The 72,089-nt window shown below is 45.0% G+C and overlaps 1 protein-coding gene and 1 pseudogene across 1 annotated transcript; both read left to right on the top strand.

Moving 5' to 3' along the window:
* The first annotated feature begins 27,603 nt into the window (after positions 1–27,603).
* On the top strand, positions 27,604–30,073 carry LOC124700547 (glycolipid transfer protein 1-like). The gene is made up of 6 exons (XM_047232653.1): positions 27,604–27,721; positions 27,803–27,858; positions 27,994–28,124; positions 28,243–28,378; positions 29,810–29,941; positions 30,038–30,073. Exons 1-6 carry the CDS (start codon positions 27,604–27,606, stop codon positions 30,071–30,073), a joined length of 609 nt encoding a protein of 202 aa, XP_047088609.1.
* A 13,119-nt stretch (positions 30,074–43,192) lies between these two features.
* On the top strand, positions 43,193–47,140 carry LOC124697442 (annotated as a pseudogene).
* The last annotated feature ends 24,949 nt before the right edge of the window (positions 47,141–72,089 follow it).

The following is a 72,089-nucleotide window of genomic DNA, read 5'->3' as shown; positions in this document are numbered from 1 at the left end:
AAAAAAATCCAAGAAAAGAAAGTTTTATAGTACATAGAGGATGACATGCGGGTCCCATTTAGCAGCAGCGGTATCACCGTTTGAGAGGCGGCAGGGATCGAAAAAAAGGCAAGTGACCAAATATGAGGTGCCAAAAAAAACTCCAAGAAAAGAAAGTTGATTGCTCATAGAGGATGACATGCGGGTCCCATTTAGCTGCAGCGGTCTCAACGTTTCCAAGGCGGCAAGGGATCAAAAGAAAAAGGAAGTAGCCAGAAATCAGGGGGTCAAAAAAATCCAAGAATAGAAAGAATTTTGGTTCATAGAGGATGACATGCGGGACCCATGATCCTTGATACGTCTCCAACGTATCGATAATTTCTTGTGTTCCATGCCACATTATTGATGTTATCTACATGTTTTATGCACACTTTATATCATATTCGTGCATTTTCTGGAACTAACCTATTAACAAGATGCCGAAGTGCCGATTCTGTCGTTTTCGCTGTTTTTGGTTTCAGAAATCCTAGTAAAGAAATATTCTCGGAATTGGACGAAATAAAAGCCCGGAGGCCTATTTTCTCACGAAGCTTCCGGAAGTCCGAAGGAGAGACGAAGAGGGGCCACGGGGTGGCCAAACCCTAGGGCGGCGCGGCCCCACCCCCGGCCGCGCCGGCCCGTGGTTTGGGCCCCCGTGCCGCCTCTTGACTTGCCCTTCCGCCTACAAATAGCCTCCGTGACGAAACCCCCGGTACCGAGAGCCACGATACGGAAAACATTGCCGAGACGCCGTCGCCGCCGATCCCATCTCGGGGGATCCTGGAGATCGCCTCCGGCACCTCGCCGGAGAGGGGAATCATCTCCCGGAGGACTCTACACCGCCATGGTCGCCTCCGGAGTGATGAGTGAGTAGTCTACCCCCGGACTATGGGTCCATAGCAGTAGCTAGATGGTTGTCTTCTCCCCATTGTGCTATCATTGTCGGATCTTGTGAGCTGCCTATCATGATCAAGATCATCTATATGTAATTCTATATGTTGCGTTTGTTGGGATCCGATGAATAGAGAATACTTGTTATGTTGATTATCAAAGTTATGCTTATGTGTTGTTTATGATCTTGCATGCTCTCCGTTATTAGTAGATGCTGCGGCCAAGTAGATGCTTTTAACTCCAAGAGGGAGTACTTATGCTCGATAGTGGGTTCATGCCCGCATTGACACCGGGACGATGACGGAAAGTTCTAAGGTTGTGTTGTGTCGTTGCCACTAGGGATAAAACATTGATGCTATGTCTAAGGATGTAGTTGTTGATTACATTACGCACCATACTTAATGCAATTGTCTCGTTGCTTTGCAACTTAATACCGGAGGGGGTTCGGACGATAACCTCGAAGGTGGACTTTTTAGGCATAGATGCGGTTGGATGGCGGTCTATGTACTTTGTCGTAATGCCCAATTAAATCTCACTATACTCATCATGATATGTATGTGCATTGTCATGCTCTCTTTATTTGTCAATTGCCCAACTGTAATTTGTTCACCCAACATGTCTGTTCGTCTTATGGGAGAGACACCTCTAGTGAACTGTGGACCCCGGTCCAATTCTCTTTACTGAAATACAATCTATCGCAATACTTGTTTCTACTTGTTTTCTCTCGCAAACAATCATCTTCTACACAATACGGTTAATCCTTTGTTACAGCAAGCCGGTGAGATTGACAACCTCACCTGTTTCGTTGGGGCAAAGTAGTTTGGTTGTGTTGTGCGGGTTCCACGTTGGCGCCGGAATCTCCGGTGTTGCGCCGCACTACATCCCGCCGCCATCAACCTTCAACGTGCTTCTTGGCTCCTCCCGGTTCGATAAACCTTGGTTTCTTTCGAGGGAAAACTTGCTGCTGTGCGCATCATACCTTCCTCTTGGGGTTGCCCAACGAACGTGTGAAATACACGCCATCAAGCTCTTTTTCTCGCGCCGTTGCCGGGGAGATCAAGACACGCTGCAAGGGGAGTCTCCACTTCTCAATCTCTTTACTTTGTTTTTGTCTTGCTTTATTTTATTTACTACTTTGTTTGCTGCACTTAAATCAAAACACAAAAAAATTAGTTGCTAGTTTTACTTTATTTGCTATCTTGTTTGCTATATCGAAAACACAAAAAAATTAGTTTACTTGCATTTACTTTATCTAGTTTGCTTTATTTACTATCGCTAAAATGAGTAATCCTGAAGTTGAAGTTCGTTCATTTAAGCAACAAGGGGGAGAATGTTTAAAAGATGCTTGGTATAGAATTAGTGATGCCCATAATAGGTGCACTAAGAAACACTCCACCACTATCCTACTCGGGAATTTTTATGTTGGTATCTCTAGTTGGAATAGATATGTTCTTGATTGTCTCGCGGGAGGTAACTTCCTAGGTGCTTCCGCTTTAGAAGCTAGTTGCATTATTGAGAGTTTATTTGGAATACCACCTGTTAATGAAACTAAAAGTGAAACCTCCCTTGAGGATGTTATGAAAAAATTGGAAACCATAGAGAAAAATTGTAGCATTGAAACTAAAATGGAAACATTACTGGATAATACTGATAAACTTGATAAAATCCTAAGAGGAATTAATGAAAGAATTGCTACTCTAGAAACTTGTGCTATCCATGATAATCAAACCCATAGAATTGGTAAACTTGAAGAAGCCATGAGAAAATTGGGTTCAACTTTTTCTTCTCTTAAATTTAATGAGAAAGCTTATGTGGGTAAGGAGCAAAAATTCATGTATGTCTCTAAGGTGCCTAAACCAAAGAATTACTATAGGCCTAAAATTGATAAAACTCCCAACACCGCTGGTAATGATGTTGATGCTTCATCTCTCGATGTTACTTGATACACACTTTCGCGCCTAGGCTGAAAGGCGTTAAAGAAAAGCGCTTATGGGAGACAACCCATGTTTTTACCTACAGTACTTTGTTTTTATTTTGTGTCTTGGAAGTTGTTTACTACTGTAGCAACCTCTCCTTATCTTAGTTTTGAGTTTTGTTGTGCCAAGTTAAGCCGTTGATAGAAAAGTAAGTACTAGATTTGGATTACTGCGCAGTTCCAGATTTCTTTGCTGTCACGAATCTGAGCCCACTGCCCTGCAGGAAGCTCAGAAAATTATGCCAATTTACGTGCATGATCCTCAGATATGTACGCAACTTTCATTCAATTTGAGCATTTTCATTTGAGCAAGTCTGGTGCCATTTTAAAATTCGTCAATACGAACTGTTCTGTTTTGACAGATTCTGCCTTTTATTTCGCATTGCCTCTTTCGCTATGTTGGATGAATTTCTTTGATCCACTAATGTCCAGTAGCATTATGCAATGTCCAGAAGTGTTAAGAATGAGTGTGTCACCTCTGAATATGTCAATTTATATTGTGCACTAACCCTCTAATGAGTTGTTTCGAGTTTGGTGTGGAGGAAGTTTTCAAGGATCAAGAGAGGAGTATGATGCAACATGATCAAGGAGAGTGAAAGCTCTAAGCTTGGGGATGCACCCGGTGGTTCACCCCAGCATATATCAAGAAGACTCAAGCGTCTAAGCTTGGGGATGCCCAAGGCATCCCCTTCTTCATCAACAAATTATCAGGTTCCTCCCCTGAAACTACATTTTTATTCGGCCACATCTTATGTGCTTTTTCTTGGAGCGTCGTTTTGTTTTTGTTTTTGTTTTGTTTGAATAAAATGGATCCTAGCATTCACTTTATGGGAGAGATACACACTCCGCTGTAGCATATGGACAAATATGTCCTTGGTTTCTACTCATAGTATTCATGGCGAAGTTTCTCCTTCGTTAAATTGTTATATGGTTGGAATTGGAAAATGATACATGTAGTAATTGCTAAAATGTTTTGGGTAATGTGATACTTGGCAATTGTTGTGCTCATGTTTAAGCTCTTGCATCATATGCTTTGCACCCATTAATGAAGAAATACATAGAGCATGCTAAAATTTGGTTTGCATATTTGGTTTCTCTAAGGTCTAGATAATTTCTAGTTTTGAGTTTGAACAATAAGGAAGACGGTATAGAGTATTATAATGCTTTCAATATGTCTTTTATGTGAGTTTTGCTGTACCGTTCATCCTTGTGTTTGCCTCAAATAACCTTGCTAGCCTAAACCTTGTATCGAGAGGGAATACTTCTCATGCATCCAGAATACTTGAGCCAACCACTATGCCATTTGTGTCCACCATACCTACCTACTACATGGTATTTTCCAGCCATTCCAAAGTAAATTGCTTGAGTGCTACCTTTAAAATTCCATCATTCACCTTTGCAATATATAGCTCATGGGACAAATAGCTTAAAAACTATTGTGGTATTGAATATGTAATTATGCACTTTATCTCTTATTAAGTTGCTTGTTGTGCGATAACCATGTTTACTGGGGAACGCCATCAACTCTTTGTTGAATTTCATGTGAGTTGCTATGCATGTTTTGAGTTGAATGGTTTGAGCATGCATATTGTGAGAGAAGAACATTGGGCCGCTAACTAAAGCCATGTTCCATGGTGGAAGTTTCAGTTTTGGACAAACATCCTCAAATCTCTAATGAGAAAAGAATTAATTGTTGTTGAATGCTTAAAGCATTAAAAGAGGAGTCCATTATCCGTTGTCTATGTTGTCCCGGTATGGATGTCTAAGTTGAGAATAATCAAAAGCGAGAAATCCAAATGCGAGCTTTCTCCTTAGACCTTTGTACAGAGCGGCATAGAGGTACCCCTTTGTGATACTTGGTTAAAGCATATGTATTGCGGTGATAATCCAGGTAGTCCAAGCTAATTAGGACAAGGTGCGAGCACTATTAGTACACTATGCATGAGGCTTGCAACTTATAAGATATAATTTACATGATGCATATGCTTTATTACTACCGTTGACAAAATTGTTTCATGTTTTCAAAATCAAAGCTCTAGCACAAATATAGCAATCGATGCTTTTCCTCTATGAGGACCATTCCTTTACTTTCAATGTTGAGTCAGTTCACCTATTTCTCTCCACCTCAAGAAGCAAACACTTGTGTGAACTGTGCATTGATTCTTACATACTTGCTTATTGCACTTATTATATTACTCTATGTTGACAATATCCATGAGATATACATGTTACAAGTTGAAAGCAACTGCTGAAACTTAATCTTCTTTTGTGTTGCTTCAATACCTTTACTTCGAATTATTGCTTTATGAGTTAACTCTTATGCAAGACTTATTGATGCTTGTCTTGAAATGCTATTCATGAAAAGTCTTTGCTTTATGATTCACTTGTTTACTCATGTCATACACATTGTTTTGATCGCTGCATTCTCTACATATGCTTTACAAATAGTATGATCAAGTTTATGATGGCATGTCACTCCCGAAATTATCTTTGTTATCGTTTTACCTGCTCGGGACGAGCAGAACTAAGCTTGGGGATGCTGATACGTCTCCAACGTATCGATAATTTCTTGTGTTCCATGCCACATTATTGATGTTATCTACATGTTTTATGCACACTTTATATCATATTCGTGCATTTTCCGGAACTAACCTATTAACAAGATGCCGAAGTGCCGCTTGTCGTTTTCTGCTGTTTTTGGTTTCGAAATCCTAGTAAAGAAATATTCTCGGAATTGGACGAAATAAAAGCCCGGAGGCCTATTTTCTCACGAAGCTTCCGGAAGTCCGAAGGAGAGACGAAGAGGGGCCACGGGGTGGCCAAACCCTAGGGCGGCGCGGCCCCACCCCCGGCCGCGCCGGCCCGTGGTTTGGGCCCCCGTGCCGCCTCTTGACTTGCCCTTCCGCCTACAAATAGCCTCCGTGACGAAACCCCCAGTACCGAGAGCCACGATACGGAAAACATTACCGAGACGCCGTCGCCGCCGATCCCATCTCGGGGGATCTCGGAGATCGCCTCTCGGCACCTCGCCGGAGAGGGGAATCATCTCCCGGAGGACTCTACACCGCCATGGTCGCCTCCGGAGTGATGAGTGAGTAGTCTACCCCTGGACTATGGGTCCATAGCAGTAGCTAGATGGTTGTCTTCTCCCCATTGTGCTATCATTGTCGGATCTTGTGAGCTGCCTATCATGATCAAGATCATCTATATGTAATTCTATATGTTGCGTTTGTTGGGATCCGATGAATAGAGAATACTTGTTATGTTGATTATCAAAGTTATGCTTATGTGTTGTTTATGATCTTGCATGCTCTCCGTTATTAGTAGATGCTCGGCCAAGTAGATGCTTTTAACTCCAAGAGGGAGTACTTATGCTCGATAGTGGGTTCATGCCCGCATTGACACCGGGACGAGTGACGAAAAGTTCTAAGGTTGTGTTGTGTCGTTGCCACTAGGGATAAAACATTGATGCTATGTCTAAGGATGTAGTTGTTGATTACATTACGCACCATACTTAATGCAATTGTCTGTTGCTTTGCAACTTAATACTGGAGGGGTTCGGACGATAACTCTGAAGGTGGACTTTTTAGGCATAGATGCGGTTGGATGGCGGTCTATGTACTTTGTCGTAATGCCCAATTAAATCTCACTATACTCATCATGATATGTATGTGCATTGTCATGCTCTCTTTATTTGTCAATTGCCCAACCGTAATTTGTTCACCCAACATGTCTGTTCGTCTTATGGGAGAGACACCTCTAGTGAACTGTGGACCCCGGTCCAATTCTCTTTCTCGAAATACAATCTATCGCAATACTTGTTTCTACTTGTTTTCTCTCGCAAACAATCATCTTCTACACAATACGGTTAATCCTTTGTTACAAGCAAGCCGGTGAGATTGACAACCTCACCTGTTTCGTTGGGGCAAAGTAGTTTGGTTGTGTTGTGCAGGTTCCACGTTGGCGCCGGAATCTCCGGTGTTGCGCCGCACTACATCCCGCCGCCATCAACCTTCAACGTGCTTCTTGGCTCCTCCTGGTTCGATAAACCTTGGTTTCTTTCTGAGGGAAAACTTGCTGCTGTGCGCATCATACCTTCCTCTTGGGGTTGCCCAACGAACGTGTGAAATACACGCCATCAATCCTGCATCGTAAACGGCTCGATCGGAGAACGTTGAACGAGATGGCGCGATCGAGAAAAAAAACAATGCCAGAGAGGCTGCCATCTGGGCCCTACATCCCTCGGCGGTGCGGATTTGCGTTGACTCGGCCGGCGAACCCGAGATTTCGAGATGCACCACGTCCCGGGCCACCATACGCGACGTTTTGGCCGCTTTCGTCGGGCTAGGTGGCCTCAAAAACGAGAAAAAAAGTTTTGACATGCACCACGGAGGGACCAAAAATCGTCGGCCATGGTACACCAGCAACCACGGCGCGACTTCAACTTCGTCGGCCATGGCAACTTTTCTTGTAGTGATTGGTGGGGATAGAGGAAGAAAGCATGTTGTGTTTTATGTTGGTGATCTTGTTTGGTTGCATTTGCGCAAAGATTGTTTTCCTGAATTGTGCAAGTCTAAGCTAATACCACGCGCCGCTGGTCCTTTTAAGGTGTTAGAGAAAATAAATGATAATGCATATAAACTTGAGCTTCCTGCAGAATTGGGTCCGGTTAGTCCTACATTTAACATTGCAGATTTGAAGCCTTACTTTGGTGAAGAAGATGAGCTTGCGTCGAGGACGACTTCAATTCAAGAAGGGGAGCATGATGAGGACATCCCAACTGTTGATACAACCACTGTACTTACAGCCACACAAATACAAGGACCAATCACTCCAGCTCGTGCCAAACAACTTAACTATCAGGTACTTTCGTTTCTTGGAACTATTCCTCACATACATGAGAATATGATGCTGCCTAAATCAGATGTGTTTGTTGCTCTTAAGAATGATGGACCTAGGATGGATGAGAGGGACAACATTGGAGCATGATCACACATGGAGGAGATGACAGAAAACATGTGAGGATTGAAGAGGATGCTGCGATTGGAGATTTCAGAACTTTGAAGCCACCATAATTGGAGATGAAGACATGGATAAAATATAGAGTTTTCCACTTCATAGTTTTGTCCATATGAGTACATGGTGCTGCGACACCATTAGTTTTGAGACCATGCCCATGTAATTTTCGCAAGAATTAAGTCAACCACTTTTTAGAGTCTGTATTGAAGGGGGAAAGGCCTTCTAGGGTTTGGTTCGGCCACCATACACATGGCTGGCCGAAACCCCACCTTTTCCTCCTTTAAATACCCCCATAGCCGTCACGTTTAGACTCGGATTTTGATTAGATTTAAAAGTTAGCCATTGTTTCAACTCTCGTGTACTTCTTTTGATGCCAACGCCCAGAACAAGACCGACTATTCGGAATCCCACCTTATTCAATAAAGATTTCATCTTTCATCCGAAATATTCTGATTGCAATATTAGTTCTTACTTGTTCTCGATTTCAGGTAGGAATTAAGACCCTTGCTGGTCAGGCTGATCATGCATCCGCAAGATCAGTAACTCCCCGAGATTGTCCTAGGGATTGCATTGGCGCACGAGCTTTGCATGTGTAGTCGGATCGTCAAGCACGGACTCCGCCAACAAATCGACACTATCATAGTCTCATCGAAAGATTGGACACCTTTGCCCTATCAGATAGCGTCGGTCAACCTTTCAGTCCTCAGGTCGTGTCCGTCGCTGCTGCCAGTTAGCCTTTCAGCCATCAGGTGGCTTCCCTCGCTGCCGCCGTCAGCCTTTGAGCCGTCGGGTTGCTTCCATGTCGGCCCTAGGTGCACGCGGACGGACACGGGAGAACACGCTTGTTGTCCGCGCCGACGCATCTGTTTCCCAAATTTAATGAACGGATGGATCGAGGCGGACAGGTCGATCCGTTTCTGTCGCCCCGCTAAAATGTGCGCAGGCTGTCCGCTTGTTCGCACGGACTGTTTCGGACGGACCCAGGACCATTTAGGTGGACCCGCTAGAGATGCCCGGTGATTTCCATGCGGATGCATGATGCATCACACTAGTTTATGTTACTACCTTCATAGTGCAAAGTAACATCAAGTTAGTACTCCATTAATTAGCTTGTAGACTCATTATGTCTTGAAAAGTGTGATGCTACAGTAACTAGCTATGTTACTCTATCCTCATTTCTCATCATTAACTCAGTGCCACATAAGCAAATTTGCTGAGTTGCTCCTAAGTTACTACTGAAGTTACTTGCACTATGAAACTGCTCATAGTGGGGGTAACATAGGTGGTAACATCACACATCCCAATATATTTTGATGACATGACATGGCAATAATTGAAGAAAGAGAGTGAGCTGGTAACTAGCTATGTTACCATAAAATCACACATTTCAAGGCAATATGAGTCTACAAATTCGACCTATTGCTCCGGATCCCCGTTTACTAGGAAGAACGTAATAAATGATATAATGCATGAAACCACATCTAGTAACTTAAATTAGTTGTAGGATAACGTTGCATAGAAAACAAAAAATTTCCTACCGCGAACACGCAATCCAAGCCAAGATGCAATCTAGAAGACGGTAGCAACGAGGGGTTTATCGAGTCTCACCCTTGAAGAGATTCCAAAGCCTACAAGAGGAGGCTCTTGTTTCTGCGGTAGACGTTCACTTGCCGCTTGCAAAAGCGCGTAGAAGATCTTGACCACGATCGGTTCCGGCGCCACGAACGGGCAACACCTCCGTACTCGGTCACACGTTCGGTTGTTGATGAAGACGACGTCCACCTCCCCGTTCCAGCGGGCAGCGGAAGTAGTAGCTCCTCTTGAATCCGACAGCACGACGGCGTGGTGTCGGTGGTGGTGGAGAAATCCGGTGGAGCTTCGCTTAAGCGTGCGGGATGTGGTGGAGGAGAGAGACCGCTAGGGTTTGGGGAGAGAGAGGGGTTGGGCGCCGGCCCTCTAAGGGGTGCGGCCAAGGCTGAGGCTTGAAGTGATCAGCCCCCTCTCCTATGCCCTCATTATATAGGTGGAAGCACCAAGAGTTCTAGTCCAAGTCTTCGAATAAGACCCCAACACTAAAACCTCCCATATGTGGGAAACCTACTCAAGGAGGGAGTCCTACCCAAGGTGGGACTCCCACCTTTCCTTGAGGTGGGTTGGCCGGCCACCCTAGGGGAGTCCACCTTGGACTCCTCCCTTTAGGGTTGGCTGGTCATGCAAGGTGGAGTCCCTCCGGGACTCTACTTTCCATGGTGATTTCTTCCGGACTTTTCTAGAACCTTCTAGAACCTGCCATAAATGCACCGGATCATTTCCAAACTTGGAATATGACTTCCTATATATGAATCTTATTCTCCGGACCATTCCGGAACTCCTCGTGATGTCCGGGATCTCATCCGGGACTCCGAACAAATATTCGAACTCCATTTCATATTCAAGTTCTACCATTTCAACATCCAACTTTAAGTGTGTCACCCTACGGTTCGTGAACTATGCGGACATGGTTGAGTACTCACTCCGACCAATAACCAATAGCGGGATCCGGAGATCCGTAATGGCTCCCACATATTCAACGATGACTTTAGTGATCGAATGAACCATTCACATACAATACCAATTCCCTTTGTCACGCGATATTTTACTTGTCCGAGGTTTGATCTTCGGTATCACTCTATACCTTGTTCAACCTCGTCTCCGACAAGTACTCTTTACTCGTACCGTGATATGTGGTCTCTTATGAACTTATTCATATGCTTGCAAGACATTAGACAACATTTCACCGAGAGGGCCCGGAGTATATCTATCCGTCATCGGGATGGACAAATCCCATTGTTGATCCATATGCCTCAACTCATACTTTCCGGATACTTAATCCCACCTTTATAACCACCCATTTACGCAGTGGCGTTTGGTGTAATCAAAGTACCTTTCCGGTATAAGTGATTTACATGATCTCATGGTCATAAGGATTAGGTAACTATGTATCGAAAGCTTATAGCAAATAACTTAATGACGAGATCTCATGCTACGCTTAATTGGGTGTGTCCATTACATCATTCATATAATGATATAACCTTGTTATTAATAACATCCAATGTTCATGATTATGAAACTAATCATCCATTAATCAACAAGCTAGTTTAAGAGGCATACTAGGGACTTCTTGTTGTCTACATATCACACATGTACTAATGTTTCGGTTAATACAATTATAGCATGATATATAAACATTTATCATAAACATAAAGATATAAATAATAACCACTTTATTATTGCCTCTAGGGCATATCTCCTTCAGTATCCCACTTGCACTAGAGTCAATAATCTAGTTTACATTTGTAAAGATATAACACCTTGGCCTTCTGGTGCTTTATCATGTTTTGCTCACAGGAGAGGTTTTAGTCAACGGATCTGACATGCTCAGAACCGTATGTATTTTGTAATTCATTTGCGTCTTAACGCATCACTCATTTCCAAATGAGTCGGCATTAAATATGTTTGGTCTTCTGGTGGAACCTTAATTCCGCGGTCTAAAATATGTCACTAATATTGTCACACACAATATAGCTTCAAAGTTCGACCTCGTCGGAAATACACCAAGTTCTCAAAGAACCTCTTGACTTAACATCCTTTGTCATTGTCAAAACAATGACATATTCTCGCCTTCTTTTGTAGAATCCGTCACAATATTTAGAACTCTTCTAAATCTAGCATAGACAACTTCTAGCTCATTGTGCTACCTTTTAAACAACACTTAGTCTAATTTGAGATTGAAATTATATTTTATATGTGACAATACCAATATCGGTGTAACACCTTACAGTCGATTTGTTTGTCATTTCTTCATACAAAAATATATATATATATCCTTAGTTCTTCTAAAGTACTCAAGGATATTCTTACTGTTGTCCAATGATCATCATATGAATCATTCTGGTATATGCTCATAACACTTTATAGCACATGATATCTGATTGTGTACATATTATTCGTGATCTAAAATCACTCATGTGTTTTTACTCATCGAGTGTCAGACACACTCAAGTCTTGTTAATCCTTCACATGACAAGAACATTTTCTTAATATTTCTATATTGAACTACTTCAATATCCATTCTATGTACTTTGACTTAAACTTATTATGTGTTTCAATCTATCTTCATAGATCTTGACACTAAATATGTTTCGGTCCATATCCTTTCATTGAAATTAATTTCTCAATGAAACCTTTTAATAAAGTATATAATTACATTATTTATAACCAACTATATGTCATCTACATAAAGTACTATAAATATGTCTCAGTGCTCCCACTTAATTTCTTGCAAATGCAAGCCTCTTCATCGTCTCTGATGAAATCAAAAACTCTTTGACTATTTCATCTGGTGAAGATTCCAACTCCGTGATACTCACTTCATCCAATTGAAGTTCGTATACCTATCTAGTATTCCACGGACCAGCAAACTCTTGGTTGTATCTTGTATACACCTTTTCTACACACTTCTGTTAAGTAATGTATTTTGCCATCCTACTAGCATATCTCATAAAAGAAATATGTAGCGATTACTAGAATAATCCTCATAGACTATAAGCATTGCTACGGAAGATCTAATCTTATCGTAGTCAACTCTTTGAATTTTGTCGTAAACAACTTTTCGACAAGTCGAGTTTCTTCAAGGATATTTCATCCAAGTCCATCAATTCTATAGATCCATTTACTTTCAAAAAGTATTTATCTATCTTGGATTTCATGGCGTATAGCCATTTTAACGGAGTCAGGGCCCATCATAACTTCTTTGTATGTATTTGATTTATTATTGTTCAAAAAACAATCCTTTGTCCACAAATCATTTATTTGATCACAAAGTAAATCATACTTACAAAGTTCAATAGGTACTTTGTTCTCCATGGCTAAAACATTTTGTAGTCATGGGAGCTATGATCGACGTGGCCGCTTCCGGAACCAATTCCGATGCTCGCGCTACTCGATCATTATGCTCAGGTTCATAAACCTTATCAAGTTCTATTGTCCTCCCACTCAAATACTTCGCTAGAAACAATTTCTCGGAAATAAGAAACATTGACAAACACTTTTGTCTTTGTCTTGTGGGAAGAATTCCCAATCAAATCTCCGGGATAACCAACAAAGACATTTATCCGATTTTGGTTGTAAACTTATTTACTTATGCTATGCATACCAAAATTTAAGAAAAGACTATCAGGGTTCATACCCATGCCATAACTCGTATGGTGTCATTTCAACGGATCATGATGATGCTCTATTTAGTGTAAAAGCGGTAGTCACTAAAGCATAATCCACAAAAATATAATGGCGTCATAATATTTTATCTCATCATTAATCCAACAAGGTTTGGATACATCTCTTGGATACTTCATCATCACTATGATACTCCAAGAAACGTGAGTTGTAGAAAAATTTCATAACTCTCTTAGATGTTCGCTAAAACTCGTAATTCAAATATTTCTACCATGATCCAATCATATATATTTGACTTTTCTATTACGATGATTTCCACTTCATGCTGAAAAATTATTTGAATCCATTCAAATGTTTCAAACTTCTTCCTTATCGAATATATCCACATATATATACTCAATTCATTGTTTGAAGTTTTCATGAAGTAGAAGAATCTCTCGCACACAACTATGTCTAGTGAACCATATACATCATCATGTATTTTTCCACTAAGTTAGTTGCCCGTTCAAAACTTGGCCTATGAACGGTATTTCAGTCATTCCTTTTAGAAGAGATTTGCAAGCGCCAAATGATTCATAAATCAAATGACTCCAATAATCCATTTGCATGGAGTTTCTTCATGCGTTCCTGATGCGTGTAGTTGACACGTCCGTTGGGAACCCCAAGAGGAAGGTGTGATGCGCACAGCGGCAAGTTTCCCTCAGTAAGAAACCAAGGTTTAATCGAACCAGTAGGAGTCAAGAAGCACGTTGAAGGTTGATGGCGGCGGGATGTAGTGCGGCGCAACACCGGAGATTCCGGCGCCAACGTGGAACCCTGCACAACACAACCAAAGTACTTTGCCCCAACGAAACGAGTGAGGTTGTCAATCTCACCGGCTTGCTGTAACAAAGGATTAACCGTATTGTTTGGAAGATGATTGTTTGCGAGAGAAAACAGTAAAAACAAGTATTGCAGCAGATTTGTATTTCAGTATAAAAGAATGGACCGGGGTCCACAGTTCACTAGAGGTGTCTCTCCCATAAGATAAAAGCATGTTGGGTGAACAAATTACAGTCGGGCAATTGATAAATAGAGAGGGCATAACAATGCACATACATGACATGATAAGTATAGTGAGATTTAATTGGGCATTACGACAAAGTACATAGACCGCCATCCAACTGCATCTATGCCTAAAAAGTCCACCTTCGAGGTTATCATCCGAACCCCTCCGATATTAAGTTGCTAACAATGAGACAATTGCATTAAGTATGGTGCGTAATGTAATCAACAACTACATCCTCGGACATAGCGCCAATGTTTTATCCCTAGTGGCAACAAGCACAACACAACCTTAGAACTTTCACGTCACTGTCCTAGGTGTCAATGCAGGCATGAACCCACTATCGAGCATAAATACTCCCTCTTGGAGTTAAAAGCAAAAACTTGGCCAGAGCCTCTACTAGTAACGGAGAGCATGCAAGATCATAAACAACACATATGTAATAACTTGATAATTAACATGACATGGTATTCTCTATCCATCGGATCCCGACAAACACAACATAGAGTATTACAGATAGATGATCTTGATCATGTTAGGCAGCTCACAAGATCCAACAATGAAGCACAATGAGGAGAAGACAACCATCTAGCTAGTGCTATGGACCCATAATCCAGGGGTGAACTACTCACTCATCACTCCGGAGGCGACCATGGCGGTGTAGAGTCCTCCGTGAGATGAATCCCCTCTCCGGCAGGGTGCCGGAGGAGATCTCCAGAATCCCCCGAGATGGGATCGGCGGCGGCGGTCTCGGTAAGGTTTTCCGTATCGTGGTTTTTCGCATCGGGGGTTTCGCGACGGAGGCTTTAAGTAGGCGGAAGGGCGAGTCGGGGCACTGACGAGGGGCCCACACCACGGGCGGCGCGGGCCCCCCTTGGCCGCGCCGCCATGTGGTCTGGCCACCTCGTGGCCCCACTTCGTATGCTCTTCGGTCTTCCGGAAGCTCCGTGGAAAAATAGGCCCCCGGGTCTTCGTTTCGTCCAATTCCGAGAATATTTCGAAACCAAAAACAGCGAGAAAACGAGAGCCGGCACTTCGGCATCTTGTTAATAGGTTAGTTCCAGAAAATGCACGAATATGACATAAAGTGTGCATAAAACATGTAGGTATCATCAATAATATGGCATAGAACATAAGAAATTATCGATACGTCGGAGACGTATCAGTTCCTTTCCAACATGACCTAAATGGCGGTTCCACAAATAAGTGGAATTCAAATCATTTGCCTTACGGCTTTTTAGCGTCAGTGTTATGTATGTGTGTTTCACCATTAAAATTTATAATAACTTTATCCATCGTACATGGAGTAATGTCATAATTTGAACAACTCATTGTTTTTATTTGACAAGAGCAAAATAACAGTTATTAAGTTCTTTATTATAAATTCTAAGGGCTAGATAGAATGCCAACGATGAACATAATAACACTTTATTTTTTTTTGTTCCAGACGTGCATTCCTATCATATTCCTTGTCAGCCACTTAGGCCATTGTATTCTTGTATTGCGTTGTTTTGTATGACACTTCATACCAACCAATATGGTACAAATACCCAAGAATTTCATTGTGTGACCAAATGAGGAATACATCCATAACATGTATATCTTTTATATACACCTGAGCTAGACTTTCTAGTATTTTCTTTCTTTCTGCCAATAATCTTTTTGTAGTTTCTCTTTTATCTTTCCTCATTATTCAGAAAAATACTTCAACATCAATAACTTCTAGGTTTGTTGGTCAAATAGCAATAACCTTGAGGTTCTTACTTTGAAGTTGATCATCATATGACAAGTGTTCCGGATTTCACTATTAGTAACCTTTTAATATGATGAACAATTTCACTCATAATATTATCATATCATGAAGACTTTTCGAGACCATGTTTGTACATGCTAGGCTCGTAAAGTATAACCTCAGTATTCGCATGTGAAAATCTGGCTTGCACCCGTTGTATGCACACGTAGAATCTATAACACCCGATCATCGCGTGATGCTTCGAAACGACGAGTCTTAGCAACAATGCATACTAAGGACGATCACTTCATGGATATGCGAATATTGTTAGTGCCCCAATAGTTGGAGGATTGGGACGCCTTGCGTCTTCAACCTTCGTACATTCCCATAAAACTTATGAGTTTATGTAGTCTCACCAAATTATATTCTATCATCTTGCAATAAGGTCTTAGATATCATATATATCTCATACCTTGATTATTTCTGAAAACTAAATTTTCAGCTCCTTACTTTTCAAACATATTTGAACTTCAAGTTTCACGGAGACAAGATAACTTTAGGTACTAATTGAAACCATAGCTCTTTGAATCAACAATGTGAGGTTTACTAAAAGTTGCAATAGGACTTAATCAATTCTTGATTGTTTAACAATACGGTACCAAACCGTAAAGTTTCTTGTCAGATTTTAACAGTATTTCTATCTCAATTACAGGACTAGCGCATAGTAGTAAACGGATGCCAATACTACAAAATTAATTCAAAATACTACTCAAACTATGTTTATGATAATTAGTTCATGTTTTAATCTAATTACTAATGAAGTCCCACTTAATACAACATCCCTCATAGTTGTTAAGTGGTACACGATCCAAATTCACTACACCAAAAACCGATCATCACGTGAGATGATGTAGCTTCAATGGTGAACATCAACATGTTGATCATATCATCCATATGACTCGTGTTCAACCTTTCGGTTTCCGTTGTCCCGAGGCCATGTCTGTACATGCTAGGCTCGTCAAGCAAACCCAAGTATTCCGCGTGTGCAACATGGCTTACACCCGTTGTATGTGAAACATTGAATCTATCACATCCGATCATCACGAGATGCTTTGAAACGACGAACTGTTACAACGGTGCATACGAGGGGAGAACACTTTATTATCTTGATATTAATGTGAGGGATCATCTTATAATGCTACCGTCGCGTTCTAAGCAAAATAAGATGCATAAAAGGATTAACATCACATGCAGTTCATATGTGATATGATATGGCCCTTTTGTCTTTGCGCCTTCGATCTTCATCTCCAAAGCACGGACATGATCTCCATCATCTAAGGGCATGATCTCCATCATCGTAGGCGTAGCGTCAAGGTTCATGGTGCCGTCTTCATGGTTGTTCACCTCATGTAGCAACTATTACAACTACTTTGAAATACTACTCAACATGAAATTTAAAGACAACCATAAGGCTCCTGCCGGTTGCCACAATACAATAATGATCATCTCATACATATTCATCATCACATTATGGCCATATCACATCACCAAACCTTGCAAAAACAAGTTAGACGTCTCTAATTTGGTTTGCATATTTTACGTGGTTTAGGGTTTTCGAGTGAGATCTAATCTACCTACGAACATGAACCACAACGGTGATACTAGTGTTGTCAATAGAAGAGTAAATTGAATCTTCACTATAGTAGGAGAGACAGACACCCGCAAAGCCTCTTATGCAATACAAGTTGCATGTCGAACGAGGAGCAAGTCTCATGAACGCGGTCATGTAAGGTTAGCCCGAGCCGCTTCATCCCACTATGCCACAAAGATGCAAAGTACTCAAACTAAAGACAACAAGAGCATCAACGCCCACAAAACCATTGTGTTCTACTCGTGCAACCATCTATGCATAGACACGGCTCTGATACCAATGTAGGATAACGTTGCATAGAAAACAAAAAATTTCCTACCGCGAACACGCAATCCAAGCCAAGATGCAATCTAGAAGACGGTAGCAACGAGGGGTTTATCGAGTCTCACCCTTGAAGAGATTCCAAAGCCTACAAGAGGAGGCTCTTGTTGCTGCGGTAGACGTTCACTTGCCGCTTGCAAAAGCGCGTAGAAGATCTTGATCACGATCGGTTTCGGCGCCACGAACGGGCAACACCTCCGTACTCGGTCACACGTTCGGTTGTTGATGAAGACGACGTCCACCTCCCCGTTCCAGCGGGCAGCGGAAGTAGTAGCTCCTCTTGAATCCGACAGCACGACGGCGTGGTGTCGGTGGTGGTGGAGAAATCCGGCGGAGCTTCGCTTAAGCGTGCGGGATGTGGTGGAGGAGAGAGACCGCTAGGGTTTGGGGAGAGAGAGGGGTTGGGCGCCGACCCTCTAAGGGGTGCGGCCAAGGCTGAGGCTTGAAGTGATCAGCCCCTCTCCTATGCCCCTCATTATATAGGTGGAAGCACCAAGAGTTCTAGTCCAAGTCTTCGAATAAGACCCCAACACTAAAACCTCCCATATGTGGGAAACCTACTCAAGGAGGGAGTCCTACCCAAGGTGGGACTCCCACCTTTCCTTGAGGTGGGTTGGCCGGCCACCCTAGGGGAGTCCACCTTGGACTCCTCCCCTTTAGGGTTGGCTGGTCATGCAAGGTGGAGTCCCTCCGGGACTCTACTTTCCATGGTGATTTCTTCCGGACTTTTCTAGAACCTTCTAGAACCTGCCATAAATGCACCGGATCATTTCCAAACTTGGAATATGACTTCCTATATATGAATCTTATTCTCCGGACCATTCCGGAACTCCTCGTGATGTCCGGGATCTCATCCGGGACTCCGAACAAATATTCGAACTCCATTTCATATTCAAGTTCTACCATTTCAACATCCAACTTTAAGTGTGTCACCCTACGGTTCGTGAACTATGCGGACATGGTTGAGTACTCACTCCGACCAATAACCAATAGCGGGATCCGGAGATCCATAATGGCTCCCACATATTCAACGATGACTTTAGTGATCGAATGAACCATTCACATACAATACCAATTCCCTTTGTCACGCGATATTTTACTTGTCCGAGGTTTGATCTTCGGTATCACTCTATACCTTGTTCAACCTCGTCTCTTGACAAGTACTCTTTACTCGTACCGTGATATGTGGTCTCTTATGAACTTATTCATATGCTTGCAAGACATTAGACGACATTTCACCGAGAGGGCCCAGAGTATATCTATCCGTCATCGGGATGGACAAATCCCACTGTTGATCCATATGCCTCAACTCATACTTTCCGGATACTTAATCCCACCTTTATAACCACCCATTTACGCGGTGGCGTTTGGTGTAATCAAAGTACCTTTCCGGTATAAGTGATTTACATGATCTCATGGTCATAAGGATTAGGTAACTATGTATCGAAAGCTTATAGCAAATAACTTAATGACGAGATCTTATGCTACGCTTAATTGGGTGTGTCCATTACATCATTCATATAATGATATAACCTTGTTATTAATAACATCCAATGTTCATGATTATGAAACTAATCATCCATTAATCAACAAGCTAGTTTAAGAGGCATACTAGGGACTTCTTGTTGTCTACATATCACACATGTACTAATGTTTCGGTTAATACAATTATAGCATGATATATAAACATTTATCATAAACATAAAGATATAAATAATAACCACTTTATTATTGCCTCTAGGGCATATCTCCTTCATTAGTAACATAAGAGCATCTCCAGTCGCGTCCCCCAAACCGCGCCGGATTGAGCGTTTGGGGGACGTGTTTCGTTCGTGCCGCGTTTGGGGGACGTCGCTCCCCAGTCGCGTCCCCCAAACAAAATTTCGGAAATTTTAAACTTAAGCGAGATTCCATTAGATTCGTCCAAATTTACATAGATTCGAACGAAATTTGACTAAATTTAAACTAAACCTAATCTAGAAGTACTTGCGGTGGCCGAAGGCGTCGTAGTACTAGTGGAAGTTGTACATGTCGTCGGTGACGACCTCCTGCTTGACGCGCTCGTCGACGGGCTCGTCCTTAACCAAGCCGCTTGGTCCTGCCTCACCGTCGTTGGCGAGGTCCACGAGCGGCTTGCCGGAGTCGCGGATGAACATGGCGATCGCCATGTCGAGGTCACCCCTCCAGGCGTCCTTGTCCTTCATCGACGCCAAGCACGCCGCCCGCAGCCCTGGGCAATCCTCGGGATCGTCGCTGCTGGCGATGAGCCGCTGCTGCCGCTCGTACTCCGCCAGCAGCGCCTCCTGCGATGCTTCCTCCGGCTCCTCGTTCACCTTCGGCTTCGGGATGAGGAGGGCGCCGCCACGCCTCTCTTGCTGCCGTCGGCTGCCGCTACCGCCACGCCTCGTGTTGACGGGCGTCGCTGGCTCCTCCTTCACCGCGCGTTTGGGGACGCTGTAGGGCGCCGAGCGGTACGACGAGGACGGCGTCGATCGGGCCAGTCCTGAGGAAGAAGAGTTCGAGGAGGACGAGTACGCCGTCCTCCTCGGCTGCCATTGCGGTGGTCCTCCTCGAGGAGACGGTGGCGGTGACGGTGGCGTCTCCAACCTTGGAGCGCCGTTGCGGATGCCGCGGATGGCGTTGTCGAGGGTGCGCCCCGGAACGCCCCAGAACAGGGCGCGACCGTCCTTGTTCCAGTTGGTGGGCCCGCAGACGACGCCGGTGGTGCTGTACATCTCGACGTCGTACTTCTCCTTGAAGTACGTCGCCCACCAGTCGTCGTTGTCGTTCGCCGCCCATGTCGGATCCGCCCGCTCTTCGGCGGTGAGTTGAGCCCGCTGGGCCTTGATGCCGTCCCTCCATTGGTCCGTGCCCGGTTTCGGCGGCGGTGGGACGCCAATGCCGTTCACGACCATCTTCCAGCCGCCGCTGCTTGGCAGCTGCATGTCCGGCGGGACTGGATATCGGGAGTGGTACATCGCCCACACCTCTGCCACGGTTAGGCTGCCGCGGCTGAAGCCGTTCGCCGCGGCGATCTTGCGGGAGGACGAGGTCGACATTGTTTGGAGCGGCGAGGAGAATATCTGGGAGGGGGGAGGCGATGGCGACAAGAAGGTTTGGGAGCGATGAGAGATTGGGACGAACCGCATGGCGTCTTAATGTACAGCGGCGGCAGCGGGTAGTTGCACGCAATAACGCCGGCGCAGACGGCCACGCGGCCATGCACGACGAGACGCGTCCCTGCGTCGCCTCGGAAACCAAGGACGTCATTAACGTCGCTTGACCAAAGGTAGGCGATGGGGTTTAAGCCTTCCGAGCCGCTGACGCGTCGGGCCCGCGTCGATTCGCCTCGCTTTTCGTTGTGTCCGGCGTGCCCGATACGTCCCCTGTGGGACGGGGACGGGCTCGGGACGCCGGACACCGTGTCGGGCCACGCTGGATAAAATTGGGCTTTGGAGGACGCAACTAGAACGGTTTTTTTTGTCCGGCGCCCCAAATAGCTTTGGGGAACGTTTTGGGAACGCGACTGGAGATGCTCTAACATATGTTACTATGTTACTAGTCTAACTTACTTCCCACACTAAGCAGTCTGAGTAGTCTCACTCGAGATCTGAATCCAATCATCACCACTACACGAATACCTCTTTTACATGAACGTGTCCGAAAAGAACCGATGCCGTATATATAAATGTAAGGATGATCATCTAAATACTCGGCAGTGCAAGGGGTCTTATGGAAAGAGAAAAACGAGAGCAAAGAAGTAGACGAAAACATTGGAGCGCTTTGGATTCCCATCAAGACAACGCCTGGAAATCGATGAGATGCAGAGTACGAACATGAGAGAACAGCTGCTTATTCTGTCACAACCTATATTAAATAAAGAGACGAAATCGCGCTTGCAGCGAGGTCGCTGTGCAGACAGCGGGGCCATGTTTTTGGTTGCTCCGTCTGCAACTGCAAAGAGATCAACGGGCCCAAGTGCCGGAACGATCGATCGAACGTTCCTCCCTGCCATGATGTTGTGAGTTTTCAGCGGTCAAGATCGGCGACAATACAGGCAACCACCAAACTTGCCAGGCACGATGCATCGTCATGTGGATACTTGCACATCTGCACATGTATGTATCTATGTATGTAACCGGGTGGCACATCGTGCACAGCAGTCAGTCGTTCAGTCAGTTAGTCACCATATTCAGAGTTTCAGACTGATGAGTGGTGGACACGTTCCGGTCCCCCTTGTATGTGTACATGTTACCTGTTTCAGTGACCCCACTACGGGGCCTTGTTTACGTCGACGGGAATACACGAGTCAGGGCATCCAAACCTGCGACTCGCGTTGGGCCGTCCGTTTTGGTCGTTTGGTTCGCTGCACGGACTCTTGGACAGCGGCTCGCGTCCGCGTGTCCGTTTGGGTCGCACGCTGCGCTCAACGCGGTGACCCAAAAAGCCGCCACGTGGTTCATCTTCCCTGCGCGGCGCTGCGCCATGGCAGGCCTCGACGGGACAGCAATGGCGGGCGGGAGAAAGCGCGGGAAAGTTCCCGCGCGCACCAGCCTTCCCGCGCGCGCGAAAAGGCCATGGGGGCGCCCAATGTCGCCGGCTATAAATGATGGCGGCGGCCTCACAGACCTCACACCCGCTCCGCCGTCCTCTCCCCCTCTTCCTTCTCCGGCGCCCTCTACACGTCCATCGCCACGCCGCGTACCCTCCAGGCCACGTGGGCCAAGCTCTCCCTCGCCGCCCGGGCAAGGTTCCCGCGGACGGAGGAGGAGGAGCGGGCGTACGCGCGTTGGGTCGCCGACAATGAGGTACTCCGCGTCGCTACCGAGGGGGCGCGAAGAAGGAAGAAGATGCGGAGCTGGTGGAGGCGGCCGCGGACGGCTGGCACGAGACCGCGAATGGCTGGTACGAGGCCGCGGAGGAGGAGCCCGTTGACGCGGAGGACTTCTTCGACAACCTCGCGCTGGCGAACATCAACGTCGCCATCGAGGAGCGTCTCGCCGACCTCACGTGCGTGACGAACGAGCACGAGGCCACCTGCCGGGCCGGCCGCCGCCGTTAAGGCGACCTCCTCGGCCAGAAGAACCAGCTCCTCGCTATGCGAGCAGCCCGCCACCTCATCTAGCTGCCCTCGCCCGAGCGCCGCGCCCAGGAGGCTGCTGCGTCGGCGGAGCGCGGCCGCCAAGAGTGCATGCGCCGTCGGGAGGAGAACCACGAGGCCCAGGCCGCCGGCCGCGTCCGCCTGGAGGCACGGACCGCTGTGGAACGCACCGCCGTGCAGGAGCTTGAGTTGTGCGGGAGGCGGATGCGCGCCCAAGCTGCGAGGACGGAAAGGAGGAGGGCGACCGCGGAGGAACGCCGCAAGAGGGCCACCGCCGAGCCACCCAGCTGTTAAGCTGGAGTGGAATCCTCACGCGTACAGGCCGCCCGCGTCGAGTGAAATCCACGGCCGGCCCCGTACGTAGCTAGACTAGTAGTACTAGATTTTAAAAAAAGTAACGGTTAACTTTAATAAAGAAAAAATATATCTTCCTATGACACGCGGGCCAGGGGCGGACAAGGGGCGGACGCGAGCGGCCAGCCATCGGCGTCCGCGTCCACGCAAATGCGGCCCGGGTTTGGGCCGGGTTTGGGTCGTCCCGAACGATGCGGCCATCCGTTTTTTGGATGGGTCCGGACGCTGGGCCGCGTTTTTGTCCGGTTGGACCCATCCGGACGCGTGGGCGCGGGATGGGTCGCCGCGTTGGAGATGCCCTTAGAGCATCTCAAGCCGTTCGACCCCCCCGGCGAAAATCCGGATTTAACACACGCCGGATTGGATGTAAAAAGGGCGTACGGGGCAACATTTCCCAGTCGCACCACAGCTTTCGCCCATCAGCAGCGATATATTCAAAATATTGTCTTCCCGCTACACAAAAGAATCGCCAATGTCCGGCCATCGGATCAGCCGCATTCCGGCGATCGAAACTAGACGATTACAGGCTCATCGGCGGTCCCGTCCTGAGCAAAGGCGTCTGGCGCGGCATCGGGCGTTGCATCGGCGTCTGGCGCGGCATCGGCGTCTGCAGTTGTCGAAGCGGCGGGAGTAGACGTCGAAGCGGAGGACGAATGAGCCAACGGTGGCCGGAGGATTTCTTGGCGATGGGCGTCGTACCAAGCCCTCGTCTCCTCGTCCATGTTGGCGTATTTGCTGCCGATCAGGAACGCCAGGTCAGTGTTCCTCTTCTTCGCCGCGGCTGTTTCCTTGAGCAAGGAAATCCGGACGCCCTGGTTCGCGAGCATCGCCTTCCACCGCACATCATGCTTGTCGTCCCTCCCGGCGGCGTGCGCCCTCGCATCGGCCCAGCACTTGTCGAAAGACGCCTGCAACCTGTCGAGCTGGATGGACGGCCTTCTTCGCTCTTTCAGCTTCTTCTGGCCGTGCTCGGGGCGGCCCGCCGACGCGGCAGGTGCTGGATCGTCGGGGTTGTACTGCTCGCCCTTGTTGTTGGCGAGATTCTTGCGCACCGCTTTCCACTTGTCGCACTCCGAGATGCGGGCGAACACGTTGAGGTACTTGAACATCTGGCCGTCGTTGTCATCCGCGTACATGTCGAACGCCCGCCGAACCTGCAAAAACTGGCCGGCGATTCAAGATTATTCGGCGGCGATGTAGGGTCGATGGAGGAGCCACGGCGAGTGAGTATACCTTTGCTTCAAAGTCCTCGCCGGAGATGACATGTTTGTCGATCTCCTCCTGTACGCCGTGCCACTTGCTGCACGCCGCCTGGATGATCCCCCAATGGGTGTCCATTGCCTTGTCGCCGCGTTCCATCACCGTCTTGTTGAAGTATGGATCGACGAGTTTGCGCTCGTGGAACGCCACCTTGACACGTTGCCAGTACGTGTCATAGTTCTGATTCGCGCCGGTGATGCCGTTCATAGACACCGTCTTCCAAGTTTCGGCGAGGCACTCCTCTTCTTTGCCCGTCCATTTGATCTGCGGATCGGCTGGCGGCGAGTTCTTCTTCCTTCTCTTCTTCTTCCCCTTGGACGGCGCCTCCGTGGCTTCGGGCGCTTCCTCTTCGTCGACGTCCTGGTCGACGTACGTCTGCTCATCTTCTTCGTCGACGTATTGGGTACCGTCATTCTCATCGTGGTGATCGCCCTGGTCGAGGTTGATGTTGAAGCCGCCCCGCGACACGATGACTTCCGTCGCCCTTGCCTCCTCTTGTGTGAAGCTCGGGCTCGACGCGGCGGCCATGGAGCCCGACGTGATCATCTCTTGCATCACAGGATCATTTGGCGGCGGCATCCCGGGGTTGGAGAAGGAGAGCGGCCCACTTCTCAGGGCAGGCGAGATGCCCTCGTACATCGCACCGTCGTACACCGGCAGTGACGGCGTAAACCCGGCCATGCTGGCGGCGTAGGTGTCATGGAACATGGCCGTGGTCGGCGACGACGCCGGCGAGAAGGAAGGAGAGCCGACCATACCTTGGGTAGGCCATGGCCCGGGGAATTGGGCGATGCGCGGCTGGCCGAAGTTGATGGAGAGCAGCCTCGCCTGTTCCTCCACCGCCGCCGCTGCCACCCTCTTCGTGTTGCACTTCTTCTCCCTCTCCGCCCGACCGCGAGTTTCGCTCCGCCGCCACTCCACATCCGCGCCCACTCCGCGTTTGAGATGCCCGACGGCCTCTGTTTTGGCACCCGCGGCTTCCTCTCCTTCGGTGCGCCATCGGCGGCGAGCTTCTTCGGCGGCATGGTGGTGGAAGGGAAGAGGAGGAGCTGCAACTGTGGGGGAGAATGGCGGTAGCTCCTCCGAATTTCGGCGGGGAAAATGGTTCTATGCGGCGTAATTTGGAGGGAAAACGAAATTAATGGAGGGAACTACCAGTTGTGTCACCGACAACGCGGGCCCGCTCGACGTTTCGCGCGATTTTGTTTCGTCCGGAGTCCCCGACCGGGCCTCGGGAACACGGGGATGGCATGGGCTCTTCGAACAGATGAAAGGCCTAATCCGAGAGAAAACGAGGAGCTGGGGACGCGGCTAGGCCGTTTTCGTCCATCCGGATGAAAAAAAAAGCGTCCTTGGAGCCTCATCGGGGAGACGGCTGGAGATGCTCTTAATAATGATGAACAATGATAGGAGCCGATCACCTCTCCTTGCCAAAAGGGGAACACTGGTAGGGCAGGGTCGATCCCCCTAGCTAGGCCATATGATGTGATTACTTGGAATGAAATGTAGGTTATCGTGATGATAACTCTGCTTTGCAAGTCACACTACGCTTTAAGAATCGGGACACGGACGGCCATCCGAGTTGTGCTCCTATCAAGCATTCATCACAAATTTTTTGTCCATGACCTTTTCTCTCTCCGTATCGATGATGATGATAATGACGATGATGATGATGTTGATGATGATGATGATGATGATGATTGAGGAGAAGAGATAATTGCAGCAGAGGGACAAACAGTTGCTACAGCCCTTACTTAGCCAGTGTTTACAAAGACCGTGGTTGTACAACTGCTGGTTGGGTTTTGCTAGAACCACGGTTGTACCCAGATCACATGCAGGATTAAATTTCAGGTGATTACTTTGTTTACTCCCTCTTTACCAAAATGTTGTGTATATAAGTTTTTTGAAAAGTCAAAAAATGGTAAAGTTTGGTTAAGTATGTAAAAAAGATGAACATCTAAAATATCAAATCAACATCATTAGATTTATCATAATGTATATTTTTATATGGTATACATTTTGTATTGTTGACACAGATAATTTTCTCAATAAATTTGGTTAAATTTACATCTTTAGACTTTTGAAAAATCTTAGGTTCACATTGTGGCAAAGAGGGAGTACGGAAGATGGCATTCCCATTGTCTGTAAAACGTTTCCGATGACTTCTACTTTTGTCTGCAAAAGTCGTTATGTGAGTGGATAATGCGATGGTGTAAATATGTACTTCATCGGTTCTCCTTTATATATGTCTTAGAGTTAAATTTTATTTTATATTATTCTACATTTTAGCTTTGTAATCAATAACGATATAGAAAACCCACAATTTCTGTATTAGATTTCATCAAAAAAATCACAAAAAAGATATCATTAATTTTAATGTAGCTTAAATTAGTTGTTTACACATCAAAGTAGTAGTACTAAATGACTTGCTAAGTGGTTTTAAAATCTGTAAAATATAGACTAAAAGAGAATGGAGGGAGTATCTGTCTACCCTCTACATTACTCTCCGTTCCAACGAATAAGGAGTTCACACATTTTAAGGTTCATGTTTGGCCATGAATTAATCCATCTGTATAACAAATATTTCGTATAAAATTAATATCATTAGAAAGTGTTGTAAATATGAATCTAACAATATCACATGTGTACTGTATGATTGAGATAATGTTGCTTAAACCATTTGGTCGAAATTCATCTCGAAAAATTTATAGTTTATCTTTTTTTTGCGAACTATTTCGCTGTCAGCCGGGGTTCCCCTGGTCGTGCAATCGTGTCCCCACTTATAAATTTGCATCTAGTACGTACATGAATTCTGAATACTGATTGCCAGCCGCCGCCCGCTTGCAAGTCCTCCTTCCACCAAAAGCGATAGGAAGTTCTTCCTGCGTCCGCCTCCGCAAGCTCCATCCGAAAGCGACCAGTTTTGTCGGTAAGGGGTGCCTTGGTTGGTATTGGCGCCTGGTCAGCCAGCTATGGTGACTCGATGGCCGCAGCTAAGCGCCTGTTCTTGCTTGGATTGCAGATGGAGGGGACCGTGTTCGCACCCTCCCTCCAAGGGATGAAGCACGTCAAGTCAGACAGCGGCGTCATTCTAACCAAGCCGTTTCTTGAAGTCTGCAAGCACATTCTCCCTGTGCTAGGTAAGGAATTTTTGCATCCTTGCGACTGCGAGAAATTATTCAGGTAATGACATTTTCGTTTCAACGGATGGCTATACACAGATAAATTTGGATCTGCCATGTCCATCGTGAAGAGCGACATTGGTGGCAATATTTCAGTAAGAGGAATCCTTTCCCCCCTTTGAAAGATTCTTTATGCTCTTCTCACTATAATGATTTACAAGAAATTGGAGTTAACGCAACATGCTACCTATGATTAAAGGTTTCGCCGCCTACCTGTTAACTTATTGCAGAGGCTGGAGGCCAAATATGCATCTGATCCTACAAAGTACGAGCAGCTGCACAACATGGTGCAAGTGGAAGTGGCCTCTAAGACAGCCAAAAGCTCTAGTAGTTGTACCAATGGGCTTTTATGGTTGACAAGGTGACTAAACTAATTCATGCAAACTTGTAACTTTGTATTTTGCGCACACAAATCACCTGCTGGAGTATTTACAGGAGTACAATTTGTAGTGTTAATATTCTCTGCCTTCACTTTTCAGAGCCATGGACTTCTTGGTTGCGCTGTTCCATAACTTGGTACAGCACACCGATTGGCAGATGCCACAAGTCTGCAGCGATGCTTATAGAAATACTCTCAGGAAATGGCATGGTTGGCTGGGGAGTTCGAGCTTCTCGGTATTATTCTTTGCTTAAACTTTCAATGAAAGTTGCATTTATAGTTAACTATCTGGTTTACACAAACTCTCAATGATGAGACAATATGAACATTTCTTTATGTGTTTCAGCATGTAGAACATTATATATTTGATATGTTAGAGCAAGCCATATAAAGCGTGTATGACCTTATATGGTTGCACAGCTCCCAAGGTCATTGTCAGATCACAGATGCTAATTAATTATCTTCTGCCGTGATGTACTACGTATGTACAATGCTTTTAGCTTGGAAGTGCTCAGTTTCCCGTGAGTTACTCAATGTGAAGCTTTGATTGGACTTGTTGACCGAAGCAAATAAGCTGAACTATTCAGGCATTGCTATTTCGAAAGCCACACATTATGTTATCAGTCTAGCAGGCGGTACTACTATATTTTGATGCACATGTTGGGAACAACTCTAAACTGATAGGGTACTCCTATATTGTTCTTCTTGAAAGTTTGGTCTATACGTAGGTCCAGTACTGATTTGTAGAGGACTTACTTATAGAAGTGAAACTTTCAAGAAAAACTATACAGGGTTACAAATTAAAATAAAGAGTGTTTAAAATAATCATTAGGAAGGACAAAATAGTCATCTCATGTCAGTAATTGAATTTCCATCTATCAAATGTTCTGGTCACGTTCCAAAAAAATACATTTGTTCCACACTCTCGGGATGCTCTAGTTACAATGATTTTATTAGCTAGACAATACCTTTTGATCGATCCCTAGAATCTGAATCATTGGATTTTATGATCTGATGTGTGTTGTAGTAAGAGCCGTGGAAATAAACTCGTAAGCGCCTTAGAGCAAGTACAATAAGGCTTAGTCAGCAGGCTTTAAAGATTTAAATATTATATTTATATCTAGTTGGATGAGAGAGTATGAGAGAGAAGGTAAGTGGGCTCTTATTCAAGAGTCCGCTCGTGCTACTAGACACTTTGTGAGAGTGAAAAATGGGTCATATATTACTAAAATAATATATCTTTCTACCTAGCTATTGTACCTGTTAGCTATAAGATTGGCTAGAGATGACATCACAATGTCTTATAGCCGGCTGTTGGCTATACTATTAAATATGCTCTTAGAGCATGTACAACAGATCTTAGTCATCTGGTTCTAAGATATTAAATATTATATTCTAGCTGAGTTAGAGGAGAGAGAAGAGAAGAGAGAATGTAAGTGGGTTGTAATGCAAGAGCTAGATCTAACACGTGTTTCTAGGCACTTTGTGAGAGTAGATTGTCGACCATGTACCACTAAAGTAGTTCTTTTTTTAAAATCACTATTGTACATATTGGCTATAAGGTTAACCATAGATGACATCTCAATATACTAGAGCCATCATTCAACTTTACTATTGTTCTTGCTCTTAGTGTGTATATTACATGTCCTTATGCCTGAGGGTTTCAGGTTGCCATAAAGCTTGCTCCAGACAGGAAGAAGTTCATGGATATCATTTGTGGCACAGGTGATATAAATGCAGATATTGAGAGGTTCTGTGCAGCGTTCTCCCCTTTACTGGCAGAAAACCACAAGTTTCTGGTAAGTTTTACTCCAAATTACTCGTGCTTTTGGTGCCGGACATATTCCATATTCTCCAGCCGAAAATTTTATACTAGTATAACTATGTACTTGCAGGCTAGCGTCGGCATGGATGATCTTAAAGCATCTTGATATACTTCGCACGCTATTATCTATTGCTGCTACAACTCAGCTTACACTCAAACTGGGGATTGCCAGCACTTGTAAAATTTGTTATTTTTGTATTGTTGCATTTGTATCACAAACGGTCGTTTACCTTTGTGAGAGAACCAAGCAAATTGAAGTACTGGATATTGAAGAAGGCATTACCTAAGGAACATATGCATGTAGAAGGAGATAACTTTCTTTTCCTTTTTCCAGTTTTCCAGTTTTCCACTAGTGTTGAACTTGGCCGTTCGCACAATCACCAAATAGGCAACACTCTTGAGAAAATTTGGGACCAAGGTCGACGATTCAGTTGGAAGAATGAATAAGGTTAGTTTGAAATTATTTGGGCTAGTCTCACGTTGCTACTCCCTCCATACTAGCGTAGATGGGTAGAACCGTTTTGTGCTGTGACCTAGGTACTCCCTCCGTTACCGTTTAACAGGCGCACACACCGCTCAAGATAAACGTTGACAGTTAATTTGATCAACTAAATATGAATTATATGTACTACAATAGCTATATTGTTAGATTCATATTTTTTAAAAAGTTCAGTGATATATTTTTCGACATAGTGGTTAGTAACATCAAACTAGCATCATAATTCATAGATGGCATCATTTATTAGTTTGTAGACTCATTGTACCTTGAAAAGTGTGATGTTACAGTAACTAGCTATGTTACTTCATCCTCCTGTCTCCTCATTAACTCACTGCTACATAATCAAATTTTGGACACGAAGTTACTCCTGCAGTTACTTGCACTATGAGTAGTCGTATGCATTGGTCAATTTATGGGAAGAGAGAAAAACGTGGGAAGATGGATCGGCTGGAAGTGTTTGTCTGAGTTAATTGTGGCAATTAATAAATAAATTACTCCAAAACCACTATTATTACCATAATATATCGGTATGGATGGAGTAGTTAAGACGGAGTTAAACCGATAAATAAGGTTTGATTTTCTACCTTCTATTAAAAGCTTGAAATATAACTACGTACTATTATATTGAAGTCAGTTGTTGGTCATCAACACATTTGGTGGTCATCATTGGAAGCATCTTTTCTGTCCAATCACCCTCACTAACACGACTAACCAACTTGTACGGTCCGATGTCCTTTTAGATAATTTTCAGGCGAGCATTACCCTGTCCCTTCCCTCGTTTGGGCTAGCAAATAAAATCCTTACTTGCCAAAATAAATCCCCCGTTAGCTCTAATAGGGTAGGCTATGTAAACAAATAATCAATCAAGAGAAATTCTATATATAGGTGCCGCACAATGTTTACGTCTGTATCGCACAGACGCTCCTGCGAGCCATATATAGCATCGTGCAACACGTCTTGGGCCCACCTACAAATTCAAGTGTTGGTCGCTTGCTAGCCCATGTGCCACCTCCGATTTTAGTCACGTGTGTTGCCCTTGCGTCGGACATGTGTTGCATGTTGTAATGTCCTGGATTGAGTAGCATGCCAAAAGGTTGTACAACAAAGTGATGCTAAGACCTACTCCGACTGCAAACATGTATAGCTTTTGCCTTTTGTTTTACATGGAATAAGTCTACTTCTAGGAAATAGGAGAAAACTTAGTTTCCTCTCATCTTTTATGAGTCCCCACTCTATTAATTAAAAAATAGGATCGATGATTGGTGGTTGAGGTGGGGGAGAGAAATGAGGATTGGTGGGTGAAGTTAGGAAGTGATTACGAGGAGCTAATTGCATTAATTAACTGTATTGGTAGTGTGGATGTACACTTTTTTTCGAACAAATTTTGAACTTAGAGTACACTTATTTGAGGATGAAAGAAGTGGGATATTTTGACACATTTAGGCAACACTTACATCTTGTTTGTTGGGTCATAGTCAGCTCCAGATTAGAGACTATTATATTATTATGTGTAACAAATGTTTAGAATGTTGCTAAAAATTACTCCTTTCGGCACGAAATATTGGTCACAAATTTAGGCAAAATATAGGTTAAAATATATCTAAATTTCTTAGTTCGCGACAAATATTTATGGGCGAGTGGATTACAAAATTGGACAAATGGGCACGAGCTTTTCGACTACGGCGAAATTATATACATAAATAGAAGGGGTAGCTAGTAGTGGATAACTAGATATCTTCTATGCTTTTTCACATCAAGCATATATAATGCAATAATCTGAGAACCTGGCAATTGTTCGAAGGACTTAAAATTCGCTAGTTGCATGATAAATGTTGTAGCTACTTTCGAGAAACCAAAATGACAAGTTGTATGAGAGAGCATGATAGTTGGAAAAATCGGGCAATTGTATCAAAACAAACTAGTAGCTGCATGAAAGAATGTGGTAGCTATATTCAAGAAACCAAACTGATAATTATATTAGAGAACTTGGTAATTGCTTTCGATAATCTGGGACTGTATCCAAACAATCAGGTTGCCACGTGAAAGAATGTGGTAGCAGCTTTCTAGAAACCAAAATGACAGTTATAGCAGAGGAACTAGTAGTTGCTTTCAACAAATATGGATTCTGTGTCAAAACAATCTGGTAGATGCACAATATAATGTGCTAGCTACTTTAAAAAAACCAAACTGACAATTATATTAGAGAATTTGGTAGTTGCTTACGACAAATCTAGCAGTTGTGCAAAAAATAATCTTTGTAGCTGCGTGAAAGAATGTGGTTGCTGCTTTTTTAACAAATCAAGAGTTGTTTCATAACACTTAACAACGATTCTGGTAGCTATGTTAGAAAAACTAATGGTTGTTTTTGATATATCCATTCTAAGATAAACTGGACAGTTGTTTTTTAGAAACAAACCAATGTAAATCTTATTCTGATTTAGAGAGTGATAACCTGGTTTTCAAAAAGTACCAAATGTGTTTAGGGCATCTCCTGCAGGCCGACGTAAAACGGACGCTCAAATTGACCATCTGCGTCCGTTTGCCTCAGCCCGCGGACACCATAGGGGTGATGGTGATCGTTTGCGTCGGGTATTCCCAGTGGTGCAGACGCATTTTTTCCCACTGACATCGTGACGCTCGGTAATGGTGGTTTAACATCCCATCGAGGCATGCAGCCGGCGATTACCGGTTCCCGCACGCGGCCAACAGATTGGCGTGTTTCGCCGGCGTTTCACGCGTGCAGGAAGAACGCCGTTTCCCGCCCCGCCATGGCAATATATGGTGGACGCCAGCCGGCTAGACGGGCACACCTCAACCTAAACCCTAGCCTTCATCCATGGCCGAGCACACCCACACCTAGGCTCACCTTGTTGAGATGGCCTGCCACGTCTACCCCGATGATGCAGACCTCGCCGCGCTCCACGCGATGGAGGCGTTCGATGAGGAGCAGCTCTCACCATGACGCTGGAGCAGCTGGATGGGGAGGCGGTTGGGCGCGCATTCACCATGATGCTAGAGCGTCAGGGTGAGCATCAAAGGGGCGGTGGCCATGGCGGAACTCAAGGTGGAGCTCGCCGAGGCTAGGGCGGAGCTGGCGGCAGCGAGGTCGGAGATTGTAACACCCCAGGTTTCAGACAATTGCGGGATAGATCTAGAAAAGGGATGTGCATTGCATCACAAAACTGAAAAAAATTCGCGCTTAATTGCATAGCACCTAAGAGGGATCGAAGTTTCTCCCTCGATGCCACTAGGGTTTAGGGTTTCGAGAGTGTGATAAAATTCGACATTACCTCTTTTGAAATTAGGGTTTTTAAAGGGGGATGAATTTGAATTGATATTCAAATTTGAAAATTGAATTTGAATAAGCTCATGAATATTTAAATCATTACATAAATAGAAATATAATTGGAATTCAAATAATAAAAGAATATGAATAAATAATTAAAAATAACTCATTAGGAAAAACCTTGAGCTTTATTGATCAGCACACACAAATACATTGTCTTTACAATATTCAATAATATTACAATAGGAATTCTGAAATGAATATGTAAATAAAAAAACAGAAATTACAAAGTTACAAAAATAAGCCCTAGTCTAAAATCCTAAACTACAATTCCCCGCATTGATCTTCCAAATGCCCTTGATCTTCTAAACCTTCTCATTTTTTTAGTCTTCCAATCCCTAAAAAATATAACAAGGAAACATGAGAGAAAACAAGTGGCTAATACCACCGGTCCGTGTCAAAACAATTCAAATGGCGGAGGATAATCTTAAAACCAGCAGAGCTGATCCCTTTGGTTCAAGTCCCAACCTGGAAACACACACAGCTCATCAGGCTCATTGCATGCCTTCCAACACACACACCAAGCCTAGTCACTTTGGAAAAACATTTGGTCTATAATTTATTTCTTCATTTCACTAATAGGCTGCACTACAGGTCACGTTCATCCTGCGCGTTCCGCAACATAGCCAGACCAGCACAGACCACTTGGCGCAATTATTCTCTTCCCATAAAATGACCATGGCTGAATTGAAGTGTCACGGCTCCATCTAGCCCAACTGAGGTATCCAACTGGCAACACATTTCCGTTCAATTTTTATTTCGTTTAAACTAGCAACACATCCCACAGGCAAACACGAACTCGAAATTCTATACAAAGTGTGGACTTCAGCGACCACTGGGCGAGGCAGCTAGCGCTAGGGTGCAAGGCAGCGAGGAAGTATCCCTTCCTAATATATTCATCTGCCTAGGAATGTCATCTGTCTTGCCAAATTTGATATAGTCGCATTAATGGGACTTCACTGGATGTTGTGCTGGAATAGAATCATGTGTTCTCTGAATTTGTGGAGGACTATGATAGGACAGCGACAAAGATTTCTGTACAACAGTAGAGGACTTCCTCAGCACCTCAAGGTAAAGGAGTTACAGTCTTCTTGTTTGGTCAACTGAAAAGTTTCCAGCATGGTTGTAATACATATGCTTTCTCTGTGTTTTCTTCGCAAGGAATGACATCGCACCAATCAGTCAGTTACTAAGAAAAAATGTTTATCTAATTGTTGATGCCAGAATACAGAATATGTTGCTTCTTGTTTTCAACTAGCTTTAGTGTTAACTGATTTCCACTATTATTAATCATGATGAAAAAACATGCATTTCAAGCTGACCAAATATATGATGAATAAAATGCTCCATACCTCATCCGGTGATCATGCATGCTTGATCAATTGGGTTGCAGCCGCCTTTGTGCGTGAATCATGAACCTCCGGTGAGTCACCACCGCCATAGAAAACTCCAGATTCTGAGGCAACCTCCAAGCATGATATCAGAATGTACTCTACCTATAATTTTCTTCCAAGCAGGGTAATGATCAGGAAGATACACTAAATGTTCCAGTTGGTCATGCTCTGATATGTATATATATATCTAAACCAATAGTGCATTTCTTTAATTATTTGTATGACTGCATGAAAGTGGAGCTATACTTATAGGAAATTGTGTCTAAGTTGACATATTTAAAGTATACCTCATATATGAATCATTGTATAATGCAACAGGGTATTATTAAGCTGATGATCCATTGAAATCATTTGTGTATGAAATTTTACTTACTGTTCTTGAGAGAGCAACGTATGACTTATGACTTCTCTTGCAGTAACTTGATGATTTCGACTTCACTGTCAACTTTTTAGATGTCTAGCAGAACAATTTTCAGATTGTAATATTATGTTCTCTTCTACATGGTCAACAGATAAAGTACACTGCTTATACATGGGTTTCCTTCAGACTTCACTAAGAGAGCTACAAATATTATCACTTTTAGTTTTATCTTATCAGGTGTAGGCGAGATCCCTCGAAGGAATATGGATTGCATGGGAAACAAAACTGCACTAGATTCTGAATCATGGCACTCTGTGCTGTTGAACACTCTCACTGTGTACATTTCTTTTAGATGCATTTTGAATCATATTACATCAGCTTCTACCGTTCCATTGCTGCACTCCCTTACCTGTTACCTTAGCTTTAGCAGATGCTATTTCAACACAATTTACCAAACTGACAAGAACAAGAAGTTCAACAACCAGCTACAGAACAGAGAAAAGTGTTGCAATGGCGTCAGATACCTTCAGAGGTAGTCCGGCTCGGATGAGCAGTAGTGCAGAGGCGTCCTCAGACGGCGGCGTCCTCGCGTCGACTGAACGGGCAGCGCGGCGTTGGGGATGCAGGGCGGAGCAGAGAAAATGGCGCAGCGTTGGAGATGCAGGGGAATCGCGCGGTGTTGGAGATGCAGGGCGGCGTCCTAGGTCGGCGGCGTTGGGGATGCAGGGCCACGCGTGGCTTAGGGCATCGGTCGCGTAGGGGGAGGGGTTCCTCGCGTCGGTGGCTGGCGGCGCGGCGCCGTTGGAGTTGGCTGGCGGCGCTTATTTTCGGACGAGGCGCAGGATGGCCGGCTACCGGCGACTGGCGCGGAGTTGCGACCGGGAAGGGCGGCTGCGGTTGGGGATCGGGAGGACTCAGGGTAATGGGGTTAATGGGATTTTTGGGCTAAGTCTCTGAGCAGGACATTGTTCCGGCCACGTCCGATCACGGGATGCAAGGAAGAGGCCCGGCCACGTCCGATCGCGGGAGGCTCATGGGCCGGAACGTCCCAGAAATGAGAATGAGTGGGTGGGGTCTAAATACTAGCCTTTCCGCTTGATTCCTAGTGACAGGCTTTTGTTTGAGCCACTCACTAGCATATTTTCAAGCCTCGGCCCGCCTTTAGAAAAAAATCCAGTGACATCTTTTTTCTACGCCTGTCACTGGTGTTTTGTACCAGTGACATGCCTATACGTGCCTGTCACTGCTACACTTACTAGTGACAGGCATAATTTTGCCTGTCACTGATCATCTGGAGGCTATAAGCATTTTTGCAGTAGTGAGAGGCATGAACAAGCTAGAACCAATAGTAATAGCAAGTAGATAACCATATCATAGAATCATGAGCATCAGCAATATGCCTAGGATTCCGAGGAGCAGCATAGAAAAGCCAGTGACCATTAGAAGGGCGAGAGTTGGTTCGAGCCGGTGAATAGAGCCAATAGAAGAAGAATAGGAGAGAGCGAGAGAAGGGAGAAGCCAAATACCCGTAGGAGCACCGCGGCGACATCCATGGCGGCACGGTGGCACATGCCGGTCATGGCGGCGCCAAACTCGCGACCAAGCCGGTATCATGCCAAGCGCCACCACTAGCATCAAGTCATCGAGCATCACCAGCGCGTCCAGGGACGCCAGCTCGACGAAAATTGCCGCGACCACCGAAACCCTAGTTGCAGAGAGGGTCGCACACGAGTGGAGGAGGGCGCGTCAGTCAAATCGACGCTGACATGAATAGGCAGCGTAGAGCGGCGCTTCGAACGCGACCAACGGCGAGGTCTAGGACCACCAGAGGTGGACGGAGCAAGCCGGCGATGGCGGAGCGATTTGGGGATCGCGAGAGCGGAAGGGGATTAGGGTTAGGGGAGAGAGAGAGAGAGAGAGAGGCGACTGACGACCGATGGGCCGAGCTGGGGCGTGCTGGTTCGGTCTAACCGGCGGGTTGACCTGACCAGTGGGCCCGGGGCCCTTTTGGTCATTTGACCAAGAGATTTTTTAGGAAATTCAGAAAACCTTTTTAAAGCCTTATAAAAACTCTAAAAATTAAAGAAAAATATGAATAATACTCTAAAAATTATTCTATGTTCAGAAAATACTTTCAAGAAACTTTTAAACAAAATTCAAAAGAATAACTATTAAAGAAAAACATAAGGGAACCTTTTATAAGAAACATTCAATTCTTTGACCCAAAATAATTTACTAACCATTTCTTATTTTCTTGACAATTAAGCAAAAGAAACATAAATATTTTCTTTGAAAATAATTTCTTTAAAACTTCAAATAGTATTTTATAACTCTTATGGAGGATAAATAAAATTTAAACTTAACCTTTTCTAATTCCATAACTTTGAAGTTCAAAAGTAAAAAACCTAATATACAAATGGGGAGTAATCACAACTAAAACTCGAAAGGATGCATCATTTGGATCTTTAACTATTGCCCTTATCAGACAATGATGCTAATTTCTAGAAACCGAGGACCTGGGTCAGTCCACACCATCCAACTGCAATATCTTGCAGTCGTCAGGCAAGTTCATCACTTACTAATGTCACCTTGATTATTTGTTATCAAATTATTTGCAAAGTACTATACTTATCACTCCTGCATTTAAAAGCAAAGTATTACTTTTACAATTATGAATATGGCTATGTGGTGGGCAGTGGAACTATGGTATGAGTTTGGTGGAGGTTCCATTGCACTGGGTTACTCACCTAGGACTTAACAAAAAATGCCGTCCAATGATTCTTGCGCCGTAATACTTGTGTTTACCATACGATCTGAAATGGGATAGCATAGTCAGCTATTCTTTTCCCTCTCACATATCAACGGGTACACCTTACCGGAGGCCAGCAGAGACTGGCAGGGGGAGCCCCGTATTGTTCCCACGGTTTGGTGTATTTAGGGGTTGTAGGGTGTGTCTGAGGGTCATGTGCCGAGGGGTAAGTGACCAAGGTGTAGTCGGTACCTAAACTCATCATGGCTATAATAAACCGGTGGGTATACGCGGGAAAGTACAGTGATTGAGTGATTGGCTAGGATCTTACACCTAGCCTCACACCAATGAAGTGCTGGCGGAATCTCGAGCCCAATTGGCAACAAGGATAAGATATCTTATGGGTAAAGTAACACACCTCTGTAGAGTGTATCAAATTGTGGCTTTTCACTCCCTGTTCCGGGTTTGGAACTTCGAACGCAGCCGGAAAGGAACTACATGAAATTCTAGACACCCGGTGAAGGCTGACAGACATAGTTTTTAGAATAAAAGCAACCTTTGAAGAAATGTTTACAAAAACATGCATTGCTTATGACTTTATGGTCCATGGTTGTAGCTAGTGCATCAAACACCTCTTTCCCTATAATGAACCTGTTGAGTACGCTCGTACTCACCTTTCTTTGAATCCCCTGCTTAGACTGCCGGAAGAACACGGAGAAGACCCACGAAGGAGCTAAGGCCATGGAGGACGTCTACTACGAGGAGCCAGATCTGTCGGGAGGCGTCGAAGGGGTGGTTTACCTGGTAGAATACGGAACGGAGGAGATCAATGAGGAGGCGGAAGCGTAGAATCACCATCTAAGTAGTACTCGCACTACAAACAGCTGGGGCATCAATGATGGTACATGGCTGACGTTTGATAAATCCGTCAGCGAATGTCTTTTTCTGTGACGGTACCGCGTTTTCGCGTTACAGGTGGCGTTGGCCGGTCGGCCCGGAAAAATCGTGGTGGACGAGCTCTAAACGTCAACGATTGTCCAGAAATGATCGTCGCGGGAGGTGGGCGGCCCCAACTGCGGACTCGGGGAGGTATTTTATATTTCACCGCGCTACCGTGCCCTTTTATGCTTGTCTACACAAGATGTTGAAATAATAAGGAAATGATGAAATATCAATGAAAACTGTCATTTTTCTGGCATTTTGACGTGATACAAATTATTTTAGCACTTAATTATGCACCTGGGCGAAAGGAGAATGCGAGGACAACTTCCAGTAACTTTAACGGGCATAGGTACGTGCAAGGTCCGCCCGTACCGTCCGCCCGTACGATCTGCCAAAAACACCGTCTCGTCAAATACTTTCACCAGGTGCAGACGGCGCAGAGATCCGAGACACACAGCTCCGCACAACAGAGAAAAAACGCCCCAGATCAGATCTAGAGAAGGAACTTTGGAGAAGACATCATCCGGTCTGCTACGTGGATCCTCGGAGGATAAGGTATCATCACCTTCATCATCATCAACCGCTGCATCACCATCATCATCCACCTCCAACCATAGTTGTAATCTTGATTGCTATTGTTGATTTGTATTTGAATTCATTCCATTCCTTTAATCCCCTCCGTAAGATTATGATGATGTTCTTGATTGCTCCATGTGTGAGTAGTCCCATTAGTTCTTGGGGAGATGGAGAAACCTTAGCATGAATATGAGATGAATATAAGATGATTTATGGTTTTAGGTATTAACTAGGAAAAATGCCCGTGCGTTGCAATGAAAAATAGTCATATTTGTAAAAAATGAATTCAAGACCATAATAAAAAAAATAACGCGGAACATATGTTGAGATGGTTAGGGGATTCTGAGAGTTTTTCTTTACCAGATTGAAAGTTAAAGACCTTAATGGTCTCCCATTCAGGTAGGTCAAATATGACCTATATTTAGCGTCCACAATGCTCGAACATCTGCCCAAACTGATATCCAGTTGTAAGGAAATTAACCAACTTACTATGTCCATGTACATCCATGATTGGAGAACGATGCACACATGGGGAGGAGCAAGCTTCGTTCTTTAGTTTGGAGTGATATATTGAACTGAAAATAGAATATGTATAGCTGAAACTAAATCTACACATCCTCATAACTAAATAAGCTTTTTGTGACAGCTCTACAACTGAATAATCGCTGAATTAAACTTATAATTAGTGCTCTGAAATTGGAACTCGGGTATGAGACCTTCCTACAAGAACTCATGTATCCAAAATAAGAGAAAACATGGGCACTTACCGCATATACGAAATTCATAGCATATGAGTGCAGCAGTAGATACGTTTGAAGCCACAGAGGTTATCGGAACAGGCGGACGCAGTTGAACTGACATGAAGTGACAGATTGTTCCTTAACGTAGGTGAGCAGTGGAGCCATGATGAACCATATCAATCGTAGCACCGCTTGGTTGATGCAAACGATTTCAGTTGCTCGCTCTGAACATGTTTTCTCCAGATAGCATTATTTGGAAAAGAAACGAACACAAAGCTAGCTGGTGCGCTTAGCAGCCACTAGTGGAGAAGAGGCCTTTGGTCTCAAATCCCTGGGAGCAAATGTTCCCGTTCTGAACCAAACCGGGACCAATGGGGGGCACTGGTCCCGGTTCATTTCGCGCTGGGCGACTCCACCCGCTGTCGCCTGTCCGTTAGCGGCCTATGGTCCCGGTTTGTAGTACAAACCGGGACTAAAGGGGCGGCGGCAGGCCGTGTCAGGCCTCGAAACCCTTTAGTCCCGGTTCGTAATACAAACCGGGACCATAGGCCCACCCTTTGGATGCGGTTTGTATTACAAACCGGCACAAAAGTCCCCATCTGCCTATATAATCTTGCCACTGCCCAAGTGTGAGCCACACTTAGCCATTTTTTCACTTTCTTATCACAAGAGGGGTGTATTGCTTTGCTCTCTTCACATACACAAGAGGTGTTCGATGAAATGCTTAAGAGGATTTGCTACTTGAGTTCACACAAATCAAGCCACACTTAACTTGCTTTTTTCTTCTTCATCAAGGTTAACAACTTTATCCTTTCATCTGTGATTGATAAAATGCATGTATATATATATACTAGCAAAAGTGCCCGTGCGTTGCTATGGGACAAATCAATCAATCGTCCTTGTTTTGCTCCCTGTTTTCATTGCACCACTGCACCGACACATAGTCAGTTGGCATTTTATTGCTTAATGTGTACTCCCGTGGATACATAATAGTCTTTATCTCCTTGATCCTTGATTGGTTTAATAACATCTTATATTATTAAAAAAGAGGAAGTACATTTTAAATTTTTTCTGAGAGATGTCCAAGATCACAGTTAGTTCAATAGAATAAATATGTACTCCCTACATTCTATATTAGTTGTTGAAGATTTGGATGTATTTATATGTTTAGATACACCCAAGTCTGTGACAATTAATATGAAATAAAGGGAGTATTCAGTGTCGAGCGATTAAGGAACAAATAATTTGCTCACGCAATTTTTTTTTGAAAAAAGCGACAACAAATTGATCCGATAACAATTAGCAGATTGCTCGTGTGTGTACCATACTCAGAGCGTAGGTTGCAGTGCACCGGGATGGCTTGATATCTGTGCGACAAACTCCAATACTGCCATGAATGTAATGTTAATTCCGTACATATTTGCCACAAAAAATAAATATTTTACTGATTCATGAAAAAACCAAATCAAATTGATTTGAAGCTGGCCGAGGCTGTTTGAAAGGAGCTGCTACGTGACTTAGCACAGAGTGTATTAGACCCATTCAAGTAAATCTTAACTGACCTTATCGTCTCTTACTTTCAAATGATTCAGTGATCAGGTAACTTCTCAAAACCAATGTTGGTGCCACTGATGCTCTTGTGCCCGGATGGAGCTAGGCTTACTGAAACCATCTTTTGCAGAAGCTAACACACGCATCAATGAAGAAGTAGATAACTTGGTAAATCCATGAGGAATATCAGTTGCATGGGTTTATAACAAAATTTAGGATGAGCATATAGAAACGCGCAACAAAACTAATTCTCAGTTTCTCACACGTGTGAAACACTAAATGTGCCTGACTAACATAGCCAATTTGAGCGACGAAACGTGACCTTGGCATAAGTATTAGTCTGCGTACAGCATCCATGTTCTTCTGATATTCAGAAACTGAATTGCCTAACTGCAGCTAAATAACGCTGCAAGTGTAACACCATCGACTGGGATTCCGCGGATTCCTCCTTCGTCTCCGCCACTGGAGCGTCGCCATGGCCGCCATAGCTGCAATTCCTCCTCCGGCCCCGCCACTTGAGCGTCGCCATGGCCGCCATGCGCCATAGCTGCAGTTCCTCGCCTCCTCCCTCGATCCCTTCCCTCCAATCAACATCCCCAAGGTCGGCGACGGGCAGTCGCGGCCTCGCGGGCTAGGTCGGCAATGGCGCCAAGCAGGTTAGATGGCGGAGAACCACCTCCTGGCACGGATGGCATGGGGAGGGTGGCTCGCCAAGAGGTCAATGGCGGCGAATCAGAGTGTGGCACATACGGGATGGGCCGAGTCATTGTCCCTTCCTCTGCTGAAACAACTGCACATGCAGGAGCCCGCATGAGTCCGATTAATTTGGCTGGCCTTCCGCGGCGTCCTGCTTAACTATCGCGGGCTGATGCGGCGCTTAAGCGGGGCCCCGCGTTTAATCCCACTTACACCCTGACAAGTGTTGCGTACCATTGCCCAGACGAAAGGTTGTCGCATGAAATCCTTTCCTAATCGGGGCACTTTCTCTCTTATGGACCAGTTAGCATATCGTACATTGATGCAAGCAGCAGCCTCTATCTCTTAAACAAACAGAAGGGCAGGGACAGATGGGGCGGAACTCGCCGGTGACCAGGGACGTGCCGGCGAGGAATCGATCATTACGGAGCTCGCCAGCGACCATGGAAGTGCTGGGGCGGAGCGCACCGAGCAGGGATGGGGCGAGGCGGCGATCAGGGGCAGCAGCCGGGCTGCCGGGGTGGGGCCTGCTGGTGAGCGGGCGCATGAGCACTGGAGAAGAGGTACCGCGCCAGATCCGTGGAAGACATGCGATCTTAGGGCGGCGGCGACCCAGGTGGAGGCGGTGGTGGGGTTGGACGATCTTCACGAGGGAGAGTCGGGTGAGATGAGAGAGGGCTAGTGGCAGCTGCGCCCCGCGATGGCCTTGAACCCGTGCAAGCCATCGAAAAGTCGATTCAGTCATCGGAGGGCTCGATTAACTGGTTGGATCGTCAATCGTGAGGTGACGAGTATGAATCGGGCGGCGCTGACTTGTGGCGCAATGGGAAAATAGGAGGTTTAATTCACGGAGGAGGAAGAAAAACAGATGAACCGAACCGGTACCATGGCAGTTTCATGTATTATGCGATTTGCTGGGAGGGCAAAACAGTTCAAAAAATGTTTGTGACACCAGGTGGTCACCTATTGCAATTTAATAGTAAAGATATACATCGTGATGTTCTGTAATGGTTTTTGATAAGCTTAATTATATCATGCAGATGAATCGGCAATGGGTATACATTGACCGACGCTTTGACGAGTTCACTTCGGGCCTGAGTAATTTTATGGCCGTGGCTGAGGCAAACAAACATGGTGGCTTCATGTATTGTCCATGTGTTGACTGCAAGAATATCGTAAATTACGCTCACTCGAGTACCATTCACGACCACCTTGTGCGGAACGGTTTCATGCCCAGTTACTATTGTTGGACCAAGCACGGAGAAAGAGGGGTTATGATGGAAGAGAATGAAGAACATGAAGAGGATGATGATAGTTATCCCATGTTCCCTGAATACGGTGATACTGCAGAAGGCAATGAAGACAATGAAGCAGAAGATCAAGAGGCACCAGATGAGCCTGCTGATGATGATCTTGGTCGGGCCATTGCTGATGCAAGGAGAGAATGTGAAACTGAAAAGGAAAGGTTGGCCTTCGACCAGATGATAGAAGATCACAACAAATTGTTATACCCAACTTGTGAAGATGGCCATAAAAAGCTAGGCAGCACACTGAAATTGTTGCAATCGAAGACAGAGAACGGTGTCACTGACTCAGGATTTGGAAAGTTGCTGACAATAATTAAGAGGAAGCTTCCAAGGGGTAATGAATTGCCCGCCAGTACGTACGAAGCGAAGAAGGTTGTCTGCCCTCTAGGATTAGATGTGCAAAAGATACATGCATGCATTAATGACTGCATCCTCTACCGCAATGAGTACGGAAATTTGGATGCATGCACGGTGTGCACTGCATTGCGGTATAAGATCAGACGAGATGAGCCAGGTGATGTTGAGGGCGAGCGCCCCAGGAAGAGGGTTCCTGCCAAGGTTATGTGGTATGCTCCTATAATACCACGGCTGAAACGCTTGTTCAGAAATAAAGAACACACTAGGTTGTTGCGATGGCACGAAGAAGACCGTAAGAAAGACGAGATGTTGAGGCACCCTGCTGATGGGTCCCAGTGGAGAAAAATTGATAGAGAGTTCCCGTACTTTGCACAGGATGCAAGGAACTTAAGGTTTGGTCTAAGTACAGATGGCATGAATCTTTTTGGAGCAGAGCTGCAGCCATAGCACCTGGCATGTGACTCTTTGTATATATAACCTTCCTCCTTGGTTGTGCATGAAGCGGAAGTTCATTATGATGCCAGTGCTCATACAAGGCCCGAAGCAACCCGGGAACGACATTGATGTGTACCTGAAGCCATTAGTCGAAGAACTTCTACAGCTGTGGTCCATAGCAGGTGTACCTGTGTGGGACGAGCACAAGCAGGAGGAATTTGACCTACGAGCGCTGCTTTTCGTAACCATCAAATGACTGGCATGCTCTTGGTAACATTTCAGGACAGTCAAACAAGGGATACAATGGATGCACGCACTGTTTACATGAGCTCGAAGGTGATTATTTGGATAAATGTAAGAAGGTCATGTACCTGGGGCATCGTCGATTTCTTAGGCATACCCATCCCGTAAGAAAGAAAGGCAAGCATTACAACGGTGAGGCTGATCACCAGAAGAAGCCTCCCCATCGTGATGGTGTTGATATATTTGGTATGGTCAAGGATCTAGATGTAATATTTGGAAAGGGTCCTGGCGGACGGTCTGTTCCGAATGATGCTGCCGGACACGCGCCCATGTGGAATAAGAAATCTATATTTTGGGGTCTACCCTATTGGCAAGTCTTAGAGGTCCGCTCTTTAATCGATGTGATGCACGTGACGAAGAATCTTTGCGTGAACCTGCTAGGCTTTCTGGGCGTGTACGGGAAGACAAAAGATACACCAGAAGCACGGGAGGACCAACAACGTAGGAAAGACCCCAAAAAACTGCATGAGAGAGATAAAGGACGTCATTACTCCAGCTACGCTCTTACAAAAGCAGAGAAGGAAATATTTTTTGAATGTCTGAGCAGTATCAAGGTCCCGTCTGGCTTCTCCTCCAATATAAAGGGAATAATAAATATGGAGAAGAAAACATTCCAGAACCTAAAGTCTCATGACTGCCACGTGATAATGACACAGTTGCTTCCGATTGCATTGAGGGGGCTTCTACCGGAAAATGTTCGACTGCCCATTGTGAATCTATGTGCATTCCTCAATGCAATTTCTCAGAAGGTAATAAATCCAGAAATTCTACCGAGGTTGCAGAATGATGTGGTCCATTGTCTCGTTAGTTTTCAGCTGGTGTTCCCACCATCCTTCTTCAATATTATGACACATCTCCTCTTTCACCTGGTCAATGAGATTTCCATTCTCGGTCCTGTGTTTCTACACAATATGTTCCCCTTCGAGAGGTTCTGAAGTCTTAAAGAAATATGTTCATAACCGTGCTAGGCCAGAAGGAAGCATCTCCAAGGGCTATGGAACAGAGGAGGTCATTGAGTCCTGTGTTGACTTTATTCCTGACCTTAAGCCGATTGGTGTTCCTGAATCGCCACATGAGGGGAGACTAAGTGGAAAAGGCACGCTAGGAAGGAAATCAATGATATGTAGGGACGGGATTTCTTTGACTCAAGCACACTACACAGTTCTACAAAGTTCTACCTTGGTGGCTCCGTATATCGGTGACCACAAGAACTTTGTACGCTCCCAGAACCCGGGGCAGTCGAACGATTGGATTAGACGTGAACACATGTCGACTTTTGGCCGTTGGTTTCAAAAACATCTCCTGAATAACATCAATATTGAAGATCAGCTGTACTTGTTGGCCCAGACACCATCTTCGACTGTATTGACATTCCAAGGGTACGAGATAAATGGGAATACATTTTACACGATTGCCCAAGATAAAAAGAGCACCAACCTAAACAGTGGTGTCCGCTTTGATGCAATAAACAACAAAGGCCCAAATGACACATATTATGGTTATATAGAGGATACATGGGAACTTGACTATGGACCTTCTTTTAAGGTCCCTTTGTTTAGGTGCAAATGGGTCAACAAAACAGGAGGCGGGGTTCAGGTAGACAGGTTGTATGGAATGACAACAGTGGATCTCAACAATCTTGGGTATAGAGACGAACCATTCGTCCTAGCCAAGGATGTGGCCCAGGTTTTCTATGTGAAGGATATGTCTACCAAACCAAGAAAAAGGAAACATAACAAAACGAATACATCAAACGATGAGCCAAAGCGCCACATAGTTCTTTCTGGAAAAAGAAACATCGTGGGAGTGGAGGACAAGACAGACATGTTAGAAGATTATAATAAGTTTGATGAAATTCCACCGTTCAGAGTGAACATTGACCCAAGCATCAAGTTAAATGATGAAGATGCTCCATGGTTACGGCCGAAGAAGGTTAAATGATGAAGATGCTCCATCATCAAGTTAATTGAAGAATGTTCATGGCACAAATGAGTATCTCAACATGGCAATCAATTTCCCATTTATTTTTGTGTAATCATGTAACTGTATGTAAGATATTAAAAGTGGATATGGTTGGCTTTTTGTACAATATATATAAAGGAGATGTAGTCGTTCACGGGCTTGCAGGAAAAAAATTCCGAGGCGCAGCTTCCGAAGATGCCGTAGGGCGTGTGCACCAACGACATCTTCGAGAAGCTGCGCCAGGGGAGATTTCCCAACCCTTTCCCCAACACTGTTAGAGGAGATGTAGTTGTTCACGAGCTTGCAGGAAAAAAATTCCGAGGCGCAGCTTCCGAAGATGCCGTAGGGCGTGTGCACCAACGACATCTTCGAGAAGCTGCGCCACGGGAGATTACCCAACCCTTTCCTTCATCCATGGGAATAAAACTCTGCTTGGCTTGTTGATGTACTTGGCAAGGCGTATTGATGCTCCTTTTATAGGCACGGCACCGCTTCTTGTTTGTCTTGTTCCTTCGACAGGGCGTCGTGCGCTACATGCTTTATCTCATTGAGCAGTGCGTCCACCCATGCGTTCTTATCCTGCCGACATCTTTAGTCCCGGTTGCACCCACCAGCCGGGACTAAAGGTTACCCATACATCCTTATCCCACCGACAGTTTTGTTAGATGACAAAAAGGGATCTTTAGTCCTAGTTGTACCCACCAGCCGGGACTAAAGGTTACCCACACATCCTTATCCCACCGACAGTTTTGTTAGATGACAAAAAAGAATCTTTAGTCCCGGTTGTACCCACCAGCTGGGACTAATGTTTGTCTGACTAATCATCCCCTGATAATGCAAAAACCAGATAAGCCTCCCCCAGATTAAGCCTCCCATCTATCCCGGTTTGAGCACCCACCCGGGATGAAAGTTTCCGGCGCCACTGCGTTCCCGCCTATTTTTCTTCCCGCGCTTTCCACTGCTTCCCGCCTCCGTCTTCCCGCCATTTTTTCACTATATATATGTAGGCTTGGCCTCCATTTACATATCACATCTAGACTCATATCTGCAAACCTCATCACTCTGTCCCATGACTTCCATCGTATGTCTAACCCCCCAGGAGGCGGAGGTGCTTTGCGCCTTGAACTACCCCTGCCCGCCGGGCTACAGCGTCCCGACCGGCTGGTTGCTGAGCGTCGGAGGCTTACCGGTCCCTCCTGTCCCTCTAGGTGTGGCGCGCGAGATGGCCATCACGAACCACTACTACTTCGAGCTCACGCCAGAGCAGCAGAGGAATCCCCAGTGGCATCCCGACTACAGCCCAACTTGGGACAGCTTCTTCATCAATCGGCGTGAGAGTGCGCTTGCCAGGCACGAGGAGGACGGCCCGCCTCGTTCGAACTTCAACGAGGCCGGCCGTTGGCTGTGGTGGCGCGGCCGGACTCTCTAGAGCGTCATGGCCAACTGTGGCCCCCTCCTGCGCTACTCTCAGTCCCAGCCCACACGTGCTCACCCGCCGAGGTTGGACTACCGTGACCCCGATGCCAGCGATGACGATGTCGGCGACTATGACGACTACAGTGGCGACTACTATAGGGCTAGGAACGAGTATGACTGAATGACTCCAACAGTCGAATCTGGCCATGTATCTTAATTTTCAGTTGAGCTATGTACTTTAATCGTAGTTCAATCGTAATAATTTTTTTATTCCCGACCATTGTTTCCCGCCGTTTTCCTCCCGTGCGCCGTCGTGGCGGGAAACTTTTCTCATCATCAGCGTCAGCCACGATGAAGCCACCAACTCTGGGATAAAATGGGTATATAAACAAAATTTAAACTAAAACAATCGACAATGACTTTATTGAAAATACAATTAAAATAGATAAACAACTAGTCTAGTCGATCTACTCGTCGTCGGAGGTTGTCTCGGTCCAAATGTCGTCCCACCGAGGGTCGTTGTCGGCCCAAGTTGTATTGTCGAGCTCGAACTCGGTGACGGCCCGGCGGTGGCGCCAGTTGGACCTGCGATGTGCCCGGAAGTCAGCGAAGAACGCGTCGGTGTTGTCGACATCGTTGGGGAACTGCGCACTCTACTGGCGCATCAACTCCTCGTCGTGCTTGGGGATGGCGATCCGGCGCTGCACCTGGCGGTGGCGGCGACGGTCCTCGTCGTCGACGAGGCATGGAGTCGGCGCGAGGCACTCCGCCTCCTTTAGCGATTCGACGTCTGGGAAGTTCATGTCGCGCCGTTCGTCGAAATCGCCACGCGGCCGCGTCGTAAGCGCGCGCCGCCAGCTCCGGGGTGTTGTACGTTCCGAGGGTGAGGCGGAAGCCACCGGCGCGCATCTCGGCGTAGAACCTACCGTTCGGACGCGCTCGGACGCCACGGAAACCGGACGAGCCGCGATGGCGCGGCGGCGTCCCGGAGACGAATGAGTGGAGGCGACATCGACGTGTAGTTCCTGTAGGGATTCGTAGCATAGAAAACAAAAAATTTCCTACCGCGAGAACGCAATCCAAGCCAAGATGCAATCTAGAAGACGGGAGCAACGAGGAGATCAATGAGACTCACCCTTGAAGATTTCCAAAGCCTACAAGATGAGGCTCTTGTTTCTGCGGTAGACGATCACTTGCCGCTTGCAAAAGCGCGTAGAATATCTTGATCACGGTGCCACGATCGGGCAGCACCTCCGTACTCGGTCACACGTTCGGTGTTGATGAAGACGACGTCCTTCTCCCCGTTCCAGCGGGCAGCGGAAGTAGTAGCCCCTCCTTGAATCCGGCAGCACGACGGCGTGGTGGCGGTGGCGATGGAGAACTTCGGCGGAGCTTCGCTAAGCGTTGCGGGAGAGGTGGAGGAGGTGGGGCGGCTAGGGTTTGGGAGAGGGGGCGCCGGCCACTATAGGGTGCGGCCACCTTGTGGTGTTGGGGTGGCCGGCCCCCTCCCCTTGTCCCTCATTATATAGGTGGAACACCCAAGAGTTGGTCTACAAGTCTTCGAATAAGACCCCAAACCAAAACCTTCCATATGACATGAAACCTACCCAAGGTGGGATTCCCACTTGAGGTGGGATTCCCACCTTTCCTTGGGAGGGGGTGGCCGGCCACCTTTGGTGGAGTCCACCTTGGACTCCACCCTCTAGGGTTGGCCGGCCATGGTGGTGGAGTCCCTCCGGGACTCCGCCTTCCAAAGTGATTTCTTCCGGACTTTTCTAGAACCTTCTAGAACCTTCCATAAATGCACCGGATCATTTTCAAACATATAAAATGACTTCCTATATATGAATCTTATTTTCCGGACCATTCCGGAACTCCTCGTGATGTCCGGGATCCCATCCGAGACTTCGAACAATACTTCGAACTCCATTCCATATTCAAGTTCTACTATTACAACATCAAACCTTAAGTGTGTCACCCTACGGTTCGCGAACTATGTAGACATGGTTGAGATCTCTCTCCGACCAATAACCAATAGCGGGATCCGGAGATCCATAATGGCTCCCACATATTCAACGATGACTTAGTGATCGAATGAACCATTCACATACGATACCAATTCCCTTTGTCACGCGATATTTTACTTGTCCGAGGTTTGATCATCGGTATCACTCTATACCTTGTTCAACCTCGTCTCTCGACAAGTACTCTTTACTCGTACCGTGGTATGTGGTCTCTTATGAACTTATTCATATGCTTGCAAGACATTAGACGACATTCCACCGAGAGGGCCCGGAGTATATCTATCCGTCATCGGGATGGACAAATCCCACTCGTTGATCCATATGCCTCAACTCATACTTTCCGGATACTTAATCCCACCTTTATAACCACCCATTTACGCAGTGGTGTTTGATGTAATCAAAGTACCTTTCCGAGCATAAGTGATTTACATGATCTCATGGTCATAAGGACTAGGTAACTATGTATCGAAAGCTTATAGCAAATAACTTAATGACGTGATCTTATGCTACGCTTAATTGGGTGTGTCCATTACATCATTCATATAATGATATAACCTTGTTATTAATAACATCCAATGTTCATGATTATGAAACTAATCATCTATTAATCAACAAGCTAGTTAAGAGGCTTACTAGGGAATCATTGTTTGTTTACATAACACACATGTATCAATGTTTCGGTTAATACAATTATAGCATGGTATATAAACATTTATCATAAACATAAAGATATATAATAACCACTTTTATTATTGCCTCTTGGGCATATCTCCAACAGATCTCCCACTTGCACTAGAGTCAATAATCTAGATTACATTGTAAGGTACCTAACACCCATGGCATTCCGGTGTTGGTCATGCTTTGCCCTAGGGAGAGCTTTAGTCAACGGATCTGCTACATTCATATCAGTGTGTACTTTGCAAATCTTTACTTCTCCATCTTCGATGTACTCGCGAATCGAATGATAACGCAGCTTGATATGCTTCAGCCTCTTGTGTGACCTTGGTTCTTGTGCATTGGCGATGGCACCCATGTTATCACAGTAGATGACTAGTGGGTCCAATGCACTAGGAACCACACCGAGCTCTACAATGAACCTCTTCATCCATACCACTTCTGATGAAGCCTCTGAAGCCGCTATGTACTCCGATTCTGTTGAAGACTTCGCCACCGTGCACTGCTTCGAGCTTGCCCAGCTATCTGCAGCACCATTCAATATAAACACGTACCCGGACCGTGACTTAGAGTCATCGGGATCGGTGTTCCAACTTGCATCGGTGTAACTTGTTACAACGAGCTCTTGGTCACCTCCATAACAAAGAAACATATCCTTAGTTCTTTTCAAGTACTTCAGGATATTCTTGACCGTTGTCCGAGTGTTCCATTCCTGGATCACTTTGATATCTGCTAGTCAAACTAACAACATGTGCTATATCCGGTCTTGTACATAGCATGGCATACATGATAGAGCCTACTACCGAGGCATAGGGGATCTGACTCATCCTTTCTCTTTCTTCTGCCGTAGCCGGACCTTGAGTCTTACTCAAGACCTTGCTCGGTAACATAGGTAAGAATCCTTTCTTACTTTCGTCCATTCTAAACTTCTTTAGAATCTTGTCCGGGTATGTACTCTGTGATAGCCCTATTAGACGTCTTGATCTATCTCTATAAATCTTGATGCCTAATATATACGATGCTTCACCAAGGTCTTTCATTGAAAAACTATTATTCAAATTACCTTTTACACTCGCTTAATAGTTCTATATCATTCCCAATCAATAATATGTCATCTACATATAATATCGAGAACGCTACGGAGCTCCCACTCACTTTCTTGTAAATACGAGGCCTCTCCATGACACTCGTATAAACCCGAAGTCTTTGATCACCTTATCAAAGCGTCGGTTCCAACTTCTCGATGCTTGCTTCGGTCCATAAATTGAACGCTGAAGTTTGCATACTTTGTCGACATTCTTAGGATCGACAAAACCTTTGGGTTGTACCATATACAACTCTTCCTCAATGTCTCCATTAAGGAACGCCGTTTTGACATCCATCCGCCAAATCTCATAATCGAAAAATGCAGTCGTTGCTAACAAAATCCTCACAGATTTTAGCTTCGCTACACGTGAGAAAGTCTCATCGTAGTCAACACCTTGAATTTGTCGGAAACCCTTTGCGACAAGTCGAGCTTTATAGACAGTAATATTACCATCAGCATCTGTATTTCTCTTGAAGATCCATTTATTCTCGACAGCCTTGCGGCTATCAGGTAAGTCTACCAAAGTCCATACTTTGTTATCATACATGGATCCCATTTCGGATTTCATGGCTTCTTGCCATTTGTTGGAATCTAGGCTCATCATCGCTTCTTCATACATCGCAGGGTCTTCATCATTGTTGTCCACAATCATGACATTTAGACAAGGATCATACCAATGCGGAGTGGCACGTTCCCTTGTCGATCTGCGAGGTTCAGTAGCTATCTCATTTGAAGTTTCATGATCATTATCATTAGCTTCCTCTCGTTGCCGGTGTAGGCGGCACGAGAACTTCTTCCGGTATTGCGCTACTCTGATCAACGAGCAAAGATTCTTCAATCTCATCGAGTTCTACTTTTCTTCCAAGTCACTTCTTTAGTGAGAAATTCTTTCTCAAGAAAGGTTCCGTTCTTAGCAACAAAGATCTTGCCTTCGGATCTGTGATAGAAAGTATACCCTATAGTTTCCTTAGGGTATCCTATGAAGACGCATTTCTCCGCTTTGGGTTCTAGCTTGTCCGGTTGTAACTTTTTTACATAGGCTTCGCAACCCCAAACTTTTAGGAACGATAGCTTAGGTTTCTTATTAAACCATAATTCATACGGTGTCGTTTCAACGGATTTTGATGGTGCTCTATTTAAAGTGAATGCGGCTGTCTCTAATGCATAACTCCAAAATGATAACGGCAAATCAGTAAGAGACATCATAGAACGAACCATATCTAAGAGAGTTCTATTACGACGTTCGGACATACCGTTTCGTTGTGGTGTTCCCGGCGGTGTCAATTGTGAAAGTATTCCGCATTTTTTTAAATGCATGCCAAACTCATAACTCAGATATTCACCTCCGTGATCAGATCGTAGAAATTTAATCTTCTTGTTACGTTGATTTTCTACTTCACTTTGGAATTCCTTAAACTTCTCGAAAGTTTCGGATTTATGTTTCATTAAATAGATATACCCATATCTACTCAAATCATCTGTGAAGGTTAGAACATAACGATAACCACCGCGCGAGGCTACACTCATTGGTCCGCACACATCGGTATGTATGATTTCCAATAAGTCTGTAGGTCGCTCCATAATACCAGAGAATGGAGTCTTAGTCATTTTTCCCATTAGACATGCTTCACATCTATCAAGTGACTCAAAGTCAAGTGATTCAAGTAATCCATCGGTATGGAGTTTCTTCATGCGTTTCACTCCAATATGACCAAGACGACAATGCCACATATAAGTAGAATTATCATTCAATTTAATTCGCTTAGCATCAATGTTATGTATATGTGTATCACTACTATCGAGATCTAACAGAAATAAGCCATTCTTTTCAGGTGCTTGACCATAAAAGATATTATTCATAAAAATAGAACAACCATTATTCTCAGACTTGAATGAATAACCGTCTTGCATTAAACAAGATCCAGATATAATGTTCATGCTCAACACGGGTACAAAATAACAATTATTGAGGCTTAAAACTAATCCCGAAGGTAGATGTAGAGGAAGTGTGCCGACAGCGATCACATCGACTTTGGATCCATTTCCAACGCGCATCGTCACTTCATCCTTTAGTAGTCTTCGTTTATTCTTTAGTTCCTGTTTCGAGTTACAAATATGAGCAACCGAACCAGTATCAAATACCCGGTACTAGTACGAGAACCAAGTAAGATAAACATCTATAACATGTATATCGGATATACCTTCTTTCTTCTTCTTGACAAGGCCGCTCTTCGAACCGCCAAATACTTGGAGCAATTACGCTTCCAGTGTCCCTTCTCCTTGCAGTAATAGCACTCAGCATCAGGCTTAGGGCCAGTCTTAGGTTTCACAGGAGGCGTGGCAGCTTTCTTGCCACTCTTCTTGTTCTTGCCTTTAGACTTGCCCTGTTTCTTGAAACTGGTGGTCTTGTTGACCATCAACACTTGGTGCTCTTTCTTAATCTCAATCTCAGCAGATTTTAGCATGGCGAAGAGTTCAGGTAACTCTTTGTTCATGTTCTGCATATTGTAATTCATCACAAAGTTCTTGTAACTAGGTGGCAGTGATTGAAGGACACGATTAATCCCAGTCTGTTAGGAATCACTATTCCCAAGTCACTGAGTTTCTTCGCATGCCCGGTCATGGCGAGCATGTGCTCACTAACGGAGCTGCCTTCTTCCATCATGCAACTGAAGAAGTGTTTCGATGCTTCATAGCATTCCACGGCCGCATGAGCCTCAAAGATAGTTTTCAACTCATTTACTAACTCATGTGGATCGTGGTGCTCAAAACGTTTTTGAAGATCGGCTTCCAGACTGCACAGGATGGCACACTGAACTTGAGAGTACCGAGTTTTCCGAGTCGCGTAAACATTCTTTACTTCATCGGTTTCAGTTTCTGCAGGAGGGTCACCTAGCGGTGCATCAAGCACAAATTGTAGGCTTCCGCCATTGAGGAAGATCCTCACATGACGGAACCAGTCGGTGAAGTTGCTACCGTTGCTCTTAAGCTTTTCTTTCTCTAGGAACTGGTTAAAATTGATTGGGGACGCCATATCTACAACATATATTTGCAATAGTTTAGACTAATGTTTATGACAAAATGAGTTCAAATTTTAATTTAACAAAATTAAAAACTAAGTAAACTCCCACTCAAAACAATATCCCTCGCATTGTCTTAGTGATCACACGAACCAAATCCACCACACCAAGTCCGATCATCAAGAGACAAGATGTAACTTCAATGGCGAACACTCAAAGTGTTCATCATATCAATCATATGATTCATGCTCTACCTTTCGGTATCATGTGTTCCGAGACCATGTCTGTACATGCTAGGCTCGTCAAGGCCACCTTATTATCCGCATGTGCAAAGCCGGCTTGCACCCGTTGTATGCACTTGTTGAGTCTATCACACCCGATCATCACGAGATGCTTCGAAACGACAAGTCTTGGCAACGGTGCTACTAAGGATGAACACTTTATTATCTTGATATTTTAGTGAGAGGGATCATCTTATAATGCTACCGTCGCGATCTAAGCAAAATAAGATGCATAAAAGGATTAACATCACATGCAGTTCATATGTGATATGATATGGCCCTTTTGTCTTTGCGCCTTTGATCTTCATCTCCAAAGCACGGACATGATCTCCATCATCAACGGGCATGATCTCCATCATCGTCGGCGTAGCGTCAAGGTCAATGGCGCCGTCTTCATGATTGTTCTCCCATGTAGCAACTATTACAACTTCTTTGAAATACTACTCAACATGAAATTTAAAGACAACCATAAGGCTCCTGCCGGTTGCCACAATACAATAATGATCATCTCATACATATTCATCATCACATTATGGCCATATCACATCACCAAAGCCTGCAAAAACAAGTTAGACGTTCTCTAATTTGGTTTGCATATTTTACGTGGTTTAGGGTTTTCGAGTGAGATCCAATCTACCTACGAACATGAACCACAACGGTGATACTAGTGTTGTCAATAGAAGAGTAAATTGAATCTTCACTATAGTAGGAGAGACAGACACCCGCAAAGCCACTTATGCAATACAAGTTGCATGTCGAGCGTGGAGCAAATCTCATGAACGCGGTCATGTAAAGTTAGCCCGAGCCGCTTCATCCCACTATGTCACAAAGATGCAAACTACTCAAACTAAAGACAACATAAGCATCAACGCCCACAAAACCATTGTGTTCTACTCGTGCAACCATCTATGCATAGACACGGCTCTGATACCACTGTAGGGATTCGTAGCATAGAAAACAAAAAATTTCCTACCGCGAGAACGTAATCCAAGCCAAGATGCAATCTAGAAGACGGGAGCAACGAGGAGATCATTGAGACTCACCCTTGAAGATTTCCAAAGCCTACAAGATGAGGCTCTTGTTGCTGCGGTAGACGATCACTTGCCGCTTGCAAAAGCGCGTAGAAGATCTTGATCACGGTGCCACGATCGGGCAGCACCTCCGTACTCGGTCACACGTTCGGTGTTGATGAAGACGACGTCCTTCTCCCCGTTCCAGCGGGCAGCGGAAGTAGTAGCTCCTCCTTGAATCCGGCAGCACGACGGCGTGGTGGCGGTGGCGATGGAGAACTCCAGAGGAGCTTCGCTAAGCGTTGCGGGAGAGGTGGAGGAGGTGGGGCGGCTAGGGTTTGGGAGAGGGGGCGCCGACCACTATAGGGTGCGGCCACCTTGTGGTGTTGGGGTGGCCGGCCCCCTCCCCTTGTCCCTCATTATATAGGTGGAACACCCAAGAGTTGGTCTACAAGTCTTCGAATAAGACCCCAAACCAAAACCTTCCATATGACATGAAACCTACCCAAGGTGGGATTCCCACTAGAGGTGGGATTCCCACCTTTCCTTGGGAGGGGGTGGCCGGCCACCTTTGGTGGAGTCCACCTTGGACTCCACCCTCTAGGGTTGGCCGGCCATGGTGGTGGAGTCCCTCCGGGACTCCGCCTTCCAAAGTGATTTCTTCCGGACTTTTCTAGAACCTTCTAGAACCTTCCATAAATGCACCGGATCATTTTCAAACATATAAAATGACTTCCTATATATGAATCTTATTTTACGGACCATTCCGGAACTCCTCGTGATGTCCGGGATCCCATCCGAGACTTCGAACAATACTTCGAACTCCATTCCATATTCAAGTTCTACTATTACAACATCAAACCTTAAGTGTGTCACCCTACGGTTCGCGAACTATGTAGACATGGTTGAGATCTCTCTCCGACCAATAACCAATAGCGGGATCCGGAGATCCATAATGGCTCCCACATATTCAACGATGACTTAGTGATCGAATGAACCATTCACATACGATACCAATTCCCTTTGTCACGCGATATTTTACTTGTCCGAGGTTTGATCATCGGTATCACTCTATACCTTGTTCAACCTCGTCTCCCGACAAGTACTCTTTACTCGTACCGTGGTATGTGGTCTCTTATGAACTTATTCATATGCTTGCAAGACATTAGACGACATTCCACCGAGAGGGCCCAGAGTATATCTATCCGTCATCGGGATGGACAAATCCCACTGTTGATCCATATGCCTCAACTCATACTTTCCGGATACTTAATCCCACCTTTATAACCACCCATTTACGCAGTGGTGTTTGATGTAATCAAAGTACCTTTCCAGCATAAGTGATTTACATGATCTCATGGTCATAAGGACTAGGTAACTATGTATCGAAAGCTTATAGCAAATAACTTAATGACGTGATCTTATGCTACGCTTAATTGGGTGTGTCCATTACATCATTCATATAATGATATAACCTTGTTATTAATAACATCCAATGTTCATGATTATGAAACTAATCATCTATTAATCAACAAGCTAGTTAAGAGGCTTACTAGGGAATCATTGTTTGTTTACATAACACACATGTATCAATGTTTCGGTTAATACAATTATAGCATGGTATATAAACATTTATCATAAACATAAAGATATATAATATACTTTTATTATTGCCTCTTGGGCATATCTCCAACAGTTCCGCGCGCACGCGGCGCTTTATAGCACGCGAAGCGACGCGACAAGTTTGGCGATAGGTGGCATGGGGCGGCGGCGGGGCATGGCACGTGGAAGTGGCATCTACACGTTGCACGCCGGCGGCGACGGGGCGAGGCACGTGGAAGCGGTGGCGACACGTGGCACGGGGAAGGAACACGTGTGGCACAATGGCGGCGGTGGCGGCGGTGGCACATGGAAGGAGCGGCGACACGTGGCGCGGGAAAGTGGCGGGGCATGGCACGTGGAAGGGACACGCGTGGCACGATGGCGGCGGCGGCTTCAAATTCAAAAGTTATTTAAATTTATATTTAAATTCATATGTAAATTATACTTTTATTAGATAGAGATTTTTCTAAACATTTTGATATATCATAGCCCTTTTTTGATTTGAAATAAGGCGGGAACGAAAAATATTTGAAAAATTTGGCCTCTGGACCCGGTTTGTGCCACAAACCGGGACCAAAGGCCAATTTTGCATGCGCAGCGAAAAACGCAGCGAAAATAGGCCTTCGGTCCCGGTCGATGGCACAAACCGGGACCAAAGGGGGGCCTTTGGTCCCGGTTCATGCCACCAACTGGGACCAAAGGGTCCTTCCAGTATAAGTTCACCACTTCGTCTCCGCGGAGATCAATCCCGCAGAGACGAAGAGCACGACGCCGCCAGGCTGCCAAAATCGCCCGCGCGCCACCGCCACCGCCGCCCACGCCTTGCCTCGCCCGTCGCGCTGCCACGCGCGCGCTGCCGCGGCCCCCGCCTCTCTCCCCCACGCGCCGCGCGCGCCGCGTCTCTTCCTTCGCCGACCCGCGCGCGCTCCGTCTCCGCCGCCGCCGCTGCTCCGCCTCCTCGCGCCACCGCCGCCTGCTCGCCGTCCTCGCGCGGCGCCTCAGCCGCCGCCCGCACGCCTGCGCTCGCCCCTCCGGCCGGCCGGCCGCGCGCGCCCACAAGTTACGGCCTTTTTTTGTTTTTTTTAATTTATTTGTTAGATTAATTGGTGTAGTTAGAAAAAGTATTTAGAAATATTTATATGTTAGATAAATAGTTAGAAAAATAGTTAGTGTTAGTTAAGAAATTTGTGTTACAAATATTTATATGTTAGAAATTAAAAACTATATATTTGTTAGATCAAATTTTATTAGTTAGAATAATTGTTAGTAAAAAAGTATTGAAATTATATGTTAGAAATAGTTAGTTAGAAATATTTGTTAGAAATAGTTAGTTAGAAATATTTGTTAGAAATATGTGTAGCACTATTTGTTAGAAATATTTGTTAGAAATTGTTAGTTAGAAATAGTTAGAAATAATTCGTTAGTTAGAAATATATATATGTTATAGTAATGATAGTGAAAATTTGTTAGTTAGAATTGTTAGTGAAATTTGTTAGTTAGAAATAATTTTAGAAATAGTGGTTAAGTAAAAATAATGTTAGGGTTAGTATGTATATATAGTTATTTTATTTAGCATAATATCATGTTTTTTTATTTATGTTAGTACATATATGATTTAGTTTCGTAGCAACGATGCCGCGCCAGCCGCCGCGTCGTGGAGGGTCCATTCTGGAGCAGATGATGTCGATGAGGGAGGTCCGGGACTGGGCTCCGCCGGGGTGGCACTGGGAGGTGTTATCTTCCGGGGCGCGCATCTTGGTTCGGAATCCGGGTCCCGTCGTCGACCCTGATATTCTCTGGTGGACGTCGCATGTGCTACGATCGTTTCAGAGGGAGCCGGCCCCGCCGGAGGTGGTAGGTCAGCGCATTATAGAGGAGGACGAGCACGTTCGCCGTTACATGTATGCGTTAGACACCTATTATAGGACCGGATGGTCAGTTATGCGAGGATCTCACATTAGCTATGACCCTGTTATTGTTCCGTGGCTTTGGGTGTTCAGCCGGCGCGGTTCAGCACCCGGTCGGCGCCGTTGAGAGGTTCTAATAGTGATCGATGTATTAGGGTTAAATAAGATCTATGTATGCATGTAACAGCACTATCTGCTTTCAGCACTACATTTATCGATCCTTAATTAATAACTATATATGTAACTCCATTTTCAGTATTCTGCATTATCCTTAATTTGATCATATGATGGTTCCTATATATAACTTGCAAGTCGTTGTAGAAAGCATGGACGGACACAGAGACGAAGCCCAAGAAAAATTCATGGCTGACCTCATAGCCAACGGTACTCTGGATGATCGCGACGACGACGTTATTCCAGATGATGGCGGTGACGATGTCACCGCAACTTTTCTGAATGACTCCGGTGAGGGAGCGGAGAATATTGAGCGAAGAGAAGATGGCTACGATGAGGAAGAAGATCCTAATGGCTCCGGTGAGGAAGAAGATCATCATAATGGCTTCGGAAACGTAGTTATCACCCAGGTATATAAATTAAGCCGCTGATCGACTAGATGCATTAACTAATTAAATTGTACTGACGATGAATTATTTCTTTTTTAGCCCTCCGGATCGAGCACTTCTTCTGTAAAGTCGAAGAAGCGAGGCCCGGCCAAAAAGTTGGACGACGGTGTTAGGCGCGACATCACCCATATCGCTAAGGATGGTAAACCGATTGCTCCCGAGAAGCATGCAAATTCATTTATAGCTCAATGCGAAGTGCTTGTTAGGGACTGCATCCCGATCACCGTTCGAGATTGGAACAAGCCGAAGGGACTAGAGCTGTCTGCAGAGGAAGAAGCTCAAGGTCTTTATATCGATGATATAGCCAAAAACAGCATTCTGACCAAGCTCATGGCACATTTCAACATAGTACCTCCAGAGGGGGATGCCGATGAAAAGGCAAAGATGGAGAAGGCAGTCCGTGACTTTGCCAAGAAGAAGATGGCCGAACTATTCAAGAACCACAAGAAAAGATTGCCCTGCCTTATCAAGAAAGACAACACTCCGGACAGTGAGAAGGTAAAATATCACTGGGACGAATTCGTGAAGTACAGCACGGAGTCAGAAGAATTTAAGAAAAGGTCGGAAAAAAAAGAAGGCAAATGTTGCGTTGAAGAAATATCACCAAGTTATGGGTCCAGGTGGATACAGGGCTAACCGTCCTAAGTGGCAGGCAGCTGAGGCGGAACTGACTAGGAAAGGGATCAGATTAGGGACACACGGTTGGACCGAACGGTCGAAGGAGTGGTTCTACGAGATTGGGGGAAAGTTGGATCCAGAAACAGGGAAGTGTATCTATAAGAAAGCTCATCTGAAGCAGTCCATTAAAGCCCTGGAACAAGCACATAAGGACGTGGAGGAGGGGAGGTTCCAGCCCGAAAGAGAGAACGATGAGCTGACACGCGCCCTTGGGAACAAGGAACACGGCGGACGACGCGGGGCACAGAAGGCTCCGTTCCGTGGAAATATGGCTTTCCTGCGGAAAGGAAGAGATTTCCTGATAAAAGCCATGAGAGGAGAAAGGCAAGGGAAACAGACCGCATAGCGTCCTTAGAGGATTCTATGAGCACCATGAAAGCTCAATTAACCATAGTAACCCAAGTACTTACATCCCAAATGGCTCAGGGGCAGGCTGTAGATCCTGCATTGCTCGATGTTATCGTCCCGCTGCAATCTCAACACCGAAAAAGCAGCGTGGCTTCCACTCAGCAGGTGGATAATGATGATGATGACCAGGTGGTCGAGCCTCCTCGCTACCCCCCGTGGATGATCTCACTGAGAGCCGTCCTTGTGAGCTGCATGTTAAAGTTTTCAACCTATCCTTCAAGGCGGCGGTCGGCATTCTCTTACCTACAAGGACTTACCATTGCTGTCCGGTCCAAGACGACTTTGCTGTTGTGATGGTGGATGAAGTGTTGAGAGATTATGAGGAGTTGGTGCTTGAGCACCCTGCAGGTGAAGATGGGGAAATCAAAGAACTGGGAGAAGCCCGTAGAACCACCGTGCAATGGCGAAAGGAGAACATTGTGTTTCCAGGTGAGAAGCCACCAAGCGAGGCCACCTCGTCCGCCTCCTCCGCCACTCGCGCAGTCTCCTCCGCGTGATGATTCTCCTATGCGCGATGATGATTCCCCTGTGCATGAGCGAGTCTCCTCCGCGTGACAATACTCCGCCGCCTCCTCCTCCTCGTCAGGAGACTCCGCCGCCTCCACCTAAGCAAAAGAGGAAGCTAACCGCGGCACCTCCTACAGCTCCGAAGAGATCATCAACTCCGATGAGGGAACAGACTCCAGAGTTGTTACCACATGAGCAGACTGATGAGCAAAAGGCGTTTCTTGCGCCGAAGAAGACGTTTATTGCACCGCATACAATGAAGCACTTTGCCGAGATGATAATAAAGAGAGCTGAGCCGAGAAGTGATTATGACCGCTCTCTTGGACAGTCCTATAGAGCGAGCAAAGCAAAAAATGCTGCCCAACTTGGACATGAGGACAATCAGTCCATACCCCACTTCGTCGTGCAGTCCTATGATGATCCAGAGACGGCATCGATGATCGAACGGGAGGCTAGAGGTCAGGGAGCAGATGTTGAGTACGAAGATTACTATCCAATGGCTCAACTCGTAAACAAGTATAGATACGGATATGATCTCGTCAAACCTAGCGAGCTCGCGCGTCTAGGGACTCAGATGCGAAGGTTGCATGAATGGTACCTGAAAGCCTGTCGAAGAGGTGATCTCTACCTCACGGTGCATCTTAGAGATGAGCATTACTTTCGGGGGCGGGATGAGATAAACCTTGAGTTAGAAGAGCTGTTTCAGTTATTCAATCAAGACGCCCTCGACAAATCTGTCATCAGTTGTTACTGCATGTAAGTGATTTATTCATGTAATTAAGTTTGTAGCTCAGCTCATTCATTTGCACTAAGAATTATGCTCACTATATTCTCTGTGTATGCTATATATTAATTATGCAGAATGAAGAAGCTCGAATGCAAAAAAAAGGCAAGCTCCACGACATGGGGTTCATTGGCCCAAACACAGTTCATGAAGTTACGGTTTGACAGTACGCCAAGGACACAGAGGAATACATGCTAAGGTTTTTAGTGAAGCAAGCAAACAAAGAGGATATATTCTTTCCCTACAACTTCAAGTGAGTGTTATAACATACATTATCCTTGTGCATCTTCCACTTTTATTCTCGTAATCATTGAGCTATGTTTGTGCAGCTTCCACTTTATTCTCCTAATCATTGAACTTAACAAAGGAGTCGTACTAGTCATGGACTCGAAATGTAAAGAACATGCGGAATGGGCGGACATGACTGCCATCCTCCAGAGGTAATTTCAATCAATTTTGTATCGGCATCTTCATCTATTCTAATTCGACGATATCATCAACTAATCAATAACTCATTTACTCATTTTTTCTTTGCCGGGCAGAGCTTGGAAACGGTTCATCACTACTGTTCCGGGTAAATGGAAATCGGAGCTTACATTTAGGGATTACCCTGTAAGTAGTACTATATATATAGCTATGTCTATGAATCTCTTTGATATATTTTCTTTCAATACGATGCTTGATTATTAGTTTGATCGAACTATTTTTTCGTAAAGTGTATGAGGCAGGAACCCGGGAATAACTTATGTGGATACTACGTCTGCAACTTCATTCGTGACATGGCCTGTCAACGGGATGCGGAGGATGCTATACACCACACTCGTATACGTGAACAATATTTCACAATTAATCTTAGTACCATCAATTATATTGAGTTCCATTTATATATATATTGATCTCCTTTTTTAAATATAGATGATAGATCTGCAGGACACTCTCATAACGGAGGATCGCATACGAGCAGTTCAAGAGGAACTCGTGGGATTCTTTCTTAACGAGGCCATTGCCCCAACGGGAGAGTACTATCGGAAGTTCGTAGATCTTGATCGACATATTCGTCCTCGTTAGGCATATGAGATAGACTTAGTAAAGAGGTCCGACTTTATATTGTAAATATGCATGCATTACGTGTACTGTTGATGATGTCTATATATTCATGACGATGTTTTGTGGTTTCTTGAATGATATGTATGCATTGCTGAAACTCTGCCGGTTTCTCTGCCGCGGCAGAGAAACGTCAATTTTCTGCCGTGGCAGAGAACCTACAGGCCCGGTTCGTACCACAAACCGGGACCAAAGGCCCTCACCTCGAGCGCCCTGGCCGCACCACGTGGCGCTGCTTTTGGACCCGGTGCATCTTTGAACCGAGACTAAAGGGCTTTAGTCCCGCTTTATTGGTCCCGGTTTGCAAACCGGGACTGAAGGCCCAAACAAACCGGGCATGTTGCCCCGTTTTCCACTAGTGGCATGGACTCAGCTCAGACCCTGTTACCTACCTGCGACACTCAGACGTGCCTCTCGCGTCGCTGCAGCAGGCCACTCAGATAGGACATCTGCGTTTGCAGTTCAACCGTGCCGCCATGTTATCATCACTGCCCTGACTCTGGGTGTAATAACAATACCAGTTTTTCTGTCAAAACCAGACATCAGCAACGATTTTTAGCCTGTGAACTGTTGTAATTTAGGCGGAGGGGGCACATCTCTCCAATCCTGCCTGGTGCCTGCCGGCTCCATGAGAGACGGTACCGTACAACAAAGCAAAAAAGTGCCGATCGATCGAGCTGGCACTACGAGAAGCGTGCATCATGCAAAACCTTATTGGCCCGGCTAGCTGCAGCTAATCTCTCATGCATGAATCATTCAGCATGCATGCTAGTAGTGCTATTTCTCGGACCGTGCTGATGATCCGTGGAACTGTGGAAGTCAGCGTCCGTCTACCCTCGAAGATGAGGAATCGACCATGGGCACATGCGGCGGAGCATATTTCTAGACAAGGGATCGAGGTGCATTTTGTATTCAGTGGGTTAGCTCGAGAGTCGTCGCGGTTGGACTCTACGCATGTGGATCATCGTCGACTCTAATCCCAATCAAAGAGTTGCTCACTTGCTTTCGTTGGAGGGGATGCCAATTATGCTGATTATTGATCACAAGTGGAACTCTAGCTCGCCTCTGGTGTACTCTACATACGTGCTTCCCAATCAACCCTTTAGGGCTCATTTGATTCGCAATATTTTCAGAACACACAAATAGGAAAAACAAAAGATTGGAATGGCATGTCCTCTCTAATCCTATAGGGTTAGAAAACTACATGATTTTGGATTCAAGAGCGTTTGATTGTACAGGAAAACCAAACGAATTACAAAAAGAGGTTGGAGTGACATAGTGCAACTGAATGCTTTGTAGGAATTTTTTAGGATTGCAATCCTATCAATCGAACAACTTTTGTAAGAAAAAATCCAATGGATCCAAATCCTTCCAAAATCCTATACAATTTCTTTGAATCAAACAATCCCTAAAGATAACTTCTTTTGTTGCGGACCAACGAAAAAAAATACTCCCTCTGGTTCATATTAATTGACTCTAAAATGGATGTATCTAGACATATTTTAGTTCTAGATACATCCATATTGAAGTCAATTAATATGAATCGGAGGGAGTAGCTGGTTGCTAATTGTTGTACCAGGGAAAACAGAACAACCTATCGGGCTATATATAAATATGCAATTTTACCATTTTAAAGAGACAAACAGTTCTTAGTTTGACATCATTTGTTTCAAATCATACCGACACTATCTTCAAATATATTTTCACACATATATTGGTTCTCTTGAAATATATTTTAACATATAATTATTTTCATGGAAGCCTAAATGTTTGCGTATCAAATAATGGTCGAATAATTATCTTGAATACCATGTTAATGCCCCTAAAATGAATACATCAGTTTAGTCATGGATACCTGAGAGCCATGAGAACGATCCTGGAATGCGGAGGACAAGGGTTTGGTTGCTAGGATAGTTTGTTACGGTGGCTCCCATGTGGTTCTAGTTCCGGCATGCGGGTCATCGTCTCACTCATGGTGTGAGGTGCTATAGAGGGGCAAACCCTATTTATCACCCGTTAGTGGGAGGTGATAAACGTTAACGCGATGATATGGGCCGCGGCCCATTAGCGCCAGATCCTTTCGGTTTTGGGAACATGCTAGAAGGTTTAGGGCGGGTTTTTTGTTTCTTCGGTTGAGTTGGTTTTCCTTCATTTTTTTTCCTTTTTCTGCCCTTTTCTTTCTTTTCTTTTTCTTTTTATTTTTATTTTTGATTGACTTTTTATTTTTATTAAATTTTGTACATTTTTAAGTCTGAACATTTTTTTCTGAACTTTTTGCTGAACATTTTTGTGGGATATTTTCTTATTTTTTAACATTTTCAAATTTTAATAATTTCAATTTTGGACTTTTTGCTATGCATTTTTAAATTTAAATAATTTATTTTTGAACATTATAGAAACCTGAATATCTTTCGATCTAAACAATTTTTTTCTTAAAGTCTAAAGTTTTCAAATTTAGTTTTTTTTCAAATAAAATATTAAATATAGAGAAAAAAAGGAGAGGAACCCTTACTGTTGTCTTAATAAAGAAAAACAACATGATGATGATCGTAAAGTAAAGGTCATGTCCAAACGGCCACGTTGGTGGGCGCCGGACACTAACACAAGAGACACATTAGTTTTGTTCACCGGGTTTGACCTAAACACGCTTGTAGTGAGGGGCTTAGCCATGTTGAGCGAACCTTGGGTGTTCAAGTTGGACATCCGGTGACACGACTCGATGTGTCACGCTCCTATCGTGATTTCTTTTGGAGGCTAGAAGTTCAGAGGGATTTTGTTCGAGGAATCGATCTCGAACTTAAAGTCCGAGAGGATTAACTCAGAAATAGGTCTCCCACTCGCGTGAGAGCTCGTCCTTCAATATGAGAGATGTCTTACAGAAGACCCCTAGCGGGCCTTTTATAGGCTCAAGGTCTCGTAAAAAAGACAACCAATACCCTTGGTGGGAAGGAAAAATAAGGGAGTCTATTCTAGGGAAAGGTCTAAAAAAAAACCCCCAAGTTGGAAGGAAAAGCAAGGGTTCTATAGTCTTCCTTGGCCCATCTCTATGATTCATGTAAGGGGAAGACTAATGGGCTTTAGTAGGCTGGCATTTATCTTCCCTTCTTTTATACTCCCTCCGTTTCTAAATATAAGCCATATAGTTTTTGGCACGGAAATTAAAGAATGCACATTTAGAGAAAATTACACCTGGTTTGGGCTGGATTACCCTTATTTATTTGACATGAGAAAATAGAGGATTTTGCATAATATAATAAAATCCCTAAAATAAATTTCCATACAAGTGGTTTGTCGCACTAAAGCCTATATTCTGGATTTTTTCTCGAAAAGCTATATGGCTTATATTCAGGAACAAAGGGAGTATTACCGTGGCCTTCTCCCTCCTACCAGTGAAAACTTCGGGGGGTACCATTATACAGCTGGAGTTTAGTCAACAGTGGCATCGTAGAGGAAGAGGCGTCCTTGAGAAGATCCAGTTTTATACCCTACAACACTTACCTAGGCCAGCCCACCAGGAAAGCCGATGCGGGGCGCACGAGGGGGTGATGCGTGTGCGCGCTATTCCCGCACGCACACGAGCGATGTCTATAGAGGGGTGCCATGTGCGTTCAGAACAAAGGAACTGGGCCAAAAGGTTTTGGTACGCTGGTTGGCTGCCTTCGACCAAAGGATGGACGGCCAGATACCGAGGATAGAGGCCTTTGACGAAGTTTGCATGAATGTCTAAATTCTAGGGAACACACGCACAGAGAGAGAGGGGAGGAGAGAGAGGGAGAGAGGGAGAGAGGGGATGCTTTGTCACATTTCCAAATATTATTTTATATAGTTTTATATAAAATAAGAATAAGGGTGAAAAGTTTTATAAAACCTTAGAATCGTTTTGCAACAACATATGGTTTTAATAAAATAATTTCTTGAGGGTTTTATTAAAACATCCAAGGGTGAAGATAATGATGTCATGATTGTGCACAAGAGAAAACAAGAAACTAATACGAACATGGGTATGTATTTTCATGGGTCGTTATAACCGACACCACTAACACGGGATCGCGCCCCGAGATCCCAGCTGAAGTAAGGGGGAAGAGAGGTAACTATCGAAATCTTCTTGCTCCACGTTGATATTCACCTCACCTCGAGGTGGATCATTCTTCTCGACACCACTAACAAGAAGTTGTTGCTCTAGGATGATCGGGTCGACACCACTGACAAGACATATTGCTCACATCGATAACGAGGTGCTTCTGTCGTAATTCTTCAAGATCAAACCTATTAGGTTAAAGGCAAAGATCGTCCAACCCAGGTGGAAGTCTACAACTCGGAAAACTTGGATAAGAGAGAAGACTTAAAACTCGTAAAGGTAAGAGGAGAATGAATAGAGGTAAGAAAAACATGCACTCCTAATTAGAACTATCTAGTGCATTTTTAATAAAATTATTTGACACTAGACACAACAATGTCTATTGACAAAGTAAACATATAGGCAGATGGAACATGTGGATAGTTGTGATACCACCTTGTGACGCCCAAAACCGGTACTATGCGGCTTTTGCCTAGTTTTCCATTATTAACCGGGCAAAAAAATCCTCTGAATTGAAGGGACTGCAAAGCTTTTGCCTCGTCTTTGAAAAAGAAAGTATGATTTTGTCAATACTAACGACGTTGGATTAAAACCCTTTGCTTATGGAGAAACTCCATTAACTTACGCCCATACCCACCCTCTTACTAATAATGCATTCACTACTCCAGTATTTATGGAAGTCAGCCCATGCAAGTGCGGCACTTGAAAAGTGAAAGTTACTCAAAAGCCCAATCATGGATTAATTCAAAATTAATCGAAGGAGTACACATGACAAAACCAAGCTTCATTTAAGAAAAGTATAGACAAGGTCAAGTGGAGTAACAAGAAACAGTCAAGGGAAAGGCCTTCACGCCGTACACGCGATGTGGTAAAAATGGCGACCCCCGCGGCTTAAGGAACAGTAGGCAGACAATTGAGCGAAAGTCCATGCATCTGGATCGGAGCTTTGGCCGTGCTGCTAGCTTGGGGCAGTAGACTGGACTAGCTCTATCCCGGGCGCGCGCATAGTATGAGAGGAAGCTGGGATCGGCGCATATGCGAGTGGATCTACCGCAAGTTCATAAGGCGGGGCAGGCAGGAGAATTCTCGAAGAAGGTGAGGTAGGGTTCACTGGCCCGGTGCACATGGTGGTGTGTGTAAGGATGATAATGGGTGTAGTATAGGTATGTTAGAGTATACCATACATATATATGTATAGTTAGTGTGTATAAAATTTTACCTATACGATACCTGTGGTATGAAATTTTGCCAACATCTATGCCGACTAATACCCATACCCATTAGGTATCCAACGGATAGATTAAGTAGTACACACGTTGTTGACAATTTTTCTTTCAACGATAGCATGTTTGACCCCAAAAAATCAGTTACCACAATCCAGTAAGAAATACATGATAATTATCAGCTCCTTTGAGGGTTTAACTAACCCTTGCACTGGTATGTTATTGGGATGCATTGGTTGGAGCTCTATGAGTTGACATGTCATGGGTATACCTGCAGGTATTGGCATGTATGCATGCCCTACCCATGATTTAACGGTAGGATATAGGTATTACCCATTGATATAAAATTATGCTCATATTCTGCACATGCGGGTATACCTATGGATAAAACTGCCATCCTTAAGTGTGTTTAGCACGCCCATCCACACCGACTCCACATGCCTGATGCCTCCTCCCTCTTTAACTGGCCAGTATCATGCATATATGCATAGACCATACGCACCGATGTCCATCTCGCGTGGAGTAATTCGTAGTACTCTCTCTGGCTCTTAATACGTCATAGATTTAGGTAAAATGTAGGCTAAAATTCACCGAGATTCAATCAATTTGCGATAAGTATTCAGCAGGCGTATGTACATATATCCATCGATCACCGCCGTGTAGATCTTGTGCAAATTTTCTCTTAACCTACATGTAATTAGATCTTTCCAGCCAGCTTAGGGCATCTCTAATCAATCCCATGTAATTTAGAGGAGTAAAAACCTCCCTATCATCGTAGTAGGGAGAATTATCGAGGGAATGGTGAAGGTGCACCGCCCCAAAGCACATGGAGGTGGGTTTGGTGCGCACCTCCGCACCGACTCCACATGCCGCCTAGCTCTCCATTGTACCCGGCCACGCTAGGGTACAAACTGTGGATGCAAACGTCGTGCATGTATGTGTAGAGCGTACACATGAATACCCATCGCGCATGGAGACACTCGGACTATATTTTGAACTTCTAGAGTATCTGGTTATGTTTTCATTCGTGCTAGCTATAAGCTGCAACACATGTTGCAACAGAGAAAAATGCCGCGCGTCGTCGGATTGCTTCATGATTTATGCTAGTTATAAGTTGCAACATTAATTGCAAATAAGATACACTATAGCAGCGCGGGCACGCATAGCGGTTTTAAACGCCGATGCAAACGCCTAATCGCACCGCCTAAATTGGCCAAACCCAAAGGACTAGTAGTATACTAGGCACGATGCTAGTGCTATAGTATGAACGTACGAGCTACTCCTACTTGTACAGCTTCCAAAGGTCAAACATGTGGGCGAGAGAGAGCAAAAGATGTACTACCTCCATCCCAAGGAATAAGGCGCACGCGTATTCCAAGACGAACTTTGACCATAAAAATTGAGCAACAAAATCTTGATTATATTATATGTAATTAGTATCGTTGGATTCGTATTGAAAAGCACTTTCTAATGATGTTAATTTCATACAAACAATCTTTATATATTTAAAGTAATACTTAGTCAAACGAAAAGCACGTAAAACGAGGACGCGTTATTCCTTGAATCGGAGGTAGTATTAGTACATTGCTCCTGGCACTACATTTCCATGGAAAAGAAATCTAAGGCGGCCGTACCGTTATGTCCGTACATCGCATCAAGCTAGCATTATGCATGCATGGGTTCAGATCATGCCTACCAGCGACACTCGGACGTGCCTCTGGCGCCGCTGCAGCAGGCAACTCAGACAGGACATCTGCGGTTGCACTTCGCAGTCCACTTCTGTCACCATGTCATCACTAATCCGAGTGTAAAACCACTAGTAACAGACTAATAGGACCAGTTTTTCATCCAAAATACCGGACAGCAGCAACGACTTTCAGCCCGTGAACTACTGTAATTTAGGCGGAGGGGGCACATCACTCCAGGCCTGCCTGCCGGCTGCATGAGAGACGGTACCGTACAGGAAAAGCGAAAAACTGTCGACCGATCGATCGAGCTGGCAATATGCCACTACGAGAAGCATGCAGCATGCAAACCTTGTTAACTCAGCTAGCTGCAGGCACCTCTCATGAATCATTCATGCTAATGTTATTTCTTGGATCATGCTAAGGTGAGGAATCGACCAGGAGCATATTTCTAGACAAGGGAGGTGCATTGTATATTCAGGGGCTAGCTCGAGAGTCGTACCGCTGTTGGGCTAGGCATGTGTACCATCGTGGACTCTAATCCCAATCACAGAGTTGCTCACTTGCTTGCGATGAAGGGGATGCCAATCATGCTGATGATTGATCACAAGTGGTACTCTAGCTCTGGTGAACATACGTGCTTCCCAATCCACCCCTCAAAGGTCACTTCTTTTATGGACACGACTAATTCTCGGTCGATGTAGCATTAACTTAAGTCTCGATCACCCGTTTTTATTTGAAATTCATGTGCAAGTCTGAAAAATGTTGTGCAACTGCATAGAGTGGATCTAT

This window comes from Lolium rigidum, chromosome 3 (assembly GCF_022539505.1).
Source record: "Lolium rigidum isolate FL_2022 chromosome 3, APGP_CSIRO_Lrig_0.1, whole genome shotgun sequence".
In the NCBI taxonomy this organism is placed as follows: Eukaryota; Viridiplantae; Streptophyta; class Magnoliopsida; order Poales; family Poaceae; genus Lolium; species Lolium rigidum.
Note: the sequence above shows the minus strand (reverse complement) of the source record. Positions and strands in the feature narration are given on the sequence as shown.

Coding starts and splice junctions, on each gene's coding strand:
- LOC124700547 (XM_047232653.1), top strand. CDS start 27,604: ATGGAGGGGACCGTGTTCGCACCCTCCCTCCAAGGGATGAAGCACGTC. Junction 27,722..27,802: donor GCACATTCTCCCTGTGCTAG/GTAAGGAATTTT, acceptor GGCTATACACAG/ATAAATTTGGATCTGCCATG. Junction 29,942..30,037: donor CAGAAAACCACAAGTTTCTG/GTAAGTTTTACT, acceptor ATGTACTTGCAG/GCTAGCGTCGGCATGGATGA.